Genomic DNA, 72089 nt, shown 5'->3' with positions numbered 1-72089 from the left:
ACTTGTCAAAATTACAAATGACCTGCTTCTTGCTTCAGACCAAGGCTGCATCTCATTTCTAGTCTTACTTGATCTTAGTGCTACATTCAACACCATAGATTAAATCATACTCATAGATCGATTACAAACCTATACAGTTATTCAAGGGCAGGCTCTAAGATGGTTTAGATCCTACCTGTCCGATCGCTACCATTTTGTTTACTTAAATGGGGAGTCATCTCATTTATCATCAGTAAAATATGGAGTGCCACAAGGATCCGTCCTAGGTCCCCTTCCATTTTCAATATACATGTTGCCCCTTGGTATTATTATTAGAAAATACGGAATTAGCTTCCACTGTTATGCTGATGATACTCAGCTATAGATGTCAACGAGAGCAGATGAGACCTATAAATTATCTAAGTTAACAGAGTGTGTTAAAAATGTAAAAGATTGAATGAACAATAATTTTCTCTTATTAAATTTGGATGAGACAGAGATATTAATTATTGGACCAAAAAAAATAATAAAAGAAAACAGTACACAGAATCTTGGAGATTACAATCTGCAACTAGACGGATGTACTGTTACTTCCTCTCAAGTCAAAAATCTGGGCCCGTATTCATAAAGATTCTAAGAATCCTCTCAGAAAACTCTTAATTTAGCTTAAAAACTTTTACGTAGGAGTCTTAGCTTAAGAGCGAATCGGGACCGATATGAGAGCAACTCTGAGTAAGGAAAAGACAAAAACTTTCATCTTAGTGAGGAGGCGGAGTTGACCCCGTTGCCATGTATGACACAATCTTTTGAAGACTGTGATTGGTTGGTTGTCCAAGAAGAAGAAAAAAAAAAAAGTTATTTTAAGTATAGGGTCTATTTTAATTCTCACTTTGAATTTACATGCGTCATTTTTCCTATTTGACCGTTCTCTCTCTCTCTCTCTCTCTCTCTCTCTCACACACACACACACACACACACATTATATGCATGTATATGAATTCTATTTTTATTTTTATTTACCATGCTTTTAATTTCCTATAAGGTATTTGATTGGCTTAGAATAATAAAAATTGTTCCACTCTTTCCAATTATAGTGATTGCTGTCCTATTTAAGTGGTGTTTTGAATGTTGGTTTTAATGTATCAAACATGGAATCAAAACCAAGAAGGATGAGAAAGCCAAACTGGACAGAGGAACAGTGTTTACTGTTAGCCCAGTTAGTGGATGAACACATGGCTATTCTTAAAGGAAAATTTGGGCCGGGTGTCACAGCAAGGGACAAGAAGCAGACATGGGAGCGTATAGCACAAACTATTAACGGTTCATTCCCCCTGCTTGTGTTCACCGATAAGCCTGCTATATTCATAAATGCAGTTTTTTGAGCCTGCAAGGTGGGAATGTCCAGTAGAAATGAAATGACCTGCGACACAATAAGATTACCTGAAAGTGCTGTAATTGTTTGTGTGATCACTCTGCTTACAGAAGGTTGTGAAAGACACAAATCATCACTATTGCACTGTTGCATTTTCCCAGTTGCCAAATATCATAATGTAGTGATTACTTTAATTTATATATTAAATTATATTAAATTATTATATAATCTATACCTCATCTATAACTCATTGTCATCCATTGTCTGCAACACATTTCTTCTGCCTCTTCATCTTTCTGCCATTTTCTCCTCTGCTAAAGAAACTCTTAAGCCTCTTAAAAGTCCTCGTCTGTGCTCCTAACAAGTTTGACCTTAAGACCTCTTTTAAGGGTTAAGATGCTTTCTGAATTACTTTTTTCTTTACTAGGATTTTTTTCTTTAATTTTAAGAGTAAACGCCCACATTTCTAAGAATTTTCTTAGAATTTTGTCACTAGGAGCTACTTTTTGCATTAAGATTCTTTATGAATACGCGCCCAGGTGTTACATTAGACAGCAACTTGTCTTTTGAAAATCATATTTCCCATGTTACAAAAACTGCATTCTTCCATCTTAGAAACATTGCCAAGCTACGAAACATGTTATCGGTTTCTGATGCAGAAAAGCTAGTTCATGCATTCATGACCTCTAGACTGGACTATTGTAATGCACTTCTAGGTGGTTGTCCTGCTTCGTCAATAAACAAGCTACAGGTAGTCCAAAAGAAGAGTCCTTCAGGTCAAGAAAATATGATCATATAACCCTAATAGGTAGTACCTGCAGAGACTGTAAAATTAAGTTCTGTATCAGTTACAAATGATCATTTCTTACCTACAATGCCCTAAATGGTTTAGCTCCTGCGTACCTAACTAGCCTTCTACCACGTTACAATCCATCACGCTCCCTAAGGTCACAAAACGCTGGACTTTTGGTAGTTCCTAGGATAGCAAAGTCCACTAAAGGAGGTAGAGCTTTTTCACATTTGGCTCCCAAACTCTGGAATAGCCTTCCTGATAATGTTCGGGGTTCAGACACACTCTCTCTGTTTAAATCTAGATTAAAAGGGGGAAGCTGTGGCCTAACGGTTAGTGACTCGGACTTACAATTGAAAGGTTGTGAGTTCGAGTTTCGGGCCGGCAGGAATTGTGGGTGGGGGGTAGTGCATGTACAGTTCTCTCTCCACCTCCAATACCATGACTTAGGTGCCCTTGAGCAAGGTATCGAACCCCCAACTGCTCCCCGGGCGCCGCAGCATAAATGGCTGCCCACTGCTCCGGGTGTGTGCTCACAGTGTGTGTGTGTGTTCACTGCTCTGTGTGTGTGCATTTCGGATGGGTTAAATGCAGAGCACAAATTCTGAGTATGGGTCACCATACTTGGCTGAATGTCATGTCACGTCACTATATATCAAAAACACATCTCTTTCGCCAAGCATTAGAATAATGTATCTCTTAAATTGTGACTCCAGTTGCATCTGATCAAATGCACATTCTTATTCTTTAGCTTGGGTTAAACTAATTAATTTTACTTTATTGGAACAGCAGCTTTCCTAATGATGTCTCTCTTTGTTTTTTAAGTTTTGCCACGGGATTTAACTTGGATTTAAACAAGCTCCAGTCTGGATCCAGAACACCTGAGAAGGGATGATGCTGACCCTGAATCAACAAACAGAACTAACAAATATTGCTTCAAGTGGGACTTCATCATATAATAATTATTAATAATATTAATAATGTTCATCGTCTGGCTGACTACGTCTTGTATAAATTTTTCTGAAAAATCCTGTCATACGTGCACAAACTGACAGTCACCACTTATAAGCTACTACTAAATATTGTAGAAATGTAATTTTCTGTAAAGTTGCTTTGTAACGATTTGTATTGTAAAAAACACTATACAAATAAACTTTAACTGAATTGAATTGAATTGATAATCCAATAAAAGTGAGATGCTAGAATGGCAAGTCCTTAAAAGTAACTCCTCAATCCAGCAGCAGTGATCGGTCGAAGACAGGCGGCAAGGAAGTCGACCGGAAGTTGAAGTCGGCAGTGTGCCGCCATCTTGTAGCAGAACTTCACTTGCTTTAGCATTTCCATTGACTCCCATTCATTTTGGCGTCACTTTAACTGCGAATAACTTTACATCTGAGGCGTTTAAAGACTCCGTTTGTCCATTATTTATTTTTAAAGATACACAACAATGGATAAAGGGCTCCATTACCTTCTATGTTACATTATGGCTCCGTGGAAACAGTTTTTGTAAAAAATAGGCTAACGATTGCGTCATAACCGCTCAACTCTCTGTCGCATTACCGTACAGAAAGGAGGAGAAGCTCGCAGGCAATTAACTTAATATGGATTACTGGCGTTACATTTTAAAATACTATACAAAATAATTCATCAGAATACTTACTCTTGCTCACTCACGCCAAAGAACTCCCCGCTCAAGCTCGCCGTCTCTGTGCATGCAAACTGCCATCGTTAATCTTGCAGCTACTAGAAGCTTAGTTTGAGTCTGCGCGTCAGAAACGGAAGTGCTAAAAAAAACGCTAAAAATGGGCTTCACTTGTCTCAATTGAGTTCCAATGGGGTCGCTGTGTCCATTTGTTTTACTGTCTATGGTCGAAGACCTTGTCTGTTTGCCATGCTGCCTCCTTTATACTGTTAATTTCCTATTTCCTGTCATGTGATCAGTCACAGGACAGGCAGACCCACATTTATTTAAAGACATACACACATTAAAACGTTTAAGAGGAATAAAATGGCTAAGACAACATGAAAACCTATTAAAACTCAAATATACATAAAATCATTAAAATATATTGAGCAGGTTAAAACGTGTCCTGTGTGACAGTGTCAAAATTACATCCAAATAGTATTACGCTTCAGTGTACAGGTGTTTACCAACCTTAAATACTGATGCCCATTGACCTACAAGTTTCTTCACTACACCTATAAAAGTCTTTATTCCAGCAGATTGCTGGCCCTCACCTCCAGATTGAGATTTTTTTCTCTCCCCTATAGTGTCCCCAACAATCTGGCACAACTGACTTAACAACACAGTGATAGCTGACTAAAAAGCAGGCCAATAGGATTGCAGGCCACTTTTGAACCTCAAGAGTACATTGATATATTCATTCACTCATACCCTTTTTATTACATTTTGTTCTGTTTGTAGGTTTCAATGCTGTATTCCACATCTGAGCTAATTGCATGATTTTAATAATGACAGATTCTCTTTATAATTGCTACTTTTATTTTGCCGTTTTTTTTTTTTTTACAATTTAACACATACAATCACAGACAATACAATCAAAAAAAAAAACATCAAAGAAAATACTACCCAGTGTATCGAAAAAAAAGAAAAAAAGAAGATTCTACACTACCACAGTCTGTGGGTTATCCATTATTCCACTTAAGTTTATCGTTTTATAATCTCTATATAATTTAATACTAAAGCCCATATAGATTGAAACTCTTGCAGTCTTGAATGCTGTTTACTTGTAATTTATTTGATGGGCAAGAAATCTATTATCAGATGACGAACTAACAAGCCAACTGCTGGAGCAGTTCTCATTCTCGAGTCAAGAACCGGTTGCATCGGTTTTCAGATCACCAGTACACTGAACCGAAAACCATTTCTTTCGGACGCATCCGATTCGAGAGCCGAGGAGCTGATGATACTGCGTATGTGTGATTCAGCGTGAAGCCGACTCACTCACAGAGCATCTGAACTGAACTCATTCTTTAGGTGATTGATTCTGAACTGATTCTGTGCTAATGTTATGAGCGCTGGTAAACCGAAGGCTTGGATGAAGGGCAATCTGGCGAAACGTAAGTTCATTTGATAAAAAATACATCGCAATGGATTATGTACAGTAAGTGGATCATGGTTTCTGCACTGATGATACCTAATTTATTTACTTTATATCTTCAAGACTTAAATCCTCATATGCACATTATTGCTGTTACTGTATTTATGTGCGTTGTTGCAAAACTCAAATGTAAACTTTTCATGATTATGAGGTTTTTAACTGACTAAAGTTATGATAACTGACTTATATGACTTAGATATATATATATTTGATAGACGTGACGTCATCGCCAATGGCGTCATTACATCGAGCATAAAAGAACCGCTGAACCTTATTTTTCAACCGGTTCATTGAATCGAACCGTCCGAAAGAACCGGTTCGCAGAAAAGAATCAAACTTCCCATCACTAAACTGCAGTTCTAATGGTTGCATGAGTTTTTTTACCTCAAATTAAAGAAAGTGAAATCCTAAAATGTTTATGAATGTAATGTGTGACAGCAAAAATATTGCTAATTAAAATGTTTCATAAGATTACTTTCTTTGATGATGTCATACATTCCACAACTGTACAAGTAAATAATTTAAGGCTTTTGGCTATACTCATCACTGGTCTGATATAGGGCTATAGCCAAACCCTTAAAATAAGACAACATGTAGATTGTCCAATTCAGAGTTAAATTGTGTCTACTGATAGACCATGTCATGAAATGACACTCAACTGTTGTAGATATATTACTGACATTGTGAATATGACGGGATATCAACCATTACCTGTGCAGCCTAGCCAAAACAGTTAATCAGTTTTGACTACCAGTGGGCTACAATTAGCTGGTCTGACTACGAGCTAAATCTTAGCAATGCACAGAACAAAAAATAATAATGATAGGTAATAATGTTTTATCCAAAGCGACTTACATTGCATTCAGGCTAACAGTTTTCTCCTATCATGTGTTCCCCGGGATTGTAGTGACGTAACTATGACGTATACTCTGAATTGGTCTATAGATCAAAAAGTATTAAGAAATATTACAATCTGATAACAGTAAAGCATGACTACAATATGATTCAGATTGTAAGAAAACTTACTAAAAGTAGATTTAATTTACAGAGGTCATGAATTAAGAAAACAAATTCTCCTTGATCTTTTAACATGTAAGAAGTAATAATACTATAAAAATATCCTACTAGTTTCAGAACTCAAAACTCTAAAAACAGCTTATACTGAAGCCAAGCTGCTAAAATGTAATGCATCACATGAAAGCCCACCGCTGCAGAAGAAGATCTTTACAACACCTTCCTTCTGATCCTAACATCAGGAAAGAGTGGATGAACTTTGCTTTAAATAAAGTTCCAGATTTTGTCAGTTCCTTAAGATCCTTAAGGAATGACCTTTCCTCCTCCAGGAAGCTGGATTGATAACAGTTTTAGAAAGTCCACTGCAAATAATCCTGCGGTACTTACAATTTGTTGACCTGCAACTGTACCAAACTCTGAGAAGGAGGTGAAACAAACGGTGCAGCTGTTGCTTTTAGCCCATTTTCAATGAACAGCAATACAAGATGTTTCAAAATGGTGAAGACACTACCATTGCAGCTGATGTTGACCTCAACTATTTAAATCGTTTAGTAAGGTGATCATGAGCTGAAAACATGTCTCGTTTTTGTCTATTTTTAATTTGCTGTAGGCTTTTGTTTTACTGTATTGACACAATGTTGGCTTTTTACAAATGAAGCCAACTAAACAGTGTGTGACAAAGCTCCTGGCTTACTTTAATCTCTTTGGATCTATGTAAACCTGTAGTAGACATCTTGCTTCCGGTATACAGTAGGTGGACAACCAGAATGGGTAATACGGCGAAACTACCGCCAGGTGGAACTAAAGAATGGATTAGAAACTGAATGCAATTGTAAAATTAACAGTGAGTTAATTTCAAAACGTAGGATAGTCTTATGCTACTGAAAAGAAAAAAAATCTGTTTATATATATATATATGAATGTAACCCCTCTCACCCGGGTCCTCTCTGACGCTCCTCACACTCGCTCCGAGCGGGGCTCGAACCCAGGTCTTCCGGCATGGGAGGCGGACACACTAACAAGGAGGCTAAATGGACACACACACACACACACACACACACACACACACACACACACACACACACACACACACACACACACACACACACACACACACACACACACACACACACACACACACACACACACACACACACACACACACACACACACACACACACACACACACACACACACACACACACACACACACACACACACACACACACACACACACACACACACACACACACACACACACACACACACACACACACACACACACACACACACACACACACACACACACACACACGGATTAAAAGCTAAATATTTTAATTTTGGTTCATTCTTGGTTAAAATTCATATTAACTTTCTTTGCTCTGGTGAAGAACCTGCCTCCCTCGTTGCTCAGCTGTGAACATTTAAAAATGTTTGATATAAAGGTTGCTGTCCCATTTCATACAGAAAATTGCTAATTTAAAAAAAAATCTAATTATATTGTTAGTTTTATGCTGACATGCAATCAAGGTCTTTGGATAATATATATTAAGATACAAGTTCATATAGGCTATTAACCTGCACTGTGTCATTTTCTCCTGTTTTAACTTATAAACTCCTTGAGATTTTTAAAGTCAGTTTAATAGTTTTGAAATTCAAGTTGAATCTAGTATAAAAAAGGTTTTAATTGCTTAAATTATTTCTATGAATTGATAATATGCTATGTTTATTCTTGTAGAAAATAAGGGAAAGAATAAAAGATGATCCAGATATTTGTAATGTACGATAATATAGGCCTACATGTGCCTGCAGTTAAACGGTTATCATATTTGTTTTGCTTCATCCATTTATGTACACTATAATTATATATATATATATATATATATATATATATATATATATATATATATATATATATATATATATATATATATATATAAATATTGCATTAACAAATTACTTTCTACTTTCTACATCATTAGAAGAATGGCATCTACGCTAATATTTGTCTGTTTCTCTCTTGTTCCGAGGTCACCGTGGCCACCAGATCCAGTCTGTGTCCAGATCAGAGGGTCACTGCAGTCACCCGGATCCAGTACGTATCCAGACCAGATGGTGGATCAGCACCTAGAAAGGAGACCAGGACAACTAGAGCCCAGATACAGATCCCCTGTAAAGACCTTGTCTCAGAGGAGCACCAGGACAAGACCACAGGAAACAGATGATTCTTCTACACAATCTGACTTTGCTGCAGCCTGGAATTGAACTACTGGTTTCGTCTGGTCAGAGGAGAACTGGCCCCCCAACTGAGCCTGGTTTCTCCCAAGGTTTTTTTTTCTCCATTCTGTCACCGATGGAGTTTCGGTTCCTTGCCGCTGTCGCCTCTGGCTTGCTTAGTTGGGGTCACTTCATCTACAGCGATATCGTTGACTTGATTGCAAATTAAAACAGACACTATTTCAACTGAACAGAGATGACATCAATGAATTCAATGATGAACTGCCTTTAACTATCATTTTGCATTATTGAGACACTGTTTTCCAAATGAATGTTGTTCAGTTGCTTTGGCGCAATGTATTTTGTTTAAAGCACTATATAAATAAAGGTGATTGATTGAAATTACCAAAACAAAACAAAAAATGCCATAGACCAGAGTAAATTTTACCATTGTAGAATTGGGGTAGTAATTTATGAGATGAAAATACTGTGAAATTACAAATGGCATTGGATTTTAAAGCATAACAACTGCAGGTCTATGAAATGTTAGCAATTAAAGCATTTTTTTAAACAATATTATTTCAACAATAATAAATAATAATAATAATAATAAATAATAATGAAAATAATATGGGCTGAGAGAATTAGATTTCATTATAAAAAGAGTGCAGACAGCATATCAGAATCAGAATCAGAATCAGAATCAGAATGAGCTTTATTGCCAGGTATGTTTACACATACGAGGAATTTGTTTTCGTGACAGAAGCTCCGCAGTACAACAGAATGACAGCGACAGAACATAAAACACATAATAAAAGAATAAAAAATACAAATATGTAGACAGTGAATGACAATATACAAATGACAATTGTAGGCAGGTATATTACAAAATGAAGTTATGTATGTACATATATATTGTGTGCAAAATTTAAGTGTATACTAAGTATGTGTGTTAGATAAATCCCCACGTGTGTATTGTGTGCAAGATTTAAGTGTATACTAAGTATGTGTGTTAGATAAATAAAGTGTGTGTGTATATAAATATAAAGTGTAGTGTGTTCGCAGTTATTATCAGCTGTTCATAAGATGGGTTGCCTGAGGGAAGAAACTGGTCCTGTGTCTGGTTGTTCTGGTGCTCAGTGCTCTGTAGCGTCGACCAGATGACAACAGTTCAAAGAGGGAGTGTGCTGGATGTGAGGGGTCCAGAGTGATTTTGACAGCCCTTTTTCTCACTCTGGATAAGTACAGTTCTTGAATAGATGGGAGAGTTGAACCGATGATTCGCTCAGCAGTCCGGACTACTCTCTGTAGTCTTCTGAGGTCAGATTTAGAAGCTGAGCTGAACCAGACAGTTACTGAAGTGCAGAGGATGGATTCAATGATGGTGGAGTAGAACTGTTTCAGCAGCTCCTGTGGCAGGTTAAACTTCCTCAGCTGGCGGAGAAAGTACAACCTCTGCTGGGCCTTTTTTACGATGGAGTCAATGTGAATGTCCCACTTCAGGTCCTGAGAGATGGTGGTTCCCAGGAACCTGAATGACTCCACTGCAGTCACAGTGCTGTTCATGATGGTGAGTGGGGGGAGTGCAGGGGGGTTTCTCCTGAAGTCCACAATCATCTCCACTGTTTTGAGCGTGTTAAGCTCCAGGTTGTTGAGACTGCACCAGACAGCCAGCTCTTTTACCTCCTGTCTGTAAGCAGACTCGTCACCGTCCTGAATGAGGCCGATGAGTGTGGTGTCATCTGCAAACTTCAGGAGCTTGACAGAGAGGTCCTTAGATGTGCAATCATTAGTGTACAGGGAGAAGAGCAGTGGGGAGAGAACGCAGCCCTGGGGAGCTCCGGTGCTGATTGTACGGGTGCTGGATGTGTATTTTCCCAACCTCACCAGCTGCTGCCTGTCTGTCAGGAAGCTGTTGATCCACTGACAGATGGAGGTGGGCACGGAGAGCTGATTTAGTTTGGGCAGGAGGAGGTTTGGGATGATCGTGTTGAAGGCCGAGCTGAAGTCCACAAACAGGATCCTCACATAAGTCCCCGGTCTGTCTAGGTGTTGCAGAACATAATGCAGTCCAATGTTTACTGCATCGTCCACAGACCTGTTTGCTCTGTAGGCAAACTGAAGAGGATCCAGCAAGGGCCCAGTGATGTCCTTCAGGTGGCCCAGCACCAGTTTTTCAAATGACTTCATGACTACAGACGTTAGAGCCTCAGGCCTGTAGTCATTTAGTCCTGTAATTTTGGGTTTCTTAGGGATGGGGATGATGGTGGAACGTTTGAGGCATGAAGGGACTTCGCACAGCTCCAGCGATCTGTTGAAGATCTGTGTGAAGATGGGGGCCAGCTGGTCAGCACAGGATTTCAGACAGGCTGGTGTAACACAATCTGGGCCTGGTGCTTTTTTCCTTTTCTGCTTCCGGAAGACCTGGCGCACCGCATCCGCGCTGATCTGAATTGCAGGTGTGGGGGAGAGGGGGGATGCAGGAGGTGAGAATGGTGAGAGTGCTTGATTGGAGAGGTGTTCAGGATGGGTTGCAGGAGCTGTTAATGGTGTGAACGGTAGTTTGGAGAGGCATTCAGGGCTGGTTGCAGGAGTTGTGAAGGGTGTGAATGGTTGTGTGGGGAGGCGTTCAGGGCAGGTGATGGGTGTTCTTTCAAACCTGCAGTAAAACTCGTTCAGATCGTCTGCCAGTCGTTGATTCTCTACGGTGCTGGGGGGTGGTGTCTTGTAATTGGTGATCTTCTTTAGACTTTTCCACACTGATGCGGAGTCGTTGGAAGTGAACTGAGTCCTTATTTTTTCAGAATAATTCCTCTTTGCCACTTTGATCTCCTTTTCCAATGTGTATTTAGCCTGTTTATACAAGACATTGTCCCCCTTCACGTAAGCATCTTCTTTGGCCTGACGGAGCTGTCTGAGTTTTGCAGTGAACCACGGTTTGTCATTATTGTAAATTAGTTGAGTCTTTGTAGGAATACACATATCCTCACAGAAACTGATATATGATGTTACGGTCTCTGTGAGTTCATCCAGATCGGTGGCAGCAGCTTCAAAAACACTCCAATCAGTGAGGTCAAAACAAGATTTTAAATCCTGCTCTGCTTCATTAGTCCATCTTTTTACAGTCCTTGATACAGGTTTAGCTGATTTTAGTTTCTGCCTGTAGGACGGTATTAGATGAACCAGAAGGTGATCAGAACGTCCCAAAGCTGCTCGTGGAACAGAGTGAAATGCATCCTTTATTGTGGTGTAACAGTGATCCAATATATTACTGTCTCTTGTGGGACAAGTAACATGCTGTCTGTATTTTGGCAGTTCACGGGACAGATTGGCTTTATTAAAGTCCCCGAGAATGATTAAAACAGAGTCCGGGTGTTGTTGTTCTGTGTCTGTGATCTGATCAGCGAGTTTCTGTAAAGCTGAGCTCACATGCGCTTGGGGATGGATGTAAACACTGACCAGAATGAACGAGTGAAACTCCCGTGGCGAATAGAACGGCTTGCAGTTAATGAAGAGTGTTTCGAGATTTGAGCAGCACGTCTTCTTTAACACAGTTACATCTGTACACCACCGTTCATTGATGTAAAAGCATGTCCCGCCGCCGCGCGATTTCCCAGTGGATTCTGATTCACGATCCGCTCTAAACAGCTGAAATCCCGGCAGATGGAGCGCGCTGTCCGGTATGGTGTCATTCAGCCAGGTTTCCGTGAAACACAGAGCAGCAGAGTGTGTGAAATCCTTATTTGTCCGAGAGAGCAGAAGGAGTTCGTCTGTTTTGTTGGGTAGAGAGCGGAGATTTGCCAGATGGATGCTAGGCAACGGCGTTCGAAATCCGCGCTTCCTGAGCGCCGCCGCTCCTCCGATAACAACGTTCACTAAAACATCTGAATAATTGAAATCCGGTAAAATATCCTGTGGTGTGTTCTGCCGAATGTTCAGCAGTTCTTCCCTGGTGAAACTGATGGCAGGAATATAACTAAAGACAGGACAAACTAACAAAAACACAAAAACATATGCGGAGCTCGTCACGGAGGCAGCCATCCTGTATCGGCGCCAGCTATATTTCAGCCCAGTAACAAGCGCCAGCTATATTTCAGCCCAGTAACAAGACAAAACACTGTTCCTCACAGCAAAAAAACAGACCAAATTCAGTTCAGCTGAAGGGTTTTTCTTGGGGTAGTTATGTATGGCTTGTGTGGGTTGAAATACAGGTGTGAGTCTCTTGGTATTTCATATGGACATTGTCTAATGAAGGTTTCAAACTTGCAGAGCAGATTTAGACAAAATATCATTTTGGTTTTAGGAGAACTTATAAGAAAGGTTTTGATCCACTTCAAATGTTGACTATAGCACAATATAGTTTATTAGTTATTATAACTTAATTTCAGAGGAAGTTGCCTTACCTGAAAAAAAAAATGCAAACTGTAGTGTACATTTTATTTCGTTTTGTCTAAACAGTTTTAAATATAAATGTTTTATAGGCTTTTTTAGATTTAGAGTTCTTTAGAGATATTATATTTTGTAGACTTTTGTGATTTACAATGCACAAACCAGAAGCAACAATATCCTGAAAGAAGAGTTGACCATTCTCAAAACATAAAATATAATTTTTTATTAATTTTTTTGTTTTTGTGTTTCAGAGGAAAAATCTGTGTTAAGCCATCCCTCCATTACAGCCCGTTCTAAAAGAAAAATGTATGCAAATGGGTATAAAACGCTTTAAAAACTTTAACAGAGATGTCTAGGGTATTTAATAGGTCTGTCTTCCACTTTTCTAGTTACTAGTCATTCATTTGTCTTTATTCAACTAATTGCAGGTTTATATTAAATTTACATCTATAATCCAGCCTTAATATATTCCGCACTCAAGCACATACATTAAGTTTGCCACAAAGCACATGCAGAAGTAGCCTAATAACTGTGAAAAAATACATTTTAATTATTTATTAATAAATAAAATGTTTTCTTGTCAGTTACAAGATTAATTTTACAGCGCCTTTAAAGATAAATGCAACCTTGTCACAGTGTCTTGTCTGTGTTTCCCTGGGTGTCCACTAGTGGTCTCACTTCCCCAAAGTCACCCCACTGCAGACACTACATTTCCCACAAAGCCTTTGTCCCTTTCATCATAGTTAATTGCACACCTGTTAATTGCACTCAGCTGTCTCCACTTTCATCGTTTTCACCTGTCTATATAAACCGGTCTGTTTCTATCTGTTTCATGGAGTCCTTGTTTTCTGTCACACTGCTTTCTCGTGGTTTTTCATGGTTCTTGTTATTGACCTCTAGCCTGTTTTTGGATTACCCCATTAAAACACTGCAATTGGATCTCTTGTTTCCTGTGTGCATTCGTTATAAACCTTCACCGATTACATAATGCTTTCGTTTGAATTGATTATTTTAAAAGACATTTTAAGCTTTCTGTAGATATATTTATCATGTATGAGACACTCCAATTTTAAGTTATTTCATTATCAAGAAAAAAGTGATCGAGAGGGCACCTCCCTGTTCTGCACACGCATTAATAATTTTCGCACAAACTTTTTAACTAAAACAAAGGAAATAATTAAAAAAACACGCAACAATTTCTTAGTTTACAAACAAAAATATTTTCCCCAATGAATTATCTGTCAAAATAAAGGACAGGTAACAAATAACAAAGTAGTGTGTGACAAAAATGCATGTTGTTTTATTAAGGGAATTTAAAAATATAATTTAAAAAATAATTTAAAATTTAGACATAATATAAAGAATGCTGACATTTTGCATATAAATCCATGTAGCCTAGCTCACTAAAATATGCTACCACTTTTAATTCTGTAATGCTAAGTAAACCACAATTTATTTAGAATAATAATGGTTAAAGCACTACTCGGTGGTCAAAAGCTGCAAATACACTTTGCAGACGCAGCGACGGCAGCACACGCGGCGGCAGAACGATCATTTTAGTTGGCCAGCTACTGTATTTACTTGCTCTAGGTGCACAATAACTTATCTTTAAACTAAATTGCAGCCCTCATGTTATTAGAAAATATTTTTAGCGAGAACAATGATCATTAATGCACACTTCGATATCATGGCAGACACACTAGATTCTGTGTTCGAATAGTCCATTGTCCAGTTTGAATGGGTCCAATCAATGTTAATTAATTTTACTGTACAACCGCAACTGTACTTGGTCAATGATGTGCCGATTCAGACATTTATAATAAATATAGGCTTAAAATAGCTAAAAGTAGCTCACATTATCAACAAATGTGCACACATTTGATTTGATTTGAATTGTTTAAAACTATTAAAAAATACTATTCAGCCAGTGGAAAAGAATGAGATCAACTCCGTTTAAAATAGTTTTTTAGATAAATATTTGTAGACTAGTTATATTCTTATGGATAGTTTGATATATTTCTAAAGGATACTGGATGATTTTTAGCAATTAAAATTGTGTATGACACTATTGGCATTTATAGTCTGTATCTCTTATTTCCGTAATATCGTTTTATCTTTAACAGTTTTAAACATGGTGTCACGTGGATGGGAATGTGCTTAGAAGTATTATGCAGATGAGGTTATGCATAGTAAAACTAAGCTTTGTAAGATCCATATATGGTGAGATCGGGGAGGAGGCGGGGTGGATATAGACACAATATATATATATGTAAAATCTAAATGGTTGGATTAATTCATCCATGAATAAGCTATCACCTCAAACTATAATGATTTTAAGCTTAAAATCTTTAATGCCTTAAAATTAATGGATTGTTAATAATCAGTTGGAGGTATTTGGGGTTGTTGGTTTTCCACCAGTTCATGGGGTTGATGTGGATGGATGGGGACATATCCTGGCAGTACTGATTTAGTTCAGTTGTGTCTGAGATTTGTTTGTTATAGTCCTCATCTAACAGATGTAGATAGCAAATCACTTCACGGTAGTGTTTCATTGGATTCTGTTAAATCTCATTCTCACTCTATTGAGCTGTTCGAAATGCACCTTGGCCTTCACAGTGCACGTGAACACCTGAAGTTCACAACTGTGGATGTTGTGTCTAGGATCCAGGAAGGTTGCGATGCAAGTGTTGCTGACATCTGCAGGTTCAAGTCTCCGCTCCTGTGAGGTAGACACTAGCCAGGTTTCATCCAAACTTGCGAATTTAACTTATGTGCAAAACTGGAATATTGCATAAAACATTTGCAAACAAGCATTGTCACAAAATCATCACTTCCTGATAAGCTGGCACTATAAATCACTAAGAAAACAACATAATTTTCATATATAATAAATTACTTGTGCCACAGAGTGAGCAGATGAAACACAATGAATGCCGTCATTGCTTTTGGAGGTGGAAGCTGCTGTTTGGGAACGCAGTCGTTTAACAGATCTGGGCGGCAATTTATACAGAAATACTTTGAGGAAAGTGAAACTCGTGACATTTGCTAAGTATGGTAACCCATACTCTGAATTGGTGCTCTGAATTTAACCCATCGAAGTGCACACACTTGCTCAAGGGCACTTCAGCCATGAGTATTGAGGGTGGGAGAGAGTGCTGTTCATTAACTCTCTCACTCACTTACAACTCCTGCCAGCACAGAGACTCAGACCTGGAACCTTCAGGTTTCGAGTCTAACCATTAGGCCACAGTTGCCCCCCCAAGAGATTCAGTGTTCCTTCCAAATTCTGAACTGGGGACCTTTTGTATGCGAGGCGAACATGATAACCACTACACCACAGATGACAGACTTTGATTGTGCATTTCCGGATGACCATAACATTTCCAATACTGTGAAATGAGATCAGTCCGCTGGTTAGTCAGGTTTTGCTGTCCCATAGCACAAAGTCACATGACTTATTTTATTAAAATAAGCCATTTTGGAGGAATTTATTTACAATCAAGCAATCGTAAAAACTTTTTTGCGAATTAAGGTATTTTTTTTTTTATTATTTGGCATTTCAGTTGAGATTACAAATTTATTGTTGATTAAGGTTTACGTCCGAAACTCTTTCCACATAAATCACACGTGAACAGCTTCTATTGAGTGTGAGTGATCATGTGACTCTTAAGAGCTTCTTCTCGTGAGAAGCTCTTTCCACACTGTTGACATGTGTAAGTGTGAATTGTCATGTGGCTTGTAAGGAAACATTTGTTACTGAAACTCTTTCCACACTGAGAGCATGTGTAAGGCTTCTCTCCAGTGTGAACTCTCATGTGAGTCTTGAAGCATGCTTTATTACTAAAACTCTTTCCACACTGACGACATACATAGCTGTCCTCTCCTGAGTGATTTTTCCTGTGAGAATTTAGGGTGTCTTTGTATGTGAAACTCTTTCCACACTGATCACATGTGAATGGCTTTTCTCCAGTGTGAATTCTCATGTGATTTAAGATGCTCCATTTTTGAGTGAAATGTTTTCCACACTGTTGGCAGGTGAAAGGTTTCTCTCCAGTGTGGGTTCTCGTGTGGCTCGTAAGGCTCCCTTTGTGCCTGAAACTCTTTCCACACTGAGGGCATATGAAAGGCTTTTCTCCAGTGTGGATTCTCATGTGTTCTTCAAGGGCTTTTTTCCCACGGCAATACCTTCCACACTGATGGCAGGTGTTAGATTTGATCTTCTGTGCTCTTTTTCGTGAGGATGTCTTTGTAGTCTTCATGGGTTTATCCTTCTCCTCGATCTCATTCAGTTCTCGTCTCTCCTCTTTCAGTGACAAGTCTACAGTAGGGAAAAAATAAAATGCATGTTAACTTCACACTGTAAAAAGTGTCAGTAACATACTGTTTTCCATTAAAATTGTACTTTACTGTAAAAGAAACCATAGCATTCTGGGAAATCTTCGCCATTTTCATGTACTGGTATTAACATTTTTGTAAGGAAACTAGTAAATTTAGCTTAAAAGAAATTATTACATTTATAGTGAATTTTGACAAAGTGTCTCATTTACTAATATCTGCAAAGATTGATCTGTATTTGTACACACAGGTTTACTTCACAACACATTCATTGAATTAAATTGAATCACTTAATTTTATTACATAATTTATATTTAGATTTTATATAATACAATTAATATAACATATTTCAATATAGACTAATTATAGTCATATAAGGATGAAATAGAACTTCTAGCCATGATACAGAGTAAGAGATTTTTGCATACCTGTGTTTTCAATTCCTATATATTTTTTGTGCATTTAGAATATATATATATATATATATATATATATATATATATATATATATATATATATGATTATATATATATATTAGCATTTTGATTAGCATTTTTTAAATATCCGTGAAAAGAAGACACCTTTAAATGACAAGAAATTGTATTGTGCCATCTCAGGTTATGTCATTTATACTATTGTTCTACCTAATGTCAACCCTGTTACCAACAAGCTTCATTGGGTACTATAATATAATTAATACTATGTGAAAGTGCTCACATATATCATTATAATTATAATTTTTTTGGTCACCATTGGATTTAACCCCAAAATGGATATTGGATATACGCCCTGCGAGCTAAAGGCTCTAAATGGGAACTTGCGGCTCGACTCCGCGATGTACGAACACTGTCGTACACGTCACCTGTGATATTTACATCGCTCGTCTAGAAGGACTTTCAGTATTCATCAGCCATCATCTGCTGTGATCCCGTGCGTCTGGTCTAGCACCAGGGCTCTGTTGAACACTACGAACACTTGTCAACATAACTAGGATTGACTCCATGGATAACGTTACCTCCGCTGGAAGCATTGTGGAGAAACACTGCTCTCCTAAATTGTCACTCCATTTCTGAGAGAGGTTCCTACACAATCAAACTAATTCTTGACAATAACCTGGATATGTTATTTCTTACCAAGACTTGGCAATCACAATATGACTATATGCATCTGAATTTGCTTACCCCGTCCGGATATCAGTATCTATCTAAACCTTGTACAACTGGTAAAGCAGGTTTATCGTGACTCCATAGAACTTACCCAACTGGATTTTCGTAATACTACGACATTTGAGTTTATGGATATGAAGGGTGGTTTAAAACGTCCCCTCATAGTTACACTGATTTACAGACCACCCAAGCAGCAAACTGAATTCTTCTCAGAACTCAGTCGATTGCTAACATTAGCCTGTGCTGTGTCGTCCCAGGTTATCCTACTCGGTGATTTTAACATCCATGACACTGTCTGCTCTAATACTGCCCAATTATTGACTGTACTGGACTCTATCGATCTTATTCAATCGAAAAAGGGATGTGTGAAATAATGTAAACAAAGTATGAGGTTTGTGGATGGGGATGTCTTGTATGACTTAAGAGAATGTATGTTGGTCAGGAAGACATCTTGAAGAATGCCAGTAACCAAACACTCAAAATACTGCTGAACACAAAGGAAGATATCTTGAAGAACTTCAGCAACCAAACTGGAACCATTGACTTCCATAGTAGGGAAAAAATGAAATATGATTGTCATATGAAATAGGATTAAGAACTTTTAAGGTTGAGCGCACCTTTTATAATATATTGAGTGTCAAATTCAGAAGTGTATGTTTTTTTTTTTTTTTAGAAAATCATTCCTGTTCCACGGTATTAAACACAAACATGGCAGACATGAACAATAATAATCAATGCTGGTTTATTTATTAAGTTGTTAGAGTGTTAACAAATGAACAAACTAACAGACAATTCACCCTTTAAGACACGGGAAATACAACAGAGGGGGGAAACTCAAAGTCCGTTCATTTATAATGCAAGCTTTCTTTTAACTTTAACAATTTCATTGTATACAAAATACTTCACGTCTTTCCACGTCCGTGCACTTAGGACTGGAGTCTCTTTGGCAATGCACATCAGGCAGTCCTGCTTTCCTGGAACCATTTTAAGGGAGATTAACTTGGCAAGGCGTCGTTTGACTGCCGTCCTCTCCTGGTCATTCCAGGGTCTCTTACTTCGGTTCTTGACGACTCTTTCTGGAGCATCTATGAAACAAAAACCAAAAGGTGTAAAGTGAAAAAGGAGAAGTTGTATAACCTTCTGAACCCTGCTTTGATTAACTAATACAAGGCATGTTTATTTATACCGCGCATTTCGTACACAAGGCAACTTAATGCACCTTACAAAAGAAGACATGCGAAATTACAATCAGGTTAAGGCAAACCAAATACATAACATCAAGACATATAACGTCATCAAGAGAATAACGTCAATTAAAACATTCAGTTTACTTTGTCACAAAGTCTTTTTTTTGCACTTTTTTTATAAGGTAACATTCTTTTTGACCCATAAAAGTTAGTTGTAAATGTAATAATCTGTAAAAACCTATTTTGTCACATTTTGACTAAAATAAAAAATTAGGTATAAGCATTTTTTGCTCTTGTTGCTCCAGAGGCGAGCGCTGTCGAGTGTGTTTGACTAGTGACTGACCTCCATCACTGTTGACATTCATGTTTAGATGCTACAGTCGAAGCGTGAACCGCTGCTGGTGTCAGAGCGGACATACGGGGGGTTTTTACTCAACACAATTCAGTCTACTCTCATTGCAATTACTGTTATCATTGTTTGAATTTAAATGTAATTAAGTCTTTCACAACTACAGAGGTTTAATGAAATGGCAAATATGTAACCAGTAAATATATTCAAGTCCATTTAACAAAACTGACTTCATTTGAGAAAGCTTAAATGTTCACATGTTAACTCAGCGGAACGGGACACTGCAATTCACAAAAGTTCATAATTTGCATGTGCTTTAATGCCTTGTCAGTTAAACATTTAATTTGCGTGCTGATGCGCTGTTCTAATGTGTGCGTCTCTCAGCGCGTACATGTGAAGCTCATGCACTAAAAGCCTGTCTACCAGAGCCTGGATACTGGACCAAGTTATCTTTCGAGTCTTATTGTGCTAATACTGTCAAATACACACAAGGTTTACGTAAACAAAGTCAGTTATGTCTAAAGTGAAAGCAAACTAGAGAAAATTGAGAGAAAATCTGCTTGTAAAATGCGTGTATATTAGACGCGTCGCGCACAGCTCTTAAAGAGACAGTACCAATGGTAAACACGCTGCCGCTTGTCCTTAAAGGGATAGTTCACACTCTAATGTTGTTCCAAACCTGTATTAATTTCCTTCTAATATTAATATTTTGAAGAATGTGGCCATCCAAACAGTAGCTGGTCCCCATTGATTTCCATAGGAGAAAAAAAAAACTATGGAAGTCACTGGGGTACATCAACTGTTTGGTTACCCACATTCTTACAAATAACTTTTATTTTCAACAGAAGAAAGAAACTTATTCAAGTTTAAATCAACTTGAGAGAGTAAATTATGACAATTTGAATTTTCAGGAGAACTTTAATGTTTTTAACGAACAAGGCACACCGGATTGTAGCCTTGAGCTAATTTCCATCCGTCGTACCCCATGCCCATTCTCAAACATCCTGGCCTATTCAACATGTTTCTGGTGGTAGGGGAAACTAGAGTACCCAGAGGAAACCTACGCAGACGTGAGAACATGCAAACTCAACACAGAAAGGCCCGCACGTCCAGGAACCAAACCCTGGACCTTCGCTGTGAGGCCAGAGCCCCAGTCACTCAGCCACCATGCTGCCAAGTCCCACTTACCGTATTTTCCGGACTATAAGTCGCTCTTTTTTTCATAGTTTGGCTGGTCCTGCGACTTATAGTCACGTGCGACTTATTTGAAAACATTACCGCCAGAGGGCGCTCTATGCTGCCAGAGATGATGCTCAGTTCTCCTGTAGTCTACACTGAAGACATAGAGCGCCCTCTCGTGGCTCTAGACGGTAATGTTTTTTCTTGGTTCTTGGTTCTAAATAAATGCGACTTATAGTCCAGTGTGACTTATATATGTTTTTTAACTCGTCATGACGTATTTTTGGACTGATGCGACTTATACTCAGGTGCGACTTATAGTCCGAAAAATACGGTACATTGTTCACAGGAAACATGTACAGTACTGAGTAAAAGTCTTAGGCATGTTAATATCCTAACCCAAAAAAAAAAAAAAGGTTTCTTCAAGCGTCTCGAAGACGTTCCTGCAGTTCTTCTGGATTTAGTCTGTCTCAGTTTCTTCTGTTTCTTCATGTAATCACAGACGGACTCGATGATGCTGAGATCACATCAGACGGCTGTTGTCAGACTCCTTGTTCATACACAAATCTCACTGGATTATTACAGTTAATGGCAAAAAAAATGTTTGGAAATGTAAACTGATATTTCCTACTGACACACGACTTAAAACCTCTTTTTTTTGTTTTTAATTAGGATATTAACATGCCTAAGACTTTTGTACAGTACTGAATATTTCACAGAAATGCATGTAATACATCTTACCAACATCACTGCGTTGTCTTATAACTGCAGTCTTCTTCTGGCTCTTCTTAGGGGATTGCTTTAGCCTCTTAGCACGCCCTTTTTGATCCTTTTCATCTGTTAAAGAACACAGTCATGTTAAAACAGTGATAATGTAGATGCAATTTAACAAGACAGGTTTTTATGGGTCTAACAAACTTTGTTTTGGCATGTATTCATTTTTAAACTTTACATTGTTTTGACAATTTTACATGCAGGATTTTGACTATTTGCCATTAGCTGTAAATGTTCTGCATTTCAATGATTTTCTTTTGCTTGCAGTGACTGTTGACATGTCAAAAAATCTGGATGTCCACAAAAAGTTCCTAGATGAAAAAAAAAATAGTCTGATTGATGTATGGGATATAACTAGGTTTGGTTATCCTCCACCTCGCCCGATCATTCATCCAGTGCCACTGAAGTCCCGTGTGATCCGGGTAAAAACATGAGCCCCTGCCCTCGGCTGTGCTTTAGCTTTCACACCCTCAACTCAAGTCTTAACTAAATCTTAGAATCATTTTCTACCAACTAACTGATATGAGGCTATTAGACAGCATTTGGGACACTAAACTAAAACTACAACTAGTCTATTATTGTACAGAAAGTAAAGCTCGGTACAGCTTTAGTAGAGATCAGCTGACACTGAAGCCCAGGCTGAGTTACAGTGAAATCAAAGAGTAGCCTGTTGTGCAGTGACATTCACTCTTTATACATGCAATAAACCACCACCGGAAGTGTGCATAGACGGGTGTAGCCTGACAGATTTACACAGTCAATCCAAGAAAAACTATTTTAAAAAATGAAGAAGAGAATCCTGAAACACATTTTCAAGGTTTGTGGTGGCCATATTGGACTCCATCTTTGTTTATAGTCTGCTCTATGAAATATTGAACCCTAATCCTTTCACCTTAGCTTGTTAACTCTACCTTTACATTTACATTTATTAATTTAGCTTATGGAGATGATTTATGCCAAATGTCATGCTTGTTTCACCAACTGAAGTATTTTAGTAGAAACTGAATTCACCTGTAGCTCTATGGGGAGCTCCAAAAGGTTAATCACTGCGAGGTTGAACTGTGACTCTGTGTGTGGCTTATAGACAACTGCGGGCCTATGTGTACTATTTTTACATTTAGTTGGAGCGGTTTTTATTCAGGTGCGCTCAATAGTCTGGAAATTACGGCAGATATATTGTCATTTATGTTGAAACGAAGTGAAAAATCAAATCTCCCATTAGAAATGCAAGGTTGAAAGATGACCTTCTTGTATTTCTGTTAACATGGTAATAGATTACTGTTCTACAAAGTATTAAAATTAAATTCATGCAGTAGAACTAGGCCAAGATCAGTAAACCTTGTTTAAGAAGCAACATTAGCAGTAATGAGGTGAAGACGAAACGACTCCATTTAGTAAAGTGTAGCCTCTCTGCATGTTTGAGAGGATAATGATAATAATAATGAAAAAAGCACTGAAATGTGTACTTGTGCTCACCATGCTCAGAGTCAGCGCTATCTTCATCATCATCATCCAGTTTAGATGCTGTAATCCTCTTTGGTTTATCAGCAGACGAGCTTCCTGAAGTTGAGTGTGGCTCCTGTCCATCTGTGCAGCATGAAAACAGTAAACTCAACCAAAATGTTGACACCTACACATTTACAAGCAGTGACAGTAGAGGCTTAAAGGTGCATCTCAAATGATGCAGTCAAAAGCTGTGACTGGTAACATTCTCTATTTCCATTGACAATAATACATGCATGTCCAGACTTAATCATCCAAGTTCAGATGGAAGAGAAGTGTTAATGTTTTATGAGCGGTGTTCTGATTAATAGGAGTGGCTTGCAGAGCTGTGCATTGTGGGAGTTGATGTCTTCCAAACAAATCCACCCTTAAGTCACGTTCTGTCTTTCTCGGTCAAATAGGCACCAAGTTCTGAATTTGTGTTACATTTCGACTACATATATGACCCACTTTCAATAAAGATTAATGTTCCCACGGGTGAAATTTCCATTTTAAAGTACAATGCACAAACATTAAAGCAAAATATAATTTGCCATAAATTTACCAATGTTTTGTTATTATTACGTCTGTTGTTTTGTAATCTATCATGTATGGAGATATTCAGACACTTTTATATGCTTTGAGGATAGACCTTCGTATTTGATTACTGATATTTTGGAATGTAAAAAAGCAAAATGGACCCCTCCATGAAGTAAAAATACTTAAGACTGATTTAAGAACACTTAATTAGAGCTAAAGTCACAGACTTACCATCATCATGTTTTTCTGCAGTTCTCTCCATTTGTCCCTCCCCCATCTCCTGGTGCACCAGTCCATCTATAAAAGATCATGTTTTGATAAGTCCTTGCATCTGCATCTTAGAAATACACCAGTACTACAGCAAATTTTATTAAAAAAGTTAAACTGTTCATTAGGGGTGTAACGATATACCAATGGCACGGTTCGGTTCAGTTTACGGTTTTGGAGCAACAGTTGGGTCCGGTTTGGTTCGCTGTGGGGGCAGGGTTCATGTCATTTCACTAGCCATGCTAAGGAACGATAGATTCACTTAACAATTATAACAGCAAAAATAACTTGTCTTTTTCTTTATTAACTTTGGCTTCAAATTTTTAGTGCAGTCAGCTTATCTGAGTAAACTAAAGTTAAATATATTATAAGAATCTTTTACCATTTGATATGGAGACATTTAATATGACAAATATTACAGGGTGCAGGACTGCCCGTTGATAACTTTCCAAACAGTTCAGAAATTGGTGCCTTTTTTGGTGCCTACCGCCCGTTTTATACTTCTTCTAACTTTTATATTGTAGACATCCATTAATAAGTGATGAAACAAAATTGCGGCAATGGTGGAAACAACGCGAGACTGTTGAGCAGCAGTTCAAGTACACGCAATAGGCTCAATCATGCCGCAAAGCACCAGCAAAAGTATTTACCATAAATGTGTAAGTGGTAAACAGTAAGGAGATTTTTTAATTATTTACTAATAAACTAGTGTTTTCTGAGTCTGTGTCGCAAGTATGAAGTTGCCTGTCTCGTGATTTCCTCATTAGACGCGCCGAGAAGATCTTCACAGATTATGATTAACGGAAAACGGCTGCATATCTAGTGCCATGAAAACACCTATTGTCTATTGTGAAGAATAAAAATGTAAAAAAGTTTACAAATATCGCTTGTTCACTCATTTTGGTGCCCCTAGCATTTGCCTTTCCGCGGGCCGGCCCTGATGGTGCAGTGAAAGATTAAAGTCACTCTGAGAGTGTTACCTGTGTCTTCAATGCCTTGACTGCTGTTATCACTCCCATCATCCTCATCAGCATTACCATCATCTGCTTGTCTTGTTCTTGAGGTTTGACATGGTCTCTTCTCAAGAGACCATCCTGCGGAGTCGTCATCATCTTGTCTTTGTGTTGTGACGGTCTTCTTTTTCCTTTGAGCTGATGAGCTTGTGGTGGACAGCTGTCGTCCATCTGATGAAGCATACATTACAAACATACAGACGATTATTCACAACATAGGTTTTTTGGATATGCAAATACACATATAGAAAACCTTTTTTTGGTTGGCTAGCATCCATAGATTTATATGAAACATTATGAATTTAAATTCTGTTTTCTCAAAATGTATTTTTCTTTCAAAAAAAGACCAAAAGATAAACACCTTTTTCACATTTAGGTTGACCATACACAAAATCAACAAATCGTAATCCATTGTAAACGTCACGCATCAGGCTTATTCTTTTCCACAAGATTCAAAGTTTCAATTTAAATACAAGAGCATAGCGTTCCTAATATAACTATACTCATGTGATTTTTACACCATACCTTCATGATCTTCCTGTTGAATTCCTGCATCTGACGTCCTTCTCTTCTTGACACCTTTCAGATCTTTAGTTGGGGTGACTGCGTGTCTTTTGCCTACGGAAATATTCACAGTAGGAAATTGCTCAAAGTACTTTTACAGTGATATTAAAAAAGTCAAAAATATGCAGATAAATAAAGAGACATAGTCAGAAGGAGAGATGAAGACAGACAGACCAAAAGACGGATAGAAGACAGTGTAATTGGAAGAGGGAGAACTTTAAATTTTAATAATAATAATAATAATATGTTTCATTTAACATTTAATTTCAATGTTTGTTTCTTGTGATGATTGGGTTTGTTTTTAGAATATGTAAAAGATTAACCAATGTACACACCATCGGTTGTCTATGTGTAACAATGCCTAGTGTACTGTGTCCCTGTTAAATAAAAAACTAAATAAAAATAATTTAATTACCACTGATAACGGAGTCCAGTGTTTGCAGACTCTTCCCTTTTAGTGACTCTGCTCCATGCTCCATCGCAAACAGAAGTTTGCTGATTTTGGCCACTTGGACTGTTTTATCGGTCTGTCGATAATACTCGCAGTGGACTCCGATATCATGTCCCATAAAACGAGCAACTTGCTCAAGTTCCTGATTGCTGAGGTTGAGAAGCTGACATATGGCAGTAACGCGTTTCCTCAGCCTTGTTGATCTCAGCAGTTCTGGGTTTTTGGCCTTGCTCTCTTCTGCAGATCTTCTGAGGCAGTCCCACCCACGGAGATTGGATGTTGTGCTGAGCCTGGCAAACAGAAAGGGGTTCTCCTCAAGTATGCCAACTTCCCTCCGTTTTTCAACCAGGAAGTCAAGCGAAGCTTTTGTGCGCTCAAGAAGAAGGATGGGCACCTTTCTGCTTCTCCTTTCGTGAGTCACCAAACGTGTCAGTCTGTGGCTCATTTGTTTTTCCACAGGCGACAGAGTCTCATAAATGTCCTTATTAACAGGACCGGTGTCTGCTTTTAGATATGTCTCAAGGGTTAAGCGTGATGCTTCTCCTTCACGCTTATTATTGAACAGAATTATTTGTGCAAGAAGGCTCTCACTTAACTTCCTGTATGCTGTAGTACTCACACGCTCTGTTAACTCGGCCTTTGCCTCATCCTCAACGGTCCTCAGGTAGTTCTGGAGAGTGATAACATCCTCCGTCAGAGGCAAAGTGTCTTCTTTGCCCCACCGCCGTTGCTCCAATGAGCTATGAGCATTAGTCGACACATGAATGGACCATGAGCTCTCCAGCAACTCCTTGAACTTTTTGGCCTTCTCAGTTATGACATCAGAGTCCATCAAGCAGTGGCCTATCCAGGCTTCAGTGGCCCCTTTGAGTGAAAACCCAATTTTAACAGCTTTCGATGGCCTTCCATATTCGTTTTTGTTTACATCATAGTTTGACACGTGTCTGGCTGCTTCAATTGCCAGTTTAAAATTCGCTGGATCACAAATGTCTTTAAGAGTTTGGGCACGCTCATCAATCTCCTTGGCAGCCAACATAAAGCGTCCTAGTTCTCTCAGCTTTTGTCCAATGTATCTGTGCTGAGATTCTACACGGCCCTTTTTTGCAAGTAATGCATCTCCATACACACAAATCATCTCATCACTTCTGATGTGAGAGCTTACATGATCTTGTTTCATAGAGTGGATGATCTTTTGTACTTGGCCTGATTTGCGTGGAAGTAGATGCGAGGAAGATTTTTGTACTCTTTTGCCATTCTTTCTTTCCTCGTTCTGTTCTCTACATGACTTCAGATGTCTCCAGAGTTTAGTCCTCTTGAACATTGCATAACAGTGTTGACATGGTAGGTAGCTCTCTATGTCTGCCTTCTCGGAGGGCCGTTTCCATACTACGATCTCACCATTTCCTTCCTCGAAGACCATGCGATTGTGTTTCCAGTCACCCTTATTACGAAGGCCTTCTATCAGAATCTTCCTTTGTTTTGAGCCAACTGGGAAACTAAAAGCATAGGCGACATCGCGTTCCATAATATGTTTTCTTTCTAGATGTCTAGCTATCTTCAGTTGAGCCGTTTCACAGACGACACAGTAATGGACTTTGTCCCAGACTCTAGCACCATCCTTTGTTCCGCTTCTTTTAACGGTTATCTTTTTATCATCTTTAAACATCCCTCCTTTTCCTTTTGACTTTGAACCTTTTTGAACGGCTTTACCTTTGGCCTTCTGATTCTCAGCTTCTCTGGTGTCAGTTTCACTGGATGATGCATGACTATGGTGCTTCTCTGGAGTATTGTGGCAGGATGACTGGGACTCTAGTGCAAGCAACTCATCTTCAATGGATGATGGCGATGGAGATGGTTTGAAGTCCTCATCCAGTGGATCTGCATCAGACCCACTGGATGACAGAAGCTCGTCTCGGAGCTCCTCGTCTTCTCTGGATGGTGGTGGTGTTGATGGGGGGCTCCAAGGTTCATCACCATGACTCTCTTTGCAGTGGTCCTTTTTGGCCTTCACAACAGGCCAAAAGAGGGAAAACAAGTAAAATGATCAATTAGATACAAATACATTAGAGCAGGGGTCCTGAATTAAATTTCACCAAGGTCCAAATAAAAAAGAAAATATTATACACTACAGGTCAAAAGTTTGAACACATTACTATTTGTAATGTTTTTGAAAGAAGTTTCTTCTGCTCATCAAGCCTGCATTTATTTGATAAAAATACAGAAGAAAATGTAATATTGTGATATATTATTACAATTTAAAATAATTGGCTTTCAATTTATTATACTTTAAATTATGTATTTCTGTGATGCAAAGCTGAATTTTCAGGATCATTACTCCAGTCTATCACATGATCCTTTAGAAATCATTCTAATATGATGATTTATTATGAGTGTTGGAAACAGTTCTGCTGCTTAATGTATTTGATGAATAAAAAGGTTAAGAAGAGCTGCATATATTCAAAATAAAAATATTTTCAAATATTATAAATCAGCTATACAATCACTTTTTATAAATTTAACACAATCCTTGCAGAATAAGAGTATTGATTTATTTCTAAAAAAGAAAAAATTACTGACCCCAAATTACTGAACAGTAGTGTATATTGTTGTTACAATATATTTCTGTTTTTAAAACATTTGCTTTTTTTCAGCTTTAAAAATGAATCAGAATATTAGAATGATATGATGCTTTGCATCACAGAAATAGATAATTTAAAAAGTATAAAATCATTCTAATATTCTGATTCATTTTTAAAGCTGGACCCTAACCCAGGCGATTGACATATTTTTGAGCATATGACATATTTGAGCATAATGAGGGGCCAAGTTCACAGAGGTCTAAAAGAGGACCCAGTCACTGTTTCATTAAACTGTACAAAGCAACCTTAAATCATATTATGCGCAAAGAAGAAGAAGAAAAAAAAACACTTACCAGAGTATTTTCAAATTTCTCTTCACACTTTCGGTGGTGATTCCTTAAAGGTCTTCTGTCCATGTGTCTTTTCAAATCTGTCAATGTTAAATGGTGGATGTCGCAGTCAGAGAGTGAGGGTCAGAGGGGTGCGCGCAGTGAAGGTGCCTGAACACTAATTGGTTAACAACCCATCAGCGGGAGGGAGAGAGCGCACAGGAACAGCTCATCATGTCTTTTTACATTTCTCCTGATACAGCATCAGAATTCCACAGCTAACTCACAGCTTGCTCTAGTAGTGACATGATTATGACATAGCGAGTGGTGGGAAAATACGAAACAACAATGGAGGACAAAGTCATTGTCGCTGTATGTGGATACATGGAGCTGTATGATACTTCACACTTGTACAGAAACAGGAATAAAAAGAATCTTGCCTAGAAGAAATGGATAAATTGAATAAAGACCAAAGATAACCTGTTGATTATCCCAAAATGAATTATATTTTATGTTGAACCATTAAAGAGACAGAGCCAGTTGCAAATTTTAGAAGTACTAGCCGAGTTGAGAGTGCTCTCATTGGTAACATGAGCACTGAGCTCTCACTGATCGCGTGGAGTTGATCGTCTCAGAAATCAGTGAAAGCGTTTTTAAATAGGAGCGAATTCACGTCTGTTGACAAATGAAGCGATCAAACTCAAAATGTTCAAGTGTCTAACTATGCACGAGTAGTACGATTTATTTGTGCAAGTCGCATCTGGTGTGAACACTCCATTAAAGAGGTGTGTAACAATGCTCTTTCATGGGAAGGAGGAGGCGGGAACCGGCGGACAATCAAATAAGATTTAACAATAAAATAAAGACAAAACACTGCGGCAGCCCCTCACGGACGACTGCCCGCACAAACAAAAACCAAACACAACTAAAATCCAGGCCTGGTCCTCTCTCGTCCTTCACTGTTGTCACTCCTGTTTTATATCCTTCCATCTCCTCCGTGGGACTCGAGACCGGTGGGTCGAGCAGGTGTCGCTCATTTCTCAATCACTCCACCCATATTGCCCTGTTCCCACGGCTCTCGGCCCCGCCCCACTCGTCACAAGGTGCTTCCAGAAGTCATAGATCCTCTTCTGACTATTGTTAATTCATTATTGTCATTAGGATATGTCCCCAAAACCTTCAAACTGGCTGTTATTAAGCCTCTCATTAAAAACACACAACTTTACCCCAAAGAACTAGTTAATTACAGACCGATCTTGAATCTCACTTTTCTGTCAAAGATACTAGAAAAGGTGGTATCCTCACAATTATATTCCTTCTTAGAGAAAAAATGGTATCTATGAGGATTTCCTATTGGATCTTAGTGCTGCGTTTGACACAATTGACCACAACATTCTTTTGCATAGACCTGAACACTTTGTTACCTCAAGGCTCAGTACTAGGGCCGTTACTCTTCACGCTTTACATGTTACCCTTGGGAGATATCATCAGGAAACACGGTGTTAAAACATCTCAAATCCATCCTGCAATTATCAGGTATTTATTTTAATTTTTTCATTAATTAACTTGACGCTTTTATCCAAAGCAACTTACAATTGCTATATATATCAGAAATCGCACGCATCTGGAGCAACTAGGGGTTAAGTGTCTTGCTCAGGGACACATTGGTGTCTCACAGTGGATTCGAACCTGGGTCTCTCACACCAAAGGCATGCGTCTTATCCACCGTGCCATGAACACCCTATCCCAGCAGAACATTTCTCTATCAACTCTTTTCGCATTGGGGAAGCAACATCAGCAGCCCAAAAAGGCCTCTCCAAACAACAGATCCAAACTTGAGGAAGATGGTCAATCAGAGCTCAATCAGAACCAATTAGTTACACATTAAAGAAGCCCACTAAACCCTCATCGGTCACCACCATAGACTGTATAAAAACATTGATGTAGTGTCGGTGACGTCACCCGTGGACTTCTGAAGAGGGTTTTTGAAGATTAAAGTGTGCAGAGCGGGTCGTCGCCATGTTGGCAGTGCGCCACCATGTGACTCTCCTGGACAATCTAAAATGGGAAAAAAGGCGGGAGCTGGTTGCTGAAGCCACGCCTACCTAGCTCGATGACAATGACAGCAGCGGCAATCCACCTGTCATTCAAGTTACCACGCATGACAACTTTTTTGGGGGGTACTCTAGGTTCGAGCCATTCCCGAGTTCAGAGCCTTTCCACAGACAGCATGCCAAATATGCATTATTATACTTCAGCTAATTATATTTAAGTGTGAACTCGTGAAATTATGTTTTATTAACAAGGTTCGGTAGGAGCACATCAGATACTTAGCCTAATTAGCACTGGTGGAGCACACTTAAGATAGTTAACACTAGGGTATAAATACAGCTTATTTACCTCTATCCATTGGCAGTTTGTCAGCACCCCAACACCCCATCTCCTCCACTTACAGTTAATTTTACACTTATATATGGGGGGATACTCTAGGGTGGGGCCATTCCCGAGCTCGGAGCGGACAGCATGCCAAATATGCATTATAATACCTCAGCTAATTATATGTAAGTGTGAACTCGTTAAGTGTAGCACACATGAGAGAACGGTTTCTGTGCTGAATGCAACTGAACTTCCTAACTTTAAAAAGTTATTTTATATGATTTTTAAGCCCCTGTTCACACAGAGACATGTTTCTGTGAATACGCACACATTTTTTTGAATCTGAAAACACAATCTTTGCGTTTTCGTGTGGACGGGGTCATCCGTATAGTTTCTGAAACGATGATGTCATCCCCTACTGTTTTTAGTGTATCTCTGTGGAAAAATTACAGTGCCACATACTGATCTGGCATGTGTACTACATCATTTTCTGTCGGTTACACTGGTTTTGTGTAGACGCAGATATTTCTTGATACGACGCTGAGTGGATGGGATTTTTTTTTTTTAGAAAAAATATCAAATTGGGGTAAGCTACGGCTTCGTGTGAACATAATGCTGTGTTCACACCAAATGCGAATAGAGCGTCTGGTGCGAATGATTTCAATGTTTAGTCAATGCAAAGGCGCATTTACACGCGTCTGGAGGTCTCGCGGCACGGATGAGGCGTTTAGCGCGGCGTGGAAGATGCGAATTCGCCTCATTCCCACGTCTATTTCGCGCGAATTGATGAGTAAATTATGCGATTTGAGCATTTCGCGTCATTCGCACGAATGGTGCTTTTTGTGCATTTAAGCGTTTGACACGAATTCGCGCCTGCCGCCCGAGTGAACAATTTTTTACTTTGGCGTCAATTTGCGCCACATTAACCAATCAGGAGCCTGTTAGGAGTCACTCATTCAACATGGAAGAATGACTGATGTTGTCAGTGAGCAGTCAACCAGAGCTATATGACAAAAGTTCATATTTCTATAGATACAGGAATTAAAAGGACCTGTATATATATATAAAACATATTAATATATTAATTGTATAAAGGCCAAAGATAAGAAATGTTTCGTTTTACCGCAAACAAATTATATTTTATCTTGAACCACTAAAGAGACATCAGAGCCAGCGGCAAATGTCAGAAGGTCTAGCCGAGGTGAGGCTGCTCTCGGCGGATACATGAACTCACATGGAGCTCATTTCCGAAATCGGTGAAACACATTTTTTAAATAGACGCTGTCTTTATAAATAAACTGCATATTTGAGTTTAATAGAACTACATTCTCGCCTGAAATACTTTAAAAAAAACAATTCATGACACGATAACAGTAATATTTTGAAAATTATCCGAATAAAACTGGCGGTTGAAAATGCTGCATGAACCCCATGACACGAATTTGCGTCTGTTGTGAAGTTAATTTCACTCGCGAATGAAGCGAATGATCTCAAAATGTTCAAGCGGCAAACTAGATGCGGTAGACGCAAATTTGACGCTCTATTCGCGTTTGGTGCGAACAGCACAAGAAGATTATTTTCAAAGAATTTGCATTAAGTTTCTTCTTAAGAACATTCTTAAGAAAAAAAAGAATTTTTAAGAGTACAAAATATTAAACATAAAAATATTTTTTTTATTAAATTAGAAAAAAAGCAAATGGCAGTTAAGAATAAATCTTTGCTCCCTGAATCCAGCCCCAGGTTAACATATTGCTTACATAAATTGAAAGAAAAAAATTTCTATCTCGAACAACCCTTTAATCTTGTTAGTCACATATTTCCCCACTCTTGTATAATTAAGACATGATTTCTATAATTTAGTAATTGATATTAGGTTTTCATATTACACAAACAAATTATTTTGTTCAGATTTCTGTATTATTTTCCCCAATTTAATGTATCATGTTGTAACAAAAAATATCTAACTTCTACATTTTGTAGAGCTGAACATTTTAAGAAGGATCAAATTTGTTCAGTTTTGAGAATGAAAACCAACCTGTTTGTTCCTCAGTATCTTCATGTTTGACTCTGAATGTTCCATCAATCTTCATGTCTTCAGTCTCCTCTTTAATAAGCGCCATCTTTATTTGTTCCTCAGTCTCTTCATGCTTCAGACTGAATACTTCTTCAATCTTCATGTCTTCACTCTCCTCTTTAATAAACGCCATCTTTATTTGTTCCTCAGTCTCTTCATGCTTCAGACTGAATACTTCTTCAATCTTCATGTTTTCACTCTTTATAAGTTTGTGACATGGATCTAAGATGATTCAACAGTTTTTCTGTGAGTTTGGACACAGAGGTTTATATGAAAGTAATTAACAGAAAGAAAATTTAACCTCAACTACGGTAAATCTGTGTGCATCTCAATCAGCTCCCTAGTTCAGTAATCAGCACACTGTTAAGGGAGTCAGTCAAGAGTGACAAATAATGGCCATTAAAACATTCAAACTAGAGCTACAAATTAATAACAAATTATTTTTTTACATGTATAATTTACAATTAGTATTGATTTATAGATTATATTTAATATATTTCACTTTCATGCAATGATTTGCATTTGGTTAGTAAATTTTGTCATCACACGTTTGTTGTTTTCACTGCATTTTTTCAAGCAGCAGGTCTCGTGAGCGCGCGCTGATTCGAATCAGGAATAATTTGGTTCAAGTGAGAAAGTTTGGAAAACCTCCGTTTTTTCTTCTAGCCAGTGACTAATGCATCTTTATGATTAACTAATTCACGATAAAATGGAGCGAAGTGAGACGCAGATTTGCCGTTCAAGTGGATCCAAAACATCTAATTCATTTTACAGTTATTGTGAAAACAACAAGATAGACAAACTTTAAATGCTTGAAAACACAAACCTGTCTTCATCCGAATCACAACAGACGCAGGAGCGCAGGCGAATGACGTCACACCACAAAAACAAAACAAAAGTCCCTTTTAAAAGCTGCTCCCTAAAATCACTAATATGCATTAAAAATTAACACACAAATAATAAAGTAGAAGACAACAGAATTTATTTCTTGGCAAAACTGTTTCTTGGCCAAACATGTTTTGAAAATAATTGATACTACTAAGACAAAACTGCAATGTTTGGTTGCCGAATGCATTTATAACCAGTTTGGTCAGAGTTCACTTCAGCAGTCTTTGCTAGAGTACAAAAGAGATGTTAGCAGAGGTCTTGGCCCTTCACCTGTCAGTGTCTCATAAACATAAATCACAATTATACTACCTGTTTACTGCTGGTAACTCATCTTTGGAGAGAAACCATTTAATAAAAAAATGACTAGCTGTTTTAAACTATATCTTAAATAGCATCTTCATAAGATGTTTATAAACTGACACAATTAGTGAAGAATCTGACTCACAAGTCACACAATGGAAAAAATCATTGTATGCATATACTGTACAGCCTGATTACTTTAATAGGTATATACTACCTAAACATATGAATTCAATTTAAACTTCTACTTGTGCATATATATATATATATATATATATATATATATATATATATATATATATACACACACATATTTATTTATTTATTTTTTAAAAGGATGTCAATGGAGGAGAGGCATCAGAATCCTGAATAAACAGCTTTTGTGAGGAAATAGCTACTCTTCAACACATTTTACAATAAACAGTACTTTATTTTTCAAACTTTATGCAGATATTACCTGGACAAATAAAGTAGTTTTTTTAAGAGAAGGAAATGTCGCAACAGGTGGGACTCATTGACAGCATTATTACCAGCAAATGTGTTTTACTATTTTATAAAAATATACATGAAAGTATTGTTTTCTTTCTTTGGTTTTCAGTTTTTTTCTGAAAGTAAACTTTTAATGACTATATTCTTTATGCTGGAATAATTTATTTTAATTTAATTATTTAAATATTGTATTATATTGAACATTGTTTTATGAAAACAAAGTTTGTTAAATGAATACACTTGAAATGTGCCTCCTAGATATGATGATAATAATGCTTATTAATGAATAAAGGTAAATAATTAATATTTTAATAAATAAAAAGGAATCCTTTCAATGCATTCCAGATTTCTACAAATAAATGACATTTTTGTTACTAATATCAGTATAATGTATGCCCTATCATGCATTTTTTTTTTAAATAAACAAAATAAAACCTAATCTTAAATTGCAGTCACCAGCAAAGGGTTGTAAACTGTAACTAGAACTGTGAAAGCCAGGCACTGACATCACTGCCACTGTATGATTGGCTGAGGTGCCTCATGTGATCCATTAAGTTAGCCATTACGCTTGTTTCAATGGTTAGTAAAAAAAAAGACCCTCTCATCTCCCAATAATAAGACACACCTGGAGCTGGATTCATGAAAATATTTATTAAAAAGTTGTATAAAAATAACTATTTATAAAAAGTAACATCTGGCTGCATTGTGAACATGCACCTAAATCAACACATTCATCCTCTACATCAGAAATTAAAGTCGCTTCATAGGTTACACAGGGCTGAACAAATTCTCAAAATTGTATCAGTTGTAGGGGAGAGGTTAATTGAAACTGTTTAAGAAAGGACTTTGAAGTTTTTCAGTCATAATATGACCCGTTCAACATGGACACGTGCATTGGCAATGCCCCTAGTGTTAGTGGTGTCTTCTTCAGGGAGTTGCATGACTCTCTTGGTGAATGCTGGAATGACAATGTTCACCTTCCTTTCATACAGGGGATCAGTAATGGAGAAACCTCTGTCTGGCATTACTTCATCGCCTGGACAAAGGTATTCCAGGAACTCTGAATTTGCAGTTATGAATTTATCACTGCACCTCCTTCCATTCGTTGGTGAGATGAACATGATCAGTCCACAGGGTGCAATGTAGTCCAGGTATTTGATGGTGTTCTGGCTGTAGTAATGACTGTAGGTCGCACCCCTGGAGTCAAGGTTGTGTGGCTTTTGAAGGGTTGTCTCTGAACGGTTGATAACACATGCTGTATTTGGGAATTGTTCTCTGAAACACAGCGATATTGTTGCCTGGTTTGTCTCTCTGGAATCCATGGTATGTAATCCCTCGTTTTCAATGCAACATGAAATCTCCTCACTTAAAATGAACCAAACTTTTCAGTAAGATCACCCTGCAACAAATTGAGCTTCATCAGGAGCTGATCCCAAGTGTGTAGCTGGAAGCTGTTGGTGTATGTATTGGTAAGGTGTTCAGCAAATGAATGGAATGCATCCAAGATTGCCTTTCTCTTTGGAGTGTTTCAAAATGTTTGTGAATAGATAAGATCCCTAAAGTTGCAAAGACAAAAGTCACAAACCAAAAGAGATATTCTTTATAAAAAAGTTAAGACTTGTCCATGCCCCTCTGAAACGGCTCGTTTAAACATGCCCCACTTCACGAGTTCACCCTTACATCTAATCTGAAAGCGAATAGTAAGCATATTTTGGCGTGCTGTCCTGGGGGAGGGGTCCAGGCCCGGAGCATAGCCCGAACCCAAAGAACTTCCTCTATCCCTAATTTGGGATAAAAATAGATTAGAAGTGAGGAGTTGGGGTGGAGGAGGGATGCCGAAAAACTGTCGTAGGACAGGAGGTAGGAAAGCTGCATATATATATATATACACACACACACTTGTTGTGCTAGTTAAGATGGTTAGCTAAACGATATACACACGTGCCATATTGGATGATTATCTGATCGTGTTCCTCCCAAACTTCGTTAATAAAACCTAATTTCACGAGTTCACCCTTACATCTAATCTGAAAGCGAATAGTAAGCATTCGCTTACTAGCACTTGGAAGGGGAGTACCCCTTGCGACTAAATGCGAGGCATGGTGTGATGCCTCTGATGGAGGGCTCTCACTGGGACCGAAGGGAGCCAGTGGCTCTACTACACTGGGAGGGAGATCCCTCACAGCCATTGAGCATGCAACATAACTCAGATGGGGGGTTCATCCTGCGACTAAAGGGAGCTTTGGGTCTGCTGCACCGGAAGGGAGAGCCCTGTCAGATGCAGAATAGGCAAGAAGATTCGAGGCGCGGTTTGATGCATCGGATGGAGAGCTTCTACTGCGACCGAAGGGAACCAGTGGCTCTACTCCACCAGGAGGGAGATCCCTGTCCGCCATTGAGCATGCAATATAACTCAGACGGGGGGTTCACCCTGCGACCAAAGGGAGCCATGGGTCTTCTGCACCAGTAGGGGAGCCCAACCGATGCCGAGTAAGCAAGAAAAAGCGACTGATGGAGGTACTCTCACTGCGTTCGAAGAGAGCTGCCGCTCTGCTGCACCGGAAGGGAGAGTCCCCCTTGCGACTGGATATGAGGCATGATTTGAAGCGTTGGATGGAGGGCTCTCACAGCGACCGAAGGGAGCCACGCCCCTGCTGCATTGGAAGGGAGAGCCCTGTCCAATGCTGAATAAGCAGTAAAACGCGACTGATTGAGGGACTCTTGCTGTGTCCGAAGGGAGCTGCGGCTCCAGAAGGGAGAGTCCCCCTAGCAACTGAATGCGAAGCATGGTTTGATGCGTCTGATGGAGGGCTCTCACTGCGACTGAAGGGAGCCAGCAGCTCTACTACACGGGGAGGGAGATCCCTGACCGCCATCAAGCATGCAACATTACTCAGACGGGGGGTTCACCCTGCGACCGAAGGGAGCCGTGGGTCTGTCCGGAAGGGAGAGCCCCGTCAGATGGTGAGGAAGCAAGAAAATGTAAACCATATTACAGATGCTTTGTCCTTCAGCGAACTGTCCCTAATATTTAATGAACTTGCCACTTATGATTCAAACGCAAGTTTTGAGCAGTGTACAGTAGCACTTGTCGTTTGTTGTTTCTCCGATCACAAATGCAGACATGGTTTTATGTTTACATGGTGTGATGCAATGCATAAAAACATTTATTTAAAAACATAAAACATTTAAACATTATAAGTAATTATGTCCCCACTGGATGCAACAAATGCCTTGTTTATATTGGGTTTTATTGTTATTGACTCATCGAGTCAGGACACGACATCACAATATGGTAAGGTGCCTGGTATTTCCCTTACAGGCGTCTTATTTGCTGCACATACCCAAGCAAACTTGCGGACGTGTCAAATATAAATGAGCCTTTACAGACGAGCTGTACCTGGTCATCCTTCTTTGGTTTATTATCCGCCATTGAACAAATGAAAAATGAACAGACTGCCACTCAAGTACTTTCTACCATGACTTTATTTTTTTCATTTTCCAGTCTCTTGAAAATCACTCTAAATTCTCTCACAGTGTTCATGAAGCAAGTCCATATAAAAGCAATTTTACTTGATCATTCATCATTACCTCCTTGTAAGGGAAAACTTTTTTTTTTTAAACATGTAATGAGCATGGCATGGAGGAGTTACAGTCATTTACAACAGTTTGGATTATTTTAAAAAAATAACATTTTAACAGTAATTTAACACTCTTGCCAATATTTAGATAACACCAGCAGTGCTATTTTACACAGTCTTTGGAAATGCGACAGTAAAGACTTTGTATTGTGGGCGGTGTAGACATGAATTAATTTGATCAGTACACAGCAATAAAAATTTGTCTTTACATGACGGTTTTGTAGATTACAAATTTAATTATTATGGTAAATATAGATAATGATGGCACACTTCTTTCTGGTTCTCACATGATGCATAAGGTTTTTCCTGTTAGTGAAAATTATTCTACACAGACAACATCTAAAACTCTAAAACTAAATCTCTCCATAAGTGCATCTTCACGTGTTTATTAAGGTTTACTTTACGTCCGAAACTCTTTCCACACCGATCACATGTGAAAGCCTTCTCTCGAGTGTGAACGACCAAGTGGAGCTTAAGGTCTCCTTTTCGTGAAAAGCTCTTTCCACACTGTTGACATGTGTAAGGTTTTTCTCCGGTGTGAACTCTCATGTGGGCATCAAGGGATTGTTTATATCCGAAACTCTTTCCACACTGAGAGCATGTGTAAGGCTTCTCTCCAGTGTGAACTCTCATGTGAGTCTTGAAGCTTACTTTATAACTCAAGCTCTTTCCACACTGATGACATACATAGCTGTTCTCTCCTGAGTGATTTTTCATGTGAGCACTCAGAGTGTCTTTATGTGCGAAACTCTTTCCACACTGATCACATATGAATGGCTTTTCTCCAGTGTGAATTCTCATGTGTTTTATATAGTTCCATTTTTGTCTGAAGCTCTTTCCACACTGTTGACAGGCGAAAGGTTTCTCTCCAGTGTGAATTCTCATATGGTTCATAAGGTTCCCTTTTTGTCTGAAACTCTTTCCACACTGTTGGCAGGCAAAAGGTTTCTCTCCAGTGTGAATTCTCATATGATTCATAAGGTTCCCTTTGTGACTGAAATTCTTTCCACAATGAGGGCAGGCGAAAGGCTTTTCTCCAGTGTGAATTCGCATGTGGGCCTGAAGAGATTGTTTATGTATAAAACTCTTGTCACACTGAAGGCAGGTGTTAGATTTGGTCTTCTGGACTCTTTTTCGTGAGGTCTTTGCAGTCTTAATGGGTTTTGTTCCAGATATGAAACTACTATGTTCCACACACTGATCCTTCTCTTCCATTTCATTCAGTTCTTGTATCTCCTCTTTCAGTGGGACCAGATCTACAGTGGGAAAAAAATTAAATGTTAACTTCGCATTGTAAAAAGTGAGAGTAACTTATGGTTATACCAACCCAAGTATGTACATTGATTTGTTAACATTGTTGAGGTAAGTTTGCATAAAACGCAAACATGAGAACAATGTTAAGAACATTTTTTTTCCTCAAAATTCCATTGGCAGAAACGAGCTTCCATACTGGCCCGATCCTCAAACAATGCCAAGTGTGTCATTCTCAACAGTTCTCACAATAAACTCCTTAAAGGGATAGTTCTCCCAAAAATAAAAAAAATTGCCCATAAATGACCCTCAAGTCATTCAAAGGTGTATATGACTTTCTTCTTTCAGAGGAATCCAATCAGAGTTATATTAAAAAATTTCTTTGATCTTTCAAGTTATTCAATGCCACCAGTAGGTGTGGCATGCATCAGTCCAAAAGTTGTTAAATAAAAATCACCCATTCATAAGTACTGGGGAGATTAGGCAAATAGACTGCCTAAGTACTATCCTTGGAAGTACAGACTTTGCACATTCGACTCAGGAGTGTGATGTCTGCGATGATGCAAATCTGGTAATTCTGCAAACAGCAGCGTACTTGATATCAGTCAGCTCACCTTGGCTACTGCAATTTTCCTCACTGTACGTTTACAAAAAAAGCAGGCGAAAGCGTCAAACTAATTGCTCAGATTCAGTGCCACTCCATACTAAAAAAAACTCATCAATGTATCGTTTCTATAGAACAATGTGTCTAAAGAAATAATTTGTACCAGGATTTAACAAACTGATGTTCAAACAAACCACAAAATAATGACGCGAACAAGAAATGGCCATCTTACAGCCCATGTTGGCCAACATCCATGGTGAATAAAAAAAAAAACAGGACAATCAGGTAATGTCAAATTATTAATTAGGTCAATAAAATCCATCGTGTCTCTAATATAAGAAGGTAAGGACGTGACTAATGGTTGTAGATGGAAACCAACAAAAGCCAAATTTTTTTTTAAGTGACCTGATAGCTGCCACTATGGGTCTCCCAGAAGGGATATCCCTATAAGGGTTATCAATTTTAGGCAGTGTATGCTCAACGCACATATACTCATATTCATTTTTGTCAACACATCTGAATTAACGAAGAGTTTTAAAGTATTGTGTACAGAAGTGAGCCAAAGGATCCGTACTCAATTTTTTTTGTAAAAAACTTAATTAGAAAGTTATCTGTGAATTTCAAATTAATACTTTATTCTATCTAAAATAACCACTGCTCCACCTTTGTCAGCACTTTGAATCACTACAGACAAATCCTTTTTTTAAGTTATTCCAATTTAGATAATTGTGCACCGTCAAATTATTTGCAAGTTTATACTGTCTTTTAGATTTTAATAAAGATAAAACATTACTTTCTACAAGTCTACAATAAGTATCCAAAGAAGCGTTCCTGTTTTTAAAGGGAACAAAGGTGGATTTACCGCTTAAACTAGACCGATGTTGTTCACTAGAATTATAGTCCTCTTTAGATATACCACAATCACCATCCCGTGACTCCAAGGTTGTATAAGACATAGAAACTCCGGAGTCCAATGAGTGAGTCTGTTTTGAAATGGTCTGTCTCACATGAAAAAATTATTTTAGTCTCAAATTCCGAAAATAAAATTTGCAAATCAATGTAAGTGTCAAATGCCTCACTGTATATTTACAATAAAATGAAATAGGATATCAAATACCACTGCCTCCTTTTTTCAATTAAAAGTAGTAATAGAACCAGATTTACAACCATTACAATGAAATTAAATATTATATCAATTGTCAGGGTTTGGGTAGAGGGATGAGGTGAGGACTCAATGATGCAGAGAGAAGGGCTCTTTAATAGTAGTAATAATAAAATAAACAAACAAAAACTACCCTGTAGGGGAAAACAGACAAAACGTGACTGGCAAGGCAAGGCAAGGCAAGATGTGCACAGACAAATATTCAACGATGAACTAGCAACCAGACTGAAAACACAAGGACAATAAATAGGGAGCTAATGAGGAGGGTAACGAGGGAACACATGTGAGGAAAATTACATCAATAACCAGGTAAAAAGATGGGTGGGGTCAAGAAAATTGACGAGAGCACATGGCACATAGGAAACTAAGACAAAAGCCATGTGCCCACACAAAACAAATACAAGCACATGGCCAGCAAACCAAATCACAAACCATGCGCTTGAATTAGACACAAACACGCAGCCAATGAGCAAGCTCATAAACCGCGTGTTTACACAAGACAGCACACAGCCGGTAAAAACTAAGCTGCGTGCGACAGTGCAAGACAAAATAGAACAAGAAAGCACACAGCCGATAACTCCAGCTGTGTGCAACAATACAAGTAGGGGTCGACCGATTATCAGCGCCGATATTAAGCATTTATATTGTTATCGGCATCGGCCATTTTCAAAACCGATTAGCCGATAAAACCATTTTATTTTGAAATGCGCGATCTGGCACTGATCCAGCCACCTCAGTCACCTGGCCTAGACTAAGCCCAGCCCATCGTCCGTCTGATTTGTTGGGAGTCACGAGCCTGGCCAATCAATACGGCTGGCGCGGCTGGAAAATGTTCCGCTCTCACACCGAAAGCACAGGAGCTGCTTCAGTGATCATCATCACACATCAATAAGTTATTTCTCGAAGGTAAGAATGCAGTAAACTTTCCTGAAGTTGCAATAAATCACTACACTGAAGTTGCAAAACACCTAAATATAATCGACTTATGATGACAAGCCCCGTTCAGTTATTATACTGTGAATTCCCGGTCAATGTCCGTCATTGCAGTGATATGCTTTAACGGATCCTCACATCAGTGCTGAGATAGTGAAACTAAAACCTACTTATCTCACCATTCGGCCAACTTAACGTTCTATTGTGAATAGATTATCAACACGAATGAATTCACTCACGTCTGCTGCGGGGTTTTATTGTGCTGTTCACATAGCTTCACTGAACAGCGTCCGTTCCATTAGGGCTCTTAGTAAAAAAAATTGCACATATTTGGAGAAATATTGCTTTATTCTAACATGATTGCAAAATAATTTATCATACAGATTCAGAAATACTATTATGCAATTTTGAAGAGCTGAAGGGCATCAAGCGCGAGCTCTGATGCCCTGATGCGACGTGCGCTCTCTATTCCTGATTTAGTTATCTCCGCGGCCGCGCTCTCTCATTTGACTAATAACGTAAATTGTCAATAATCTCACATTGCACGTTTCTGGATAACGCTGTCCTGTATACTTCCTAGTTTGTATCACCATGATAAACAGTCAAACAAACATTTTACACATCAAAATAAAAAAACTATTACAATATGGGTTGTGTGTGATTTTAATGCAATTCTGGGTTGCAAATAAAATGCTAAATACAACACACACACACATATATATTTTTTTGTTAATCCATTGATGTGCATTAGACTATTAATTGAGTAGTCACCTCTATTATTTTAGGCTATGTTTTAGTCATCAGAAAATAATTATGAGAGGTTAAGCTATTGCACATTTCTAACATGTAAATGATTGATGCCAATACTTCCCTTTCCCTAAGCTGTTTAGCTGTAGTAAAATATCCATAGGCTAAATCATGAAACATACTGTAGTCCCACTTTTAATTCTCTCTTTATCTTACCCTCATTGTTGATGCATTCACAGAAGAAGACAACATTTAAAAGTGAAGTGTGGGAGTACTACGCTCAACCAACACCAGGGCAGGCACTGTGCAATGCATGTAAAAATGTTGGCGGTATGGGTGGTAAAGTGGCAAAAAGTGCCAATACTTCAAACCTGTGGTCCCATCTTAGAATTCATTACAATGACTTGCATAAATCTGCCCAATCAAACAAAGCTGAATCTGAGCAGGGAGCAACATCGACATGTCAGCCTACAATACATTACATTTTTCAGAAACAAGAAAAATGGACAAATCTGGATCACAGATAAAAACAAATGGACAAACTGATCACAGAAATGATCATTTCTGACAACCAACCATTCACAATGGTCTCTGACATTGGCTTTAAGCGACTCATGGATGTGGCAGAACCACGATATGCACTAAAAAGTGACAAGTATTACCGCACTGAGAAGCTGCCAGAAATCTATGAAAAGGTTGTAAGCAAGATTAAAGCCCTAATCCAGCCAGAGAAAGCTGGATTCTCACTCTCTTTTACAACAGATTGCTGGTCAGGATCAACAGAGTCAATGATGAGCCTCACATGTCATTTCATTGACAATGAATGGAACAGAAGGCTGGTTGTTTTAAATACGAGAGTAATGTACGGATCTCATTCTGGGGAATACATCAGAGACACATTCCTGCACATGCTGGAGGAATGGGAAATTACCAAAGACCGTGTAGCTCTGGTCCTGTGTGACAATGGCGCAAACATGGTGAAGGGTTTGAGGCTTGCCGATATTTCGGACCTTAGCTGCACAGCACATACGTTGCAGCTGTTTGTGAATGATGGTTTGGCTAGCCAAAGAGCTGTGATAGATGTGATTGCCATGCTAAAGAAATGTGTCACTCACTTCCAACATTCCATCTTGGCCAAGCAGCGTCTGAGAAACATCCAGAGGGATCTTGGCCTACCAGAACACTACTTAATCCAGGCAGTCCCAACAATGTAGCATTCAACACCCCACATGCTGCAAAGGACATTTGAACAAAAGCATGCTCTTAATGTCTACTCTGGGGAACACAGCGGTTTTACATGTCCAACTGCCTACCAGTGGGACATTGTGTCCAATTTGATTGAAACACTCATCCCAATTGAGGAAGTGACACTAGAAGTGAGCTACAATAACTCCTCTGCATCCAGCATCATTCCCTGTGTGACAGTGCTCAAAATGCTACTTGAAGATAAAGGGCCATCAACACAGGGCATCAGAATGCTCAGGGAGGTAATGAGGCAGAGCCTAATCAAGCAATTCGCCAAACTTGAAGACTCAAAAAATGTGGTTCTAGCATGTCTTTTGGATCCATGTTTCAAGAGTCATGTATTCTCCTCTGCCTATACACTAAACAAGGCCAAAGAATGGCTTAAAGAAGATGTAGAGGATGCTCTTCAAGAGCAGGTTGAAACAGAGAGAGCCAATCAAGAGGAGCAGGCAGATGGAGACCAAGCCTCTAAAAGGCAAAGGAGAGACAAGGAGAGACAAGATTTTCAGTTCTCTTCTTGGTCCCCATACTGGTGATCTGTCAGACAAGGACAGCATTGAAGAAGAGTTACATCAGCACCTCAAAGAGCCAGTGATTGACCGGCGTAAGGGGGATCCACCCCAGTGGTGGAGACAGAATAAAGGGCGCTTCAATCTACTTGTCAAAGAAGCAAGAAAATTTCTTTGCTCACCACCCTCACCCACCACCCATCAGTCCCTAGTGAGCGTTTATTCAGTGAAGTGTCTGCAATTTATGACAAAAGAAGAAGCAGGCTCACTGGAGAGCATGCGGAGCAGCTCTGCTTCCTGCACCACAACCTGGTGCTGCTGAATTGGGACTACTAATTGTTACCCATTTTAATTTACTTTATAAAACTTCAGAGAGATTACATTTATTTTCCCTTATTTGTTCATTTGTTGCTGTCTAAATTTGTTTTAAGTTTTACTTTGTTTATAGAATGCTGCTGATGGATGCTTCCAGCACTTTTTATGTTATTTGTTATTATTAATATTAATGTTGTTATTATGAACAGTTCTCAGAACTAAAGATGTGTTAAAATAATTTAAAGAGTCTTTGTCAGAGGCCTTTTTATTCTTAATTTTGACATTAATTTTCATTTTTACACTAGACACATATCGGTTTAAAATATCGGTTATCGGTCTCTTTGTTCTGTAATAATCGGTATGGGCATCGGCCCTGAAAAATGCATATCGGTCGATCCCTAAATACAAGACAACACTTTGAGACCGCACGTTACCACAATGAAACAGAACATGGAGCGTGAGTGTCCGGTCCCCGACACGAAACCGAAACTCAGCAAAACATGAGTGCCGGGATCCGAACACCACGCTCCAACAAGAAACAGGACACACAGACAAGAGTGCACAGCTCAAGCAGTCTCAAAGCCGCGCGCTCACAGGTGAGGCTGCTTCTCGGCGGATACATGATAACTGAGCTCCCGCTGATCACGTGCAGCTGACCGTTTCCGAGATTGGCGAAACACATTTTTAAATAGGCGCGGTCTTCATAAATAAACTGTGGATTTGAGTTTTAAACAACTACATTCTCTCCTGAAAATACTTTTAAAACTACATTTCATGACACAACAACAGTTATATTTTGAAACTGATCTGAATAAATTGTGGTTGAACTCAACCAATGCTGCGTGAACTCAACCAATCAGGATGTTTAGTGCCCAAGTCCAGCCCCCGACAGTTCCGGAACTTTGAAAAAGTACCACCTCGCCAGCAGGGACTTTCTGAGGGGCATTTTTTTACCCGGAACTTTATTTAGTTCCTGGTTCCTGCAGTGGAAACACACCAAGTACCAGCCCAAAGTCCCTAGTTCCTGGGTAAAGTTCCTGTGGTGGAAACACAACTAAAGGCCTCCTGTAGTGATAACCATATGCAAAACTTACTAATCACTTTAATGTAGCTTGCACTCATTGTTGTAAACTGAAGCAGTTTCGGCCTGATGACGTATGGAGATCAGCTTTGTGCATGCGCCACTCATAAGTGGCAAACACGGAAGCACAAGGAAGAGATCAACACAACAACGGTTAAGAATTGTAAGTACAGGTGAAGATCTGTAAAGAAGAAAGTCAGAGGAGACTGGTTTTCCTTTGCTAGAGGAAACTTTGCTTCCTTTGCTCCGGTTAACCCTCTAAGAGCCTCTAGTGAGCTCACTGCACATGCACCTTCCTTGTGTCATTGATGTGGAAGTAGTTCAGTTCATAGCGTGTAAATGGTGATATTAGTTAAAGAAAATTGGCAAATGTCTAATAGAATGTTGTACCGCGAGGATGTGTTGCAAATGTTATTCACCGATTCTGACTGAAAGAGAATATTTGCATTCTGTAAATGATGATCAGTCATCTAATAGTCACGCTACTCCTGGTGCATCTTTGCAGTGCAATGGTGCCACCGTGCAAGGCGATAATATTCACAAGTGATCATTTCGACCCTTTGCCCAAAGGAGATGGAGTGGCAGATCGGATTGAGCCGAGCAGCTTGTGTGTTGTACTAACTTGTCTATGTGGACTCGGATGGCTGCACAGCTACACACTGTGACTCGATGTTATTTCAAGCTCATCATTCTGCGCATGGGATGCTCATAAGCACTCTGTGGCACTCTCTAGACGCGCATTAACGATCGGCCGATCGTGATTGGAGCAGCCCTACTGGTATCTGATTGGATCGGTGTTGGGAGATACTCGGAATTTTCGGTATCAAATCGGTTCTGAATAAATATCATTGTTGCATCCTTAGTCATCCCAATACAGCATTTTCCCTAAATGGATGCATTTTGGAACCTAAAGGGTTAACAAACATTGGATTTCACGAAACACTGACCTCCATATGTCATCTGCCCAGAGCTTCTTCCATGTAAAATAGTGAAAACACCGATCTTTACACTGTGGCACTAAAAAGGAAAGCCTCTGTCATCTATGTCTCATTCTCTGTACACTTCTTTTCAACTACTTATCTTCTATCTGGAAGACGGTACAATATGCCTTTGGTGAAAAGGGCCAACTGACATTGGTATTTTAAATAGGATCTTAATATATTATATGTTTTTGTGTGTTGAGCCTTTTGTCTGAAGACAAATGAAGCTTTTGAAATAGAAATATTAAGCCATACAAATCTTAATACACAGGTATCCCTTTAATATTTCATATTTGTGCAATTTGCTTGTTGGTAATAAACATTTAAACTGTTATCCATTGTATTTTATTTTGTTGGGTATAACAAAACGGAATATAATAAGAAAAAGTAGGCACTATCTTACAGCGGTTTGCAACGGTTATCCTTTCCCCCACAATGCATTGCATTACGTCACGTTGGAGAGAATTTACCAAAGCCAGCATTGAGAGTGACTAGAGAGACGAGAGTATTCAGATAGCACAGATTATAGATAAATAGATAAATACATATAGATATAGATAGACTAAATATATAGATAGACAGACAGATAGATATCGACCAACAGTGACCAAAATGCACTCACTTCCCTTCAGCACAAGCTTTCCAACGCAGTTTCCATGGGACGGCACTAGGGCTGTGCGAAATAATCGAATGCGATTTTCATGCGCATCTAATCAGTAAAGATGCTCCTGTAATTATAAGTATATCTCCAGCACATGCGTTCAGATCAGGGTTGCCAGGATTTCACAACAAATCCTGCCCAGTTGCTTCTCAAAACAAGCCCAATTTCATTTCCGGGAGGTTCCCTGATACAAAATTGCTTCCCGGGGTTAAAATATACGTTTTTTTAGCAGGGTTGCCTTGGTAAAATTCTTATTTTAGGGGCTAAATATCACGTTATTTGTATTGGGGTCGCTTCAAACCGCAGACATGAAAAACAACCACAGACTTGGCAACACCGGTTGGCATTTACTACACCGAGCCGTAATTAACTGCACAAAATCGGTGTTAAAATCGGTGTTAAAATCGGTGGCGATTCTTTGTCGATTTTGAAAGCGATTTTGTGTTAGTTGTCGGTAGACTACAGCTCTGTGTAGTAACTTGCCACTCCACCTGAACCAGTGTTGCCAAGTCTGCGATTGTTTTTCATGTCCGCGGTTTGAAGCAATCCCAATATCAATAACATGATATTTAGTCCCTAAAATGCTAGGCAACCCTGCCAAAAAATGTATATTTTAACCCCGGGAAGCAATTTTTATCTGGGAACCTCCCGGAAACGCAATTGGACTAGTTTTAAGAAGCAACTGGGTAGGATTTGTTGTGAACACCTGGCAACCCGGATCTGAACGCACGTGCTGGAGATATACTTCTAATTACAGGAGCGTCTTTACTGATGAGAGGTGCATGAAAATCACATTTGATTTTTTGCACAGCCCTAGACGGCACCCACACAAGCACCTGCCAAACACAGTGACAGACACCAGGCTATGTTTACAACAACATTTTCATCAGAGGAAGAGGTAAGCGCTTAGAAACGTCCATATAACTAGCATGATGCCTTCTATTTCTAGATGACAAAGACAAAGTCATCACCGAATTGTGTAAAAGAACTGTTAATACCAAAAACTTAAAAAACTTGTCTTTAAGACCATTTTTGAGACATTTTAAAAATGACATACATATCTTGAGTGATTTATGTACCCATTAATCGACAGTGGTGGTTAACCTGCAACATGGTCTTTAAGCTTCCAGTGCGAACATACGAATGTGAATAAATCATGGCTGAAGTGTGTTGTTGGGCATGACGTGACGTGTCATTGCAGTGTAAACTGATACATACAGAATCATACCTGAAACAGAAAACTAATGACTACAGTAATTTTCCCTCCTCACTTCAGAAACTGAAGGCTGTATCGTGTATCGTGAATAAAACACTGCTGCTGACCAATCAGAATCCAGTGAGGGAACTAACCGTTTTACAAAAATGTATACGTATAAGACAGAATAGCCAAAGCCATAAACATTACATTTAATTTCATAATAAACTGGAAAAATAAGAGGAATTAAATTTCAAGTTGTTGAAATCTCTTCTCAAAACTATTTTCAAGTTTCGTAGAAATGTAAGTATTTCGAACCATTTGACTTGCTGTTGTGCTGAGCACACGTCAGTTTTGAGCGTATGTATGGTGACTGTGCAACTACGCCAGAATTGTAGTATAATTGCGTAAAGGGAAACAAACTTTTTTTAGGGGGAAAGAAATCAGGTGCTAGACCATATGCTTTAGTAAATATCAAATGAGTAAAAACCAACCTATTTGTTCCTCAGTATCTTCGTGTTTGACTCTGGATGTTTCTTCACTCTCCTCATTATTAAATTCAATCTTTGTTTGTTCCTCAGTATCTTCATGTTTGAGTCTGGATGTTTCTTCAGTCTCCTCTTTATTAAACTCCATCTTTGTTTGTGTCTCAGTATCTTCATGTTTGACTCTGAATGTTTCAATCTTCATGTCTTTACTCTCTTCTTTTATAAACTCCATCTTTATAATAGTTCCGTCATGTGGATCTAAGATGATTCAACAGTTTTTCTGTGAGTTTGGACACGTTATTCTGTTTAATATGAGATTAATTAACAAAGTAAATTGAATCTAAACCAAATTCCAAGTGCATCTCAATCAGCTCCCTAGTTCAGTCAGATTTTTTTTGTGATTGTTGCGGGCAAAAATACTTGATTTTGCGGTACGTTTTCTTTAAAAATGCGATGGAATATGCAGGATATTTTTGCAATTTTATGCGATGAAATTGCGTGAACTTGCAAAAACTGCGGTTTGATGAAAAAGAGAAAAAAAGGTGATTCCCCAACACCTTTTTCTCACTAGGCTACTACCTTAATGTAAAGAGTAATTTCTTACTACTTCCTATGATAAGCGAGCATACTAAATCACAGAATATTTAAGTTGCAATCCCTTACTGCAACGTAAATTATTTTACATACTACTAATATAATTACAACTGTAAGTTTTTGGTACTGTTCTGTAACAAAAAAGTGCAATCATACAACTGTAAAGTTGCATCAACTTCTGAATAAAACTACAACAGTGTTAGTAGCCTAGTGAGAAGGGGGTGTTGGGGGAATCACCTTTTTTCTCCATTTCATCAAACCGCAGTTTTCGCAAGTTCTCGCAATATAACTTGGCTCTACTGTCATGTAACAAATCGGGAAACTGCTTCGCGCATTCTTTTGCGCTTATTTATGTTGGCAAATAAGAATGATTTGCGCGCTTCAAGTTTCACCCTGGTTTCACCGCGGGATTTGCAGATGATGTTCACGTCACGTAATTACGTCACTTCATAAGGTTCCCATGGCAATAGGGAGAAATGGCGCTTGTGTGAAGTAAACGCAACATTTTTCAACTTTCTGCTAATATATATGTGAGTTTTTTGCAACGAAAATACAGGGATTATGAAATCATGCTAGCCCCGCATATTTTGCTTTCTGAAATCGGTAATTTATGCGCCAAAAGAGCGGCGTATTTGAAAAAATGCGACCCCGCATAAATATGCGGCCTTTGGCTGATTATGTATTAAAACAAGCGATCGCATAATCGCGTTTTTCTGGAGGGACTGTTCAGTAGTCAGCACACTGTTAAGGGAGTCAGTCAGAGTGACAGCTAATGGCCATTAAAAACACTCAAATGACTGCTACATACTAATAACAAATTAAAGATACTCTTCATTTTTAGGCATTTGTTATTTACAGTAAGTATTAGTTATTTACATTATCAGTATTGATTGTATTTCACATTATATTCCACTCTCATTAAATAATTTGCAGTTGTTTTGTAAATTTTGTCATCACAAGTTTGTTGTTTTCAGGTCATTCCTGTTATGCGATAACATTTTGGCTTTGTAAGTGTTGGAAAAAAAGTTACCGTATATATAAATAATAAATAAAAAAATGCTCAAAAAATATTTAAATGCTTTTAGTACTCCTCACCTCACAAAATAAGACAAAAATATGCCAAACATTTAACGTTGCTGTGAAATTATTATTTAAAATGACTTGTCTAACAGGGTGGAACACCAGTGTTAACAGGTTCATTAAAGGTGGACAAGCTTTTCGTCATTGCCCTGCATTGTTTCTGTGGAACTGCACCTATATAATATTGTATATAATAAAAAAAAAAAAAACCTAAAAATAAATAAATAAATAAATAATAATCCAGATTTCCTTTGGGGGAGGGACACAAAAAAATACCAATGTGGTTCCTTATCACAATCAATCATTTTGGCAAAACCATTGTCTGTTCAGATGGCTAGAGAAATAATTACAAATTAGAGAGGACAGACATAATAAATTATTTTTTATTTATATTTGATTAAAAATACAGATGTAATAAATCATTTGGATTAACTAGATTAACAACCAACACAAAAACCATCACAAGAAATAATGGACATTAATGCCGTTTTTGTGTTTTTTATTAAGATGATAATTATGATGGGAAAAATGGATGCTGCATTAATTTTATTAAACATTGTAATATTTCATGCTCAGCCTAGGGGGTGGTCTTTTGTTTTGTTTGTTTTTTACCTCCAAGATGAGTTCAGCACCAGTGACCTGGGAGCTCAAGGGGTTCTTCCACAGTATTTTACGTATATAGAAATTTATATGCTATATGCACTAAATACTATTTATTCTACTATAATTTTTTTGAGCTAAATTAGCCATAGCTCACTGAGTGATCATCATAATAATGCCCAACAGGGTGGAACTTTAAGAGGGGACAAGCAGGATAACATTTCAAAAACTAAAGTAAAAGTTAGCCGGGAGAGTTGAAGCTTACCTCAGTTTGTACAGATGAATTCTAGTGGGAAAAATACATTGTCACTTCTATAAAATGGTCTCAGTGAAATTGCAGTCGGTTTTGGAAGGCGAGGATGTACTAACAGGGTGGAAAATGACTTCAGAGACAAGGTAATTGAAGAAAATTGTAAAATAAAAATAATAATAATAATAATTTATATGCATTATTAGAGGAAGTTAAGCCTAGTTTATAATTAAAACTAATTTTGAGGGTTTTTTTTAATCATTTCATGGTTTATAACTTTGCACTGAGGACATAATAAAATTGAATGCATATATCAATGAAACGGTGTGTAAAATAAAAATAGTATTTATAATTTATATTATCCATGTTTAAGTGATAAAGAATACCTTAATGTACAATCTAAGCCATTTCTTATAAATATGTGAATCATTTTAGAGAAAATATGATTAAATAAATAGGAATGACCCTTTAGCTGCTTTTACACTGTTTCGAGCAGCAGGTCTCGTGAGCGCGCGGTGATTCTAATCAGGAATAATTTGGTTCAAGTGAGAAAAGTTTGGAAAAGCCGCGTTATTTCTTCTGGCCACTAACTAATGCATCTTTATGATCAACTGATTCACGATAAAATGGAGCGAAGTGAGACGCACATTTGCCTTTCAAGTGGATCCAAAACATGTAATTCATTTTACAGTTATTGTGAAAACATCAAGATAGACTGAGCTCTTCAAATGCTTGAAAACACAAACCTGTCTTCATCCGAATCACAACAGATGCAGGAGCGCAGGCGAATGACGTCACACCACAAAAACAAAATAAAAGTCCCGTTTACAAACGGCTCTCTAAAATCACTAACATGCATAGAAAATAACAAAAATAATAAAGTAGAGGACAACAGAGTTTATTTCTTTGCGAAACTGATATTAAAATGTTACCCAATCTTGTGCTAAAATATTAGGAACTACTAAGACAAAACTGCAATGTTTAGATGCAGAATGCATTTATAACCAGTTTGGTCAGAGTTCACTTCAGGTCTTAGCCCTACACCTGTCAGTGTCTCATAAACATAAAGCTTTTAGAAAATTACAACCTCACTGGTAAAGTTGGGAAGGTATTTTTATTTTTTATAAACACCTAGTAAGGTTTAATGCATATAGTCGATCAGATATTCATTCTCTATGTACTCTCTGCATGTACTTGTTTACTACTGGCAAATAGTCTTTAGTGAAGAATCTGACTCCAAGAAGTCACACAATGGAAAAAAAAGTATTGCATGCACAACTTGGTTGTTTTAATACGTATATACTGCCTAATCATAACATTTTTATTCAAACTTATACTAGTAGTTTTGCACAATTTTTCCCACACATTTTGTTTGCATGCAATGCTTTATTACACCAAGCATACATTTGTGAAAACTGGCAGCTGAAAACACGTGCTGAGGGCCTTTTATGAAAGCAGCAGGAGACCATTTGTTGTACTGTACAAGAGTGTCATCTCTCAAACACTGTGTTCATAACAGGGAACGCTGAAGATACGGTGGCTGCTGCTCAAGTAGGCAACTTCTCGCACATGCAATGCTTGACATTCAGTCTGGCCTCTCTGTGTGCGCTGAAACTTCCTGCTGCCTCAAGACTGATTGTCTTCATTTTTCTACCAGAGTACTATTTGAGCACCACACACACAGTTTTTCTGAAGTCTTGTTTTGACTCGGCTGACATAACTGAATGTTCTACCCATATTTTCCTCCCATAGTTTCCATTTTGGCTCTGTTATCACATTTGTGATGTTGATTAACTATATTAAACTATATATATACACACCCACACACACACATTTTCTGCCCCATATCTTGAATTTTGCGATCATTGTAAATGCATTTTATTAGACTGAACTATGCAGTGAAAGGTCAGTCTAGCTAGTGTTTAAGCACTCAACTCCTCCTATAATAAGTGATGAATCTCTTACTTTTTTCATACATACATCTGCACTTCACTTCCCATTTTTACACATTTACTTAAATCTCTGTAAAATGAATGCATACACAGGATCATTATTTCTCTTCATGTGAGATTCATTACTAATATGACACTTTAGGCACTAACAGGTGCTAATATGTACTAGCAGTAAGCACCCTTCACGTATAATTCTCTGTCTGAAATACCCAGTCTGCTCAGCTGAATGACTTCAAGACTCGCTCTGCTTGTCAAACATTCAGCCTGCTTGATAGCAAATACTGTTCATTTGGCTCAATAGTCTAAAACACTCAACCTGCAAGACTGTCTATAAGTCCATCTTGAAGACTCAATCTGGTTCTCAGCAAATACCAAATCATGCTGATCACTAGTCTGCTGCGGTTGTGGTGGTACTCCAGCAGGGTGAAGAACGATTCACTTCTTCCTTTACATAATTTCCGCTAAATTTTTTTCCTCCTGATATGGGCACAGAAAGGGCATATTTTCTTTACACCGCCACACTCTGCAGGACACCAACCATCCAGGACAGAGTTTGGACACCCCGGTCTAGTACCTTAAAGGGTTAGTTCACCCAAAAATGAAAATTAGCCAATGTTTTACTCAACTTACAAGAATTAGAATGGGAGTAGATGGGTGTTTTCGTTCAACAGTCCAAAAGTAGTCAAATAAAGTGTGCACACCAATAATATGTGCTTCACATGCCTTTGGCGGGTGAATAAAGGCCTCCTGTAGGTAATTAATGCGTTTTTGTAAGAACAATATCCATAATTAATGTGTAATAAACCTTTTTATCTCACTTCTGCTGACTGTCATACGTCCAAGCCGTTTGTGGGGGATGACATATGAAGTACGTATTGCACATGCGCCTTAATGATGAATGCAGAAGCGTTGAGAAGAGACTGCAAAACAAAACACCAGTCACAAATTAGAAAGCACAAAATGATGATTTGTAAAGAAAAATGTCAGAGGATTTCGTTATAAGCCAAGAAGAGACTGGTTTTTCTTTGATAAAATAAGTAAACTTTGTTACCTTTGCTCCTGTAAACATATTTGTGAGACTAGCATATCTCAGAAGTGCATGCAAAATACACACGTCCTACGACATCTGCCCAGAACATCTTGCACATATGACAATCAGGGGAAGTGAGGTAGAAATGTGCATAACATTTTAAACGTGGATATTTTTCTGACAAAAATGCATTGATTCGCTACAGAAAGCTTTTGTTCACCTCCCGGAGGCGTGTGAAGCTCATTGTATTATGGATGTGCGCGCATTATTTGACTACTTTTGGACTGTTGGACAAAAACATCCATCTACTCCCATTCTGAATATTGACAGAATTTTAAGAAATTATTGTGAAAAGCTATTAATTAATTTAATTATAATGAAACCATAAACAAATATATAAATAAATCACCTTAAAATGGAAATAAGTCTACATAAAACACTTACTTTCAAATATTGTATTTTATTTGTTTATTCTGCATATCATGTTACCATTAACATTAAACAATATCATTACACCGTGAGTCATGCAAAATTGTAAGAGTAGGCTACTACTACTTCATTACTGATATTGTGATACGGCTGAGGCAGTATAACAATCCATTTGCAGGAGTTTATTGGGGACAGGCTGCGAGTCAGCACTGTAATGGCAGTCCGATCTTACACAAGGGGAATCCAATAGGCAGAGACGAGTAGTTAGGCGAATGGGTCAAACACAAACATCAGTCCAATCAGGCTATAAATCCAATGGGGCAATCCAAGAAGCAAAAACGTGATCATACACAAACAGCAGTCAGAATAATCAATGGGAAAATGCTTGGTAAGGCAGGTAACTGTCAATACTTTGCAATGTGGGAACACGCTGACTTAAATAGTGTCAAACAGAAAGTGACAGTAGAAGCAGAACGAGCGGTGAACATTCAGTACTCAGGCGAGGGCTCCCTCTGCTGGTGTGGCATTACAGAATCCCCCTCCCTATGAGTGCCTCCTGGCACTCGGCTTGGAAGTCCCCTTAGTCATGGCGCTGGTCGATCGGCTGACCCCCTCTCCTTCTGGAGTCCAATAGCTCATTGACCTTGTAGGCTGGCACTCTATCAAAGTCCAGGAGCAGTGGCAGTTCCTGAGTCTCACTGTTAGGGTCAGCATCCGGGTGGACCGGTTTGAGTAGCGACACATGAATATATGTATCCGTATCCAGTCGTCCACTGCAGGGACCAATGAGACCACTAGACTGATGTTATGAAATGAGTTTGGAGTAAAAACATGTTATTAAATGTGGAATTTTCACGTGCTATCAGATGAAGTAGCACTTATTACACAAAAGCATAATTTGCTACACAAACAGCTGTCATTATTGCAGAATAATTTCTTTGGTTTCTTGGTTTCTTGTTTTTTTTTGTTTTGTTTCTTTTGCGTAGCTTGACATTGAACTACTCCTCTGTGTAGGAAACATAGACTGTAAAAAAATATGGACGTAGTGTCCGTGACGTCACCCATAGACTCCTCAACAGCGGTTTTGAAGCTAAAGTGTGCAGAGTGGGCCGTCGCCATCTTGGCAGCGTATCACCTCGCGACTCTCCCGGATAATCGAAAATGGGCAAAAAGGCGGGAGCTGATTGCTGAAGCCACGCCCACCTAGCACGAAGGCATTGTCAGCAGCGGCAATCCACATGTCACTCAAGTGGCCACGCCCTTAATTATGCAGAACTTTAAGGCTTAATATAATTTAAACGGATGAGTTTAAAAAAATTCACCCCCCTCAAAGTTGTCATTAAGGGCAAAATTAGCAATATAGACCAAAATGATTTTTTGAACCAGGTAGTAAAAATGTTTTTTTCTGCTGTAAAGTTGGGCATTTTAACATGGGGAGTCTATGGGACTGACTCTCTTCTGCAGCCAGCCTCAAGCGCCCAGTCGATGAATTGCAGTTTTAGTCTCTTCCTTATTGGCTTCACGAGAGAGAGCGCGAGGTGATCTGAAAGCGCATGATGGAGATTTACCACTGATTCCGAAACCAGCTTTATTTTCATGATGTGCATGACAATCGCATTCGATTATTTGTGCAGCCCTTTAAAACAAAACACAGTGACAAGGATAGTTCACAAAGAAACATTTGTCGAAATATGAATGAATAATGAATTGCAGTTTTATTTACTTCCGTGTTGGCTTCATAAGAGAGAGCGGAAGGTTGCCGCTTGGTCTACAGACACACACACACACACACACACACACAAACAGCTGTAGTGATTGTTGTTGTTGTTCTACATATCTCTGTTCTTGTGTTCAGTTGCCTGTTCGGGGTAATGAGAGTGTGTTTGGATGTAATGTTTAGTCCTGGAGTTTGATCTGTTCTCCCTCCGGTTAATCATTCAGACACAATAACATAGAGACTCGTCTCCGTGTAAAGTCCATCAGCAAAAATTAGGAGTGTATGTGGATCACAGTGCAGGAACTCTTTCCTTCTACAGCGTCTCTGATACAATGAGCCTCATCACAGTCCAGACCACATTCACTCAGACGCTCTATCCTGGGTTTAGGCTTTATTATGGATCATCAGGGAAACTGTTTTGATGAATCAGAACAGACTGACAAGAGATTCTACCCAAAATGCTCTGAGCTGTGTGATAAATCAGTAACAGTGACAGGGCTTAAAGTTCTCCTGCACCATTTTACCTTTTTTAGGTTTTGATACCATGTGAAAGCTGGGTTCAAATCTCAGTCCCATCTCAGTTTTTGTCTATAGCTTGAACATATGGCTATAGAAGTTGGCTGATAACTATGATTTTCAGGAATGGAATATTGAGAAAAGTGGGTTTAAAGTGAGACGGGTTTCACTTTCACTTCACGGGTTTAACGAGAGCTATCTGTCAGGAGCGCTATACTGCATCACTACACAAACAGACTACCGTTACCCTAAAGAGGACAGTTTCCCATTGTTTATCATGGGCATAGACTCTGAACTTTTACATTTAGAAAAGTGATCGCAGTGCAACTGTTCACGCACCTGTGCATATAAAAAACTGTCATCGGACTGATCCTTTTAGTAACATCATCATCCGATCCTTCATTTCTGGATGTGAAATAGTCCATTATAACATTGTTAAGGGCACTGACATCAAGTTTGAGCAAAGTCATTTAAGTGAGCAGCTACTTCAGACTGCACTGTTCTCTTGAGCTCCGCCATCTCAAAAAAATAAAAAACTTTACGTGCTGTAGTTTACACAGGACTGGCCTGGCGGAAAATGTGCATTGATACACCTTTATTAGACCTATATATGTTACGTGGTTTATTTAGATTAACAGGAAAAGCTGTCAACTGTGGATATTGGCAATATCATTAACAATTCACAATAAAACAGTAATTTATAATCATTACAAATATGCCTTCTTCTTAACAAGGTTTTAGTCCATGCTGTGTTCTGTTAATGCGTGAACTTCATAATATTTGAAGTACACTTGTCGTCCAGTAATCACAAAAACCTTTGTGATTTATTACTTTCTAATAAACAAAGTATCAGCTTTTAAAATGATTCCAAATTCCTAACGAAATTTTAACAATAAATAGCTACAGTTTTGGCACTCTTTAATGCGGCAGACGTGGTCGCTTTAGCGTCTCAGTTCGAGCAGCAAGTGATCTTTCTCTTTACTAGATTATCCTACATAATGAACATGAATTAACATCAGAAGTTAGGCTATTTTGTAGGAGCGCCTACAGTAAACTAACTGAAATGTCTCATGTAAAAGCTCATTCAGCTTTTCAAACTGCGGAAAACGTATATTGCTTGTGAACATTGCAACGTAGTAAACATTTACTTCAGAATAACCATTCAGTGTTAATAAGCTCAACAGGCAGCTAGAAAAATAACTATATAGAGGTGCATTTTGCTTTATTTATGTATATTTATATTATTTTATTTTACCTGTTGTTTATGATTCAGTTCTTCCTATAAAATTGAATTTTACTAATTAAGAAAAACTCTGAAAGTGTGATAGACATACACTCTTAAAAATAAAGGTGCTCAAAAGGTTGATCACAGAACCATTTTTGGTTCCACAAAGAAACATTCAGTCAAAGGCTCTTTAAAGAACCATCTCTTTCTCAACTTTTTATTATCTGAAGAACCTTCTTTCGCCCCAAAGAACCTTTTGTGCACTGAAAAAAATGATTATGGCCCCAATTAAATTAAGCGTAATTCAATTTTGCTAGTTTAATCCATTTAAATTTAGTTTTTTGATTTTAATTAATACTTATTAATTAGTTTTAAACGAATTATGATTATGATGGTATGATTCATTGAATTTACTAAAAAAAATTATGGTAAGTGGTTGCAATCCATTTATTTTAGGTATATTTAATTAATTTTTTTAGTAAATTCAATGAATCATTTTTTTCAGTGTATTTCCCATCATGCACTGGGGCATGAGTAAAAAAAATGTTAAATTTTTCACAGTTTTCGAGTTGTATTTACACAGATTTATGGTTGCTTTTGATGTTACTTTTAGTGACATTAATTTTTGTGACCCCTGAAGTTAATTTTCTACTCAAAATGACCCATTTATACTCAAACACTATTCACTGATTGTTACCGTCATTGTGTGTGGTGTACCATGTACCGAGGTCTCTGAGAATGGTGAATACTGAGTTATATTACAGGCACTCTTGTTTGGAAGAGCAAAAATCTCTTGGATAAGAAAAATAAAGTTAGAGTTGAAAATATTGGGTTTGCTTAATTTGTCTGAAAATTAATGAAAGATACAATAGATTAAAAAAAATATTGGATTAAAATTAATTTTAATATGTAGAAATTAAACGATTAAATTGGTTTGGTTGCACAATTAATTTGAGTAAATTCTACTCAAATAAGTTTAGCTAAAATTATGAATATAATTAATCTGAAACTACTGAAAGAGATTAATAAACTCAATGTATAAAATATAAGTACAACCAATTTATAAAATATAAGTAAACTCAACTTATAAAATATAAGTTCACTCAACTTAAAAAATATATCTAGATTTAGATAAATTTATTTCGTGCAACCCCTTGACGTAATAAAATTAAGTAAATTCAACATAACATTTTTTTCAGTGTGGAATATAGATTCTTCAGATGTTAAAGGTTCTTTATGAAACCATTTAGACAAAAAGTTTCTTCTATGGCATCGTGAAGCACTTTTATTTTTAAGAGTGTATTACCGTACAACATTTCCAGGATGTATTGAGGATGCAAACTACACTCAGTGGCCAAGTGATGCTTATGGTCTGTGATATTGATATAGATAATGAACAATTCATTGTGACTGTATATTTCAAGTTGGAAAACACATTTGGTTCCCAGGTCATCTACAAGATGGAATAAAATACAGATAAACTGAAGATTAAATTTGACATAAACACATGACAGTATGATTGAAATGTTTAAATGTAAATATTAATATTATATTAATAAAATAAAACATGTTAATTCTGCACCTAAAAAAAACTATTTGGCAAAGTTTTTACTTATAGGAGCCAATGGCTCCTTACTTAATTTTTTGTTGTCTTGAACCCTGATGTGTCACGCTATCAGTCTCTGTTTCCTGGGTGTCCCCTAGTGAGCGCACTTCTCCTTAGGCACTTCACCATAGGCACTTTAATTCCGCTTGTCTGGTCATGTCGTCACAGTAATTGCACTCCAATTAAATCGCACAGGTGTTGACTATCCTTAGTCATTAGTCTCCCTATATAGAGCTGTCTTTCTCTGTCGTCTTTATGGAGTCCTTACCCTATGTGTGAGTTGTGCTTGTCTTGTGAGTCTTCTCGTTACCTTCTTGTTCATCCGCATTCTTATCCGTTTCATCCGGTTCCCTTTTTGTTTGGTTTGTCTCTCTAGACAGTTTTATTTTGTATTTATCCTGTTTGTGCAATAAACCTCACCTGCAATTGGATCCTACCTTCTCCTTGTGTTTTTCCCATAACCCAACCGTCACAGAAGGACTCCATCATGCCTAGATCCAGCGGTGTGAGATTTCGAATCTGTTCCCCAGCCACCATGGAGGAACGGAGGGGGAGATTCCGGAACTTAACCACCCTTCATCAAAAGGGAAGCGAGGTGGGTGGCCTGGCGCAAGTGTTTTGGACTTTGGCAGTCGGGTTAGGTTACAATGATGCAGCACTAAAAGATTTGTTTAATAATTGCCTGGATGATCCTTTACCTCAATGGGAGATGAAGGGGTTAGAGATCCTGGACTTTTGGGGGTTTACCAAATACCTGCACCATCGTGCTCAGTGGAATGCAACAACCACACCAGAGTTTCCAGACAAGACTGCCACCTGCCCAGCGCCACAGCACAAGATGGCCACCAGCCTAGCACCACAGCACAGGAGGGTCGCCAGCCCAGAGCCACAGCTTAAGATGGACGACTCAACGCCTGAGTCTCCAGACAAGGTGCCGCCGACTCGCCATCGTGGAGGACGGAGGAGGAGGAGACAGGCGTCGACCGTCCCTCAAGGCCTGGAGAAAGCCCCAGAGGCCGAGGCTGTTCCCGATGCGGTGCCCGATGCAGTTCCCGAGGCGGAGCCCGATGCAGTTCCCGAGGCGGAGCCCGAGGCTGTTCCCGATGCCGAGGCGGTGCCCGAGGTGGTGCCCAATGCCGAGGCGGTGCCCGATGCTGTTCCAGAGGCCGATGCCGATGCTGTTGCCGATGCTGTTCCCGATGCCGAGGCGGTGCCCGATGCCGAGGCGGTGCACGATGCCGTTCCAGAGGCCGACGCGGTGCCCGAGGCTGTTCCCGAGGCGGTGCCCGAGGCGGTTCCCGATGCCGAGGCGGTGCCCGATGCCGAGGCGGTGCCCGATGCCGAGGCGGTACCCGATGCCGAGGCGGTGCCCGATGCTGTTCCAGAGGCCGACGCGGTGCCCGATGCTGTTCCAGAGGCCGATGCGGTGCCCGATGCCGAGGCGGAGCCCGATGCTGTTCCCGAGGCCGATGCTGTTCCCGAGGCCGATGCTGTTCCCGAGGCCGATGCTGTTCCCGAGGCCGATGCTGTTCCCGAGGCGGTGCCGAGGCGGTGCCCGAGGCTGTTCCAGAGGCCGATGCCGAGGCGGTGCCCGATGCTGTTCCAGAGGCCGAGACCGACGTAGTGGCCGAGGCGGTGCCCGATGCTGTTCCAGAGGCCGATGCGGTGCCCGATGCCGAGGCGGAGCCCGATGCTGTTCCAGAGGCCGAGGCGGAGGCCGATGCTGTTCCCGAGGCCGATGCTGTTCCCGAGGCCGATGCTGTTCCCGAGGCGGTGCCCGATGCTGTTCCAGAGGCCGATGCTGTTCCCGAGGCGGTGCCCGAGGCTGTTCCCGATGCCGAGGCGGTGCCCGAGGTGGTGCCCGAGGTGGTGCCCGATGCAGTTCCCGAGGCGGTGCCCGATGCAGTTCCCGAGGCGGTGCCCGATGCCGAGGCGGTGCCCGATGCCGAGGCGGTGCCCGATGCCGAGGCGGTGCCCGATGCTGTTCCAGAGACCGACGCGGTGCCCGATGCTGTTCCAGAGGCCGATGCGGTGCCCGATGCCGAGGCGGAGCCCGATGCTGTTCCAGAGGCCGATGCCGATGCTGTTCCCGAGGCCGATGCTGTTCCCGAGGCCGATGCTGTCCCCGAGGCCGATGCCGAGGCGGTGCCCGATGCTGTTCCAGAGGCCGAGACCGAAGTGGTGGCCGAGGCGGTGCCCGATGCTGTTCCAGAGGCCGACGCGGTGCCCGATGCTGTTCCAGAGGCCGATGCGGTGCCCGAGGCCGAGGCGGAGCCCGATGCTGTTCCAGAGGCCGAGGCCGATGCTTTTCCCGAGGCCGATGCTGTTCCCGAGGCCGATGCTGTTCCCGAGGCCGATGCTGTTCCCGAGGCGGTGCCCGAGGCTGTTCCAGAGGCCGATGCCGAGGCGGTGCCCGATGCTGTTCCAGAGGCCGAGACCGACGTAGTGGCCGAGGCGGTGCACGATGCCGTTCCAGAGGCCGACGCGGTGCCCGAGGCGGTGCCCGAGGCGGTGCCCGATGCCGAGGCGGTGCCCGATGCCGAGGCGGTGCCCGATGCCGAGGCGGTGCCCGATGCCGAGGCGGTGCCCGATGCTGTTCCAGAGGCCGACGCGGTGCCCGATGCTGTTCCAGAGGCCGATGCGGTGCCCGATGCCGAGGCGGAGCCCGATGCTGTTCCAGAGGCCGAGGCGGTGCCCAAGGCCGAGGCGGTGTCCGATGCTTTTCCGGAGGCCGAGGCGGGGCCCGAAGCCGAGGCGGTGCCCGATGCTGTTCCGGAGGTCGAGGCGGTGCCCAAGGCCGAGGCGGTGTCCGATGCGGTTCCGGAGACCGAGGCGGGGCCCGAAACCGTTCCCGATGCGGTGCCGGAGGCCGTTCCCGATGCAGTGCCCGAGACCGCTTCGCCCTGGGGGACTCCGACGGTGACCAAGAGGACGTGGTGGTCATCCGCTCCGCCCTGGGGGACTTCGGCCGCGACCACGTGGAGGTGGTGGCCTTCCGCTCCGCCCTGGGGGGTCTTCTGCTTTGACCACATGGGTGTGATGGCCCTCTGTTCCGCCCGGGTGGGCATCACCTAATGTCCTCCATTTACCAATGTTTTGTTTTCATTTGTTTTTTGTTTTTTCTATTTTCCTCCGTTGAACCTGGCCCTCCGTCCCTCCCCTCTTTCCTTCCGCCGGTCCACCACCCTCCTGGACTCCTTGTTTTGTGTTACACCTTCCTGTCTCTGCCTTTCCATCACGTCTGGTTGTTCCGTCTCTTTTCTTCCATTTTACCTGGTTGTCCTGTCTTTGTCTCTCCTTTTCACCTGGTTGTTTGTCTCTGTTTTCTGACCCTCCGTCCCTCCCCCTAGTCCGCCTCCGCTTCACCTCCCTCCTACCTCTTTTTCTGTTGGGTTTTCCGGGGTTTCAGGTGGAGCATCTGGTAGCTGCTCCGTAGGGGAGGGGGTAATGTCACGCTATCAGTCTCTGTTTCCTGGGTGTCCCCTAGTGAGCGCACTTCTCCTTAGGCACTTCACCATAGGCACTTTAATTCCGCTTGTCTGGTCATGTCGTCACAGTAATTGCACTCCAATTAAATCGCACAGGTGTTGACTATCCTTAGTCATTAGTCTCCCTATATAGAGCTGTCTTTCTCTGTCGTCTTTATGGAGTCCTTACCCTATGTGTGAGTTGTGCTTGTCTTGTGAGTCTTCTCGTTACCTTCTTGTTCATCCGCATTCTTATCCGTTTCATCCGGTTCCCTTTTTGTTTGGTTTGTCTCTCTAGACAGTTTTATTTTGTATTTATCCTGTTTGTGCAATAAACCTCACCTGCAATTGGATCCTACCTTCTCCTTGTGTTTTTCCCATAACCCAACCGTCACATGATGTGGCCAAATATAAAAAAGTAATAGATTTAAACATTTAATCATGCTCTAAAGTGAAATGTCAACAGGCCGTTGGCTCCCTCTGCAGGGAATAGATATAATACATAATGTACTTAATGTAATCTGCCTAAACATAAAATGAACATAACCATCTTATGTATTTTAACAGTGTTGTTCAATGCAGTCATGTACTTTCTTGGTTTTTATTTTTTTTAAGCCAATTATTATTGCCTCATCATTAGTTTATATATAAGTAGACATACTAAAGCCTGATTTTCACTTAGGTGTGTTTGTGTTACTAAAAATACCAGATTACTTAGTTTCAAAATAATCAGTAGATTACTTTATTACCTAAATCATAATTAGTTACAGCCCTAGATTAGTTAAAATATTTTTAAATGCATCTGCATTGTTTTACTTTTTGTAATTAAAAGACAAATATTGTAACGTTCTAGTGAACCAAGTATTTTGTCCCCTCTTGTAAGCTAAGAGTGTTGTCACATCCCTAGTGTTGATTAGTGGTAATATAGCTCATTATTTTCCAGGTATATAATAGAGATTTCATACTTCAGGTTAACCATATATTCATGAAAAATAAAACCAGTTTGAATAAAGAAAGCAATAACTTTGCAATAGTATCCTTTCTAATGTTAAAGTTGTCACTGTCCCCGGAAAAAAGTTCAGGCTCAGGATTTTTTTTTTTTTTTTTGCTTTAACCCCTGCAGTGAGGTGTTAGTCTCTTCATGACATTAATACTGCAGCTGAACTTTTGTCACTGAAATAACAGTGAGAATAAATGTGTGCTATAAAACCTCATATAGAAAGTAAGATCTGTGTGTATGTGTGTGATTGTCTTTATGCATAAATAATAAAACACAATGACAAATGAACTTGAATATCATGAATATTATCGATTCCTCCAAAGACTGACAAGCTTCAGGAGTTTCTGACATTAAAAAAAAATATGACATTAAACATGTAATAAAATATATTGTAACTAAAGTAAAGCTGTATGTGTTTTTTTTTTTTTTTTGAGTTCCAAAATTAACAAGTTTGAAACTCATATATTTAAGGACAAAATTTTTTTTTACTAAATCATGTACAAATGTGTTAAGAGTGCCTATCATTCCAGTCAGTAAAAGAAATTTAACTGCAAAAAAAAAGTATTGAGAAACTTGTTTAGTGTGTTTAAGAGAGCATGTTCAATAATTGGAATAAAATAACATGGTGTCAGAAGATATGGGTTTCTTCGTTTAGTGAGAAAAGGTAGAAAGATCGGCAGCTGAAGAAGACTAATTCTGTGGCACAGTGAGTAATAGAAGACCTTTCAAATTCAATGCCTCAGGCAAATCTTTGGTGTATCCCGGCTTGACTAGCTCCGAAATGAAACTGTATGTCAACAATGTGGCAACCATTTCACAAATGAAGAGGTGATATGGAAAAGACGCTTACAGTGGTTTGGGCAGGTGTGTCTAATGGACATTGCTCGACTGCCATACAAACCACTTTGGCGCCAACAACCACCAACAGGGAAGGCACACTGCCATGCGCAGAAGAAGACCTGGATGAAACAAGTAGAAGACAGCCTTAAGAATCGTCATCTCACACACGTAGATGCCAAGACCCTATCCACTGATCAATTAGCATGGGGTCAACTTGTGGAAGTCGCTGGGAGGCTGTCAGCACCTACAGCAGCATATAAGCTAAGAAGTTGTATTCGGAACGGCGCCAGCTAAGGAAAAAGAGAAGAGAACAACAGCTAAACATAGCACAAAATAAAAAAAACAGACATATAATGTGCATTAAAGCACAGGAGTGGACAAAATGAAGCATTACACACCTCCATCATCTCTTTTGCTGATGGGCAATATGAGTGAGAACTGGCACAGGTGTAAACAGTGGTTCAATTTGTACATGACGGCAACTGGATCAGATGACAAAGAGGAGACTGTCAAAATTTGATATTCTCCTACACAAGGTTGGTGAGGAAGCCTTGGATGTGTATAATACACTGCAGATAACATTTAGAGATCCAGAAAACCTGACAATGGCAGAGATTATTATAGCATTCACAGAGAATTATAGCCCCAAGAAAAATTTTGTTTTTGAGCGCTATCAATTCTGGACACATGGCAATTAAGAATCAGTTTGAATTAACAAACTTGTTGAAGAAATGTGCCAGAAATGTAAGCAATTTGGACTAACTGAAAATGACGTGATAGTTTTCAGCATATCAGATCCTAGAATGAAAGAGTGGCTACTGAGGGAAACTGATCATACACTAGATAAAGCCATTGAATTTGGCCAGTCTCACCCACCATGGGGTCCTATCCGTCCTACAGCAGGTAACGGAAAAGGGAAAGAGAGTCAAGTCCCCACGGCCAAGCCTATGCTTGAGTAAAGTGTTTTTTGAATGGCGTTTCATGCATGAGACACTGCAAGAGACGCGAGCGCAACAGTCAAACACATCAATGTTTACACAGAAAAAAACAACCCAATCGATTAAAAAACCTGTAAAGAACTACCACTGTATGTCTGATATTTCATGTTTGCAACATGGTGACAGCCTGAAAGCTGCTGTTGTTTTTAAAGAACATTTATAATTAATAAAAATGTACTGGTGTTAAACTTTGTCAGTTTTTTATTTGGATTACCTTGACTTAATAAGTTTCCTCATAATTTCTGAACACAATATGTATAAGGCAAATTTGTACAATATGTAGTTGTAGTTTTTGCATCTTTTCTGCAAAGATATTTTGTGATTATTTAAGTGATTTGTTTAACATAATGTTGACAACTTCATGTGTGCTGCACTTGAGTAAAATTTTGACATGTTGCAATGCTTGAAAGTTGCTACTCGGCAAGTGCATAAGACACTAACCTTCATCAGGACTGGCCACTGAGAAACACGATTGGCATCAGAGAGGGAATTTTAAGCCTGATGTGAGACACCTGTGTTTAGACCTACATAAGTGGGTTTGTGCCATGCTTTATTGTTCAGTCTTGGTCCTATGTTACCACACTGCAAAAAATGGTTTATTTAGTATTTTTGTCTGGTTTCTAGTCAAAATATCTTACAATTCTTAAATCAAGATACTTTTACTAGATAAGCTAAATGACTTAAGATTTTTAGTCTTGTTTTCAAGGGTTAAAAAAACTAAATTAAGTGCCTTTTGCTTAAAACAAGTAAAATTATCTGCCAATGGGGTAAGTAAAATACTCTTGTTTTAAGAATATTTTACTTACCCCCCGGCAGATAATTGTACTTGTTTTAAGCTAAATGCACTTAATTTAGTTTTTTTCATCACGTTTTGAAGTGAGATTCTTGTATTAATGCAACGGAAACCTGTTTAGATCTTAAAAAAATCAAAACATTTGCTTCTCTAAGTGGTGCCATTTAAACTGTTGACGTTCCAAGACATTACATTAAGAACCATAATTCAATCAAAATACTGTAAATCCTACTAAATAAGAAACAAAAATGAGTGGATTTAGCACTGGAACTATAAAGGATACACCCGGAAAGTCCACTTAAGGAGGTAAAGCTTTTTCACATTTGGCTCCCAAACTCTGGAATAGCCTTCCTGATAATGTTCGGGTGTGGCGGCGGTGGCGTGGTTTAGCGAAGTCTGCAACGGGAGAGCGAATGAAGAGACGAGCGGTGGTAAGTGGTTCAGGTGAGAAACTGTTAACAGCTGGGTCTCATTGCAGTGATTGGCGTGGGGAACCGGTACTTAAGCCACACGACAACCAGAGAAGAGCGGGAGAGCTGAGGACTCGTGGGGAATCCGAGCGGAGGCAAGCTGGGGAAGCCTCAAAGCAGACGGGCGTTACACAGAGAGGAAAAGACGTTTAAACGGGTGCGCATGTGGCGCGACTTTATTTTCTGTTTTCTTTTAAGTTGTATAATAAATACCCTGCTGGATCTGCGAGCCGACCATGACCATCACTTCCAGGCCATGATGCAGGTCCAACAGGAGGACCGCGAGCTGTTCCGGAGCTTGCTGGCCCGGGAGGGTCGGATGGGCGCGGCCTCCCCCAGCGCCGGCCCCGGCCCCCACATGCCGCTCGCGAAAATGGGGCCCACGGATGACCCAGAGGCGTTTCTGGACCTATTCGAGAGGACGGCCGAGGCATGTGGGTGGCCGATGGACAGCTGGCCCGTCCGGGTGATCCCACTGCTGTCGGGGAAGGCCCAGAAGGCGGCACAACAACTGCCCGTCCCGAACCTCCTGGTCTATGCCGACCTGAGAAGAGCCATCCTCCAGAGGGTCGGCCTCAGCCCCGAACAACACAGGCAGCGCTTCCGGTCGCTGGAGCTGAGCGAAGCAGGCCGGCCCTTTGTATTGGCACAGCAGCTCCGGGACTTGTGCCGCAAGTGGCTGTTGGCTGGAGGCCATCTGGCCATCCAACTGGCGGAAGACCAGCTGGCGGTGTGTTCCGGGGTCGGCGAGCCCCTTCCTGCTGTCTCTCTCTCTCTCTCTTCCCCTGTCTCCCCCTCCCCCCCACCCCGAAATCTGTCCCTCTCCCTAGGTCCCGTTGGGTGGGGCCACCGAGGTCCGGCCCCCGCTGAAGGATGGAGCCCACAGCCGGGGCACGAGGCCCTGAGCGTGGAATGGCCGCGCCTCAACGAAGGGGGACGGAGGAGCCCCCTGCTGCTTCCCCACGCCAATTCCCAGACCCACTTCCGGCCACTAGGGCGGCGGGGAGGCCTGGGCCGGATTCCGGATGACCCGCAGGCCGCCCCCGATCAAGCCGGGCTGTACCAAATACCCGTGAGTATTAAGTGGGGTACCTATCAGGCTTTGGTGGATTCAGGTTGTAACCAAACCTCCATCCATCAAAGCCTGATACAATCCGGGGCATTGGATACGGGCCGCATGGTTAAGGTAAGGTGTGTGCACGGGGATATAGTGGAATACCCTGTAAAGGCCATAGCCATTAAATTTAGGGGCCAAAAGCATAATGTGGAGGTGGCCGTTAGTCCGCGCCTCCGGCATCCGCTAATCTTGGGAACTAATTGGCCAGCGTTTCAGCAATTATTGGGGTGTTTAACAGTGGGTGCCGTCGGGGGGAAGAACTGGCCGGGGGGCAGGGCGAGCGCTCAGGTGGGAGAATCTGTACCAGGACCTAGAGGGGTTGTCTCAGGGGATCCGAGCGGCGTGGCGAGGCTAAACCTTTCCAGTCACGATGACTTTCCCCTGGAACAATCCCAAGACGAGACACTCAAACATGCGTTCGAGCAGGTCCGTTCTATCGATGGGCAGGTCCTCCATCCTGAGCGCCCGTTAGCCCATCCGTATTTTGCCATTATCAAGGATCGGTTGTATTGAGTGACCCGCAACGTTCAGACAAAAGAAGATACAACCCAATTGTTAGTACCTTGGAGCCGTCGGGAAATGCTTTTCCAGACGACTCACTGTAATCCTATGGCAGGGCACTTAGGAGTAATGGCAACACTAAATCGTCTAACGACCCGATTCTTTTGGCCGGGCATTCACGAGAACGTGCGCAGGTGGTGCGCGTCTTGTCGGGAATGTCAGCTGGTAAACCCACCGGCCACCCCAAAAGCGCCATTGCGCCCTATTCCGCTAGTGCAGGTCCCCTTCGAACGAATTGGTATGGACCTCATCGGGCCGTTAAAACGATCGGCACAGGGACATCGTTTCGCGTTGGTCTTAGTGGATTACGCGACACGATATCCTGAAGCAGTGGCGCTCCGCAACATCTCGGCGAAGAGTGTGGCGGATGCCCTGTTTTGCTTAATCTCCCGCGTGGGAATCCCAAAGGAGATTCTCACGGACCAGGGCACCGCGTTTATGTCACGCACATTAAGTGATCAAACCATGATCCGGAAGTTCGTACAAGAAGACGCGAAAAATTGGGACCCTTGGCTAGAACCCCTCTTATTCGCTGTGCGCGAGGTCCCCCAAGCCTCCAAGGGGTTTTCCCCCTTCGAGCTTCTTTACGGACGTCAGCCCCGGGGGGTGTTGGACGTCCTGAAAGAAACTTGGGAGGACGGATGCTCGGATAGCAAAAGTGAAATTCAATATGTCCTGGACCTGCGAGCAAAACTCCATACACTGGGGCGGCTATCTATGGAGAATTTGCTTCAGGCCCAGGACCGACAAAGCCAGCTGTATAACCGGGGGACTAAGCTGCGAAAATTTGCACCGGGAGATAAAGTGCTCGTATTACTGCCAACCTCTAGCTCCAAATTATTAGCCAAGTGGCAAGGACCCTTTGAGGTCACACGGCAGATAGGAGATCTCAATTATGAGGTAGTACGAACAGATAGAGGTGACTCACGGCAAATCTACCACCTCAACCTCCTTAAAAAATGGAGCGGGGAGGAGTCAGTGCTGCTAGCGACGGCAGTGAGTGGGGAGGAGGATCTCGGGCCGGAGGCGGTTACTAAAAATAAATCCCTCGCACTGGCCCTAGGGGGAGATCACCTCTCGCCCTCGCAGCTCACTGACATTGCACGTTTGCAGGTAGAATTTGTGGACGTGTTTTCGCCCCTACCTGGTCGGACTGACCTGATTCAGTACCACATTGAGACAGAGCCGGGTGTCGTAATTCGCAGCCGGCCATATAGGTTACCTGAACACAAGAAAAAAGTAGTTCAGACTGAATTAGAGGCCATGCTGGGGATGGGAGTAATCGAGGAGTCACACAGTGATTGGGCGAGCCCGATAGTTTTGGTACCTAAAACGGACGGCTCAGTGCGGTTTTGTGTAGACTATCGCAGGGTGAATGCAGTATCTAAATTTGATGCTTATCCAATGCCGCGAATTGACTAGTTGCTCGATCGTTTAGGCACGGCTCGCTTTTACTCGACATTGGACTTAACCAAGGGATATTGGCAGATCCCCTTATCTCCCATGTCCAAAGAAAAGACAGCCTTCACCACGACGTTCGGATTACACCAATTTGTTACGCTTCCTTTCGGCTTGTTCGGGGCCCCAGCTACGTTTCAACGCCTCATGGATCGAGTACTGCGGCCCCATGCTGCATATGCCGCAGCCTACCTGGATGATATTATCATCTATAGTGGGGACTGGCCACGGCATATGGAGTATGTGAGGGCGGTCCTCAGGGCGCTGAGACGGGCGGGGCTGACGGCCAACCCGAAGAAGTGTGCAGTTGGGCGGGTGGAAGTAAAGTATCTGGGCTTCCACTTGGGCC

At 40.1% G+C, this 72089-nt stretch overlaps 2 protein-coding genes across 7 annotated transcripts; both read right to left on the bottom strand.

Annotated features, from left to right (window-relative positions):
- Positions 1–19109: 19109 nt before the first annotated feature.
- LOC127955914 (uncharacterized) lies at positions 19110–34412 on the bottom strand. 4 transcript variants are annotated; one of them, XM_052553545.1, is made up of 10 exons: positions 34375–34412; positions 33510–33770; positions 29123–29199; positions 26155–28195; positions 25701–25793; positions 25143–25346; positions 24127–24192; positions 23350–23460; positions 21841–21936; positions 19110–19469 (listed from the first exon to the last, which is right to left on the bottom strand). In XM_052553545.1, exons 1-10 carry the CDS (start codon positions 34382–34384, stop codon positions 19234–19236), a joined length of 3195 nt encoding a protein of 1064 aa, XP_052409505.1. In that variant the 5' UTR covers positions 34385–34412; the 3' UTR covers positions 19110–19233. The 4 variants fall into 4 exon arrangements, with proteins under 4 accessions (XP_052409505.1, XP_052409507.1, XP_052409506.1 ...); XM_052553547.1 differs by lacking the exon at positions 23350–23460; XM_052553546.1 differs by lacking the exon at positions 24127–24192.
- A 4281-nt stretch (positions 34413–38693) lies between these two features.
- On the bottom strand, positions 38694–53437 carry LOC127956000 (gastrula zinc finger protein XlCGF8.2DB-like). 3 transcript variants are annotated; one of them, XM_052553740.1, is made up of 3 exons: positions 53308–53437; positions 50044–50295; positions 38694–40122 (listed from the first exon to the last, which is right to left on the bottom strand). In XM_052553740.1, the coding sequence occupies exons 1-3, from the start codon at positions 53315–53317 to the stop codon at positions 39206–39208; spliced, it is 1179 nt and encodes a 392-aa protein (XP_052409700.1). In that variant the 5' UTR covers positions 53318–53437; the 3' UTR covers positions 38694–39205. The 3 variants fall into 3 exon arrangements, with proteins under 3 accessions (XP_052409700.1, XP_052409701.1, XP_052409703.1); XM_052553741.1 differs by having other exon boundaries at positions 50044–50317; positions 53308–53363; XM_052553743.1 differs by lacking the exon at positions 50044–50295 and having other exon boundaries at positions 53308–53398.
- Between the last annotated feature and the right edge of the window lie 18652 nt (positions 53438–72089).

This window comes from Carassius gibelio, chromosome B4, assembly GCF_023724105.1.
Source record: "Carassius gibelio isolate Cgi1373 ecotype wild population from Czech Republic chromosome B4, carGib1.2-hapl.c, whole genome shotgun sequence".
NCBI classification, from domain to species: domain Eukaryota; kingdom Metazoa; phylum Chordata; class Actinopteri; order Cypriniformes; family Cyprinidae; genus Carassius; species Carassius gibelio.
The sequence above is the reverse complement of the archived record's forward strand: the minus strand, read 5'-3'. Positions and strand labels throughout refer to the sequence as shown.

Coding starts and splice junctions, on each gene's coding strand:
- LOC127955914 (XM_052553545.1), bottom strand. Junction 28,196..29,122: donor AGAAATTTGAAAATACTCTG/GTAAGTGTTTTT, acceptor CCTGTTGTGAAG/GCCAAAAAGGACCACTGCAA. Junction 23,461..24,126: donor TGCAGAAAAACATGATGATG/GTAAGTCTGTGA, acceptor CATGCTGCACAG/ATGGACAGGAGCCACACTCA.
- LOC127956000 (XM_052553740.1), bottom strand. Junction 40,123..50,043: donor AGATACTGAGGAACAAATAG/GTTGGTTTTTAC, acceptor TTCCCACTGTAG/ATCTGGTCCCACTGAAAGAG.